The 61,661-nt window shown below is 33.2% G+C and overlaps 1 protein-coding gene across 1 annotated transcript; it reads left to right on the plus strand.

The window, feature by feature from the left end:
• Positions 1-40,193: 40,193 nt before the first annotated feature.
• LOC120174010 (probable protein S-acyltransferase 14) lies at positions 40,194-42,671 on the plus strand. The gene is made up of 7 exons (XM_039181009.1): positions 40,194-40,481; positions 40,898-41,117; positions 41,200-41,291; positions 41,536-41,659; positions 41,751-41,836; positions 42,150-42,215; positions 42,299-42,671. The coding sequence occupies exons 1-7, from the start codon at positions 40,272-40,274 to the stop codon at positions 42,422-42,424; spliced, it is 924 nt and encodes a 307-aa protein (XP_039036940.1). The 5' UTR covers positions 40,194-40,271; the 3' UTR covers positions 42,425-42,671.
• Positions 42,672-61,661: the final 18,990 nt, after the last annotated feature.

The raw sequence follows: 61,661 nt of genomic DNA on the forward strand, positions 1-61,661 counted from the left end.
TTTGCATCCTCCATAATCTTCATCAGAGAAGGCAAGCAAGCTAAAGCTAGAGTCTCTATGATACCAAAGTCCTAAACTAGGAGTGTCCTTAAGGTATCTAAAGATTCTCTTAACAGCTAGTAAATGTGATTCCTTAGGGCATGATTGAAATCTAGCACATAAATAAACACTAAACATAATGTTCGATCTACTTGCGGTTAGATAAAGCAATAAGCCAATCATGGATCTATATAATTTAATATCTACACATTTACCTCATTTATATTTGTTAAGCTTTGTAGAAGAGCTCATTGGAGTGGTATGAGGTTTCCCATTTTCAATCCAAATTTCTTGAGAATGTCCTTGATGTACTTTGCATGATTGATGAAGATGCCATCCCTTTTTTTGCTTGATTTGGAGTCCCAAGAAATATGAGAGCTCTCCCATCATGCTCATCTCGAATTCACCTTGCATTAGCTTAGAAAATTCTTGGCAAAGAGCATCATTAGTAGAACCAAATATTATATCATCAACATAAATTTGTACTACTAATAAATCTTTACCTTTATGCTTTAAAAACAATAAAGTGTCAACCTTCCCTTTCGTAAAACTTTTTTTGATTAAAAAATTTGACAATCATTCATACCAAGCTCTAGGAGCTTGTTTTAAACAATAAAGAGATTTTGTCAATTTAAAAACATGATTTGGAAATTTTGAATCTTTAAAACCAGGAGGTTGTTCCACATACACTTCTTCTCTTTTATAAACCCATTTAAAAATACACTTTTAACATCCATTTGATATAATTTAAATTCATTGAAACATGCAAATGCTAATAACATTCTAATTGCTTCCATCCTAGCTACGGGAGCATATGTTTCATCATAGTCTATGCCTTCTTCTTGAGTATACCCTTGAGCAACAAGTCTAGCCTTGTTATTCACTATGTTACCACTTTCATCAAACTTATTCCTAAATACCCATCTAGTACCTACAGTAGATTTATTACTAGGCATTTCAACTAATGTCCATACTTTACTTTTCTCAAATTGATTTAACTCTTCTTGCATAGCCATTATCTAATTCTCATCATCTAATGCTTCTTGAATATTCTTAGGCTCTATACATGAGATAAATACAACATAATTACATATATTTCTAAGATAAGATCGAGTTGTTACCCCTTTGGATAGATCACCTATAATCTCACAATCCATGACATAGTTGTACTCTCTTGGGTAAGAGACTTCCCTTTCTTCAATGGTTGGATTCTCGAGAACATCATGGGGTTCCTCATATTTTACTTCTTCCTTTGATGATGATTCTCCAACGTCATGTCTAATGTCATGTGTATTTACAATACCTACATCATCATTCACACAAGAATCCCTCCTCGGAAGGGGATTATCATCGAAAACAACATTTATAGACTCTTCTACAACTAAAGTTCTTTTATTAAATACCCGATAAACTTTAGAATTTAAGGAATAACCCAAAAAAATTCCTTCATCACTTTTAGCATCAAATTTGCCAAGATTTTCTTTACCGTTATTTAAAACAAAGCATTTACATCCAAAATGATGAAAATAACTAATGTTAGGCTTTTTTATTTTTGAAAAATTCATATGGAGTTTTCTTTAAAATTGGCCTAATCATTACTCGGTTTATAACGTAACAAGCGGTATTTGTGGCTTCTACCCAAAGATATTTTGGCAAATTGTTTTCACAAAGCATGGTTCTAACCATTTCTTGGTGCTGAAAAATTATGGCTAATACCATTAGAATTACAAAACTCAGAAAATCCAAGCTTTTCAAATTCAATACCATGATCACTCCTAACACTAGTTATAGAGTAACCTTTTTTGTTTTGGATTACTTTTGAAAACGTGATGAATTTTTCAAATGCTTCATCTTTAGTACTTCAAAATAGAACCCAAGTATATCTACAATAATCATCTACCAAAACAAAGCAATATTGTTTTCCACCCAAGCTAACAGTCCTAATTGGCCCAAAAAGATATATATGGATCAATTGTAATACTCTACTAGTTGATACATCATTAATGGATTTAAAGGAAGCTCTTCTATGTTTTCCTTTAGCATATGCATCACAGATTTTATCATTATCAAATTTTAGCTTTGGCAATCCTCTTACTAAATCTCCTTGAATTAGTCTTTTTAAAACACTAATGTTGGTATGTCCTAGTCTCCTATGCCATAACCAACTATCATGTTCATTCTTAGCAACTAGGCATAAATTAGTCATATTTATTGAATCAAAAATGCACCATGTATATGTTTCCTATTCTATGACCAACAAGCATAATCGAAATAGATGCAATGTCAATCATTTTTGTAATCATTTAAAAATAAGACATTGTATCTTTTTTCATTTTTCAAAAGATTATACTTTAACCCATTCACATATAAAACATTATACAATGTTGATTATCGAGATTAAGAGCATATACATAAAGTTTTAAAATTGTTATACATTAAACGTTTATATCAATTATTAGAAATATATCATTAAAAATTTGATTTTTATACATAAAAATTAAAAAATTATGGTCAAAAATTTGTAAAACCAAATTATTTGAAAATTTGATATCAATTGTTAGAGGGATATCATTTACGTAAACAAATTTGACTAAAAATTATTATGATGAACTAAAGTTATGAAGCATTACTGAAAATTTTAAATTGTTCATCATAAAGCATTTTTCAACATACATGATATAAAACATAATTATTTAGAAATCAAAAGCTCATGTATGCATAGACTAAATGAGCAACCAAATAAAATAATAACATTAAGTTTAGAGGTTACTCATTCCTTATTCATGTATGGCTAGAGCATCTTGAATATCATCACTTTCATCACCATTGCTCCCACATACCTACAAGATACATTTAAGTATATTTTGGTATCCAAATTGCTTTGGATCCTTGAACATTAGTTTCAATGCCCCTTCTTCCTATTGGAACCCATACTTGTCTAATTTTAAATTTTTTAACTTTTTTCAAAGGACAAGTATGTTCTTTATGGCCATGATAATGACAATGTGAGCATATTGTCATTATTGAACTAGATGAATTATTTAAAATGATCTCTTTTTCTTTTGTTAAGCTTTCAATCTTAACTTTCAAATCAAAATTTTCTTTTTCAAAGCTTTCAAATTTCATTTTTGAGAGCTCTAGATCCTTCTTCAATATTTCATTTTGATTTTCAAAATCCATTTTAGTTCTTAGAAGAATATTGTTTAATTTGAAATTTTCTTTTTCAAAGTTTTCAGATTTCATTTTTGAAAGCTCTAACTCCTTTTTCAAAATTTCATTTTGATATTCCAAATCTATTTTGGCTTTCAAAAGAAGATCATTTTTAGCTATAAATTTAGAAATCAATTTCTTATATTTGGAGTTCATGGTCTCAAAATCCGAAAATAATTCATCATAGGCATCTTGTAACTCATTCAAAGAATGTAAATTTAATTTATTTGAGTTTGAAGATACCTTGGGCTCTTCTAGAGCTAATAGAGACATCACCGGAATTTGTTCTTGTTTCTCGTCTCTATAGATTTCCTCAAGCTTATCCCACAGCTCTTTGGCGTTTAAACAAGAAGAGACTCCTTTATAGATTTTTGGATCAATTGCACAACATAACATGTGCATAGCCTTTGTGTTTTGTTGAGATTTCTTCCGTTCTTGATCACTCCACTTCTTTGCCTTCTTAGTAGGAGAGGAATATCCTTTCTTGATTATCATCCAAGCTTCCATATCATGTGCTTGGATAAATATCATCATGAACCTCTTCCAACAAAGATAATTTGTTCCATTGAAGTAAGGAGGTACGTCAATTAGTCTGGATTCTTCCATAGAGAATAAACCAGAAGTGGACGCCATTTTTATCGATTTAACTCTTCCTGAATCGACTCAAGAGGTGATTAAACCTTCAAATGAGTGAGGCTATGATACCTAATGTTGAGTAAATCGATCGACGAAATAGCCAAGAGGGGGTGAATTGAAAATAAAAATTTTGGTGGAAGCTTTTGCACAAAATAAAAAATAATTGCACAACGATTTAGAGTGGTTCGACTTTCTCAACCAATACGTCCACTACCTTAGCTATCCAAACTAAGGATTTTCCAAAAATTCATTAATTTATCTTTCTTTTAAGGACAAAGAGTAACCTTACAAATTCCTCAAGAATTATACCCCAAATTCTTGAGAACACTCTCTCCCAAAGAGAAAAATACAAATCTCAAAAACTTACAGAAAAACCTCACAAGGCAAGATGTTTGCATAATTAAAGAATAAAGAAATGTTGAGTTAATCGATCAATGTAATAGGCCAAGAGGGGGGTGAATTGGAAATTAATATTTTGGTGGAAGCTTTTGCAGAAAATTGAAAATATTTGCATAGCGATTTAGAGTGGTTCAACTTTCTTAACCAAAGTCTACGTCCACTACCTTAGCTATCCACACTAAGGATTTTCCAACAAATTCACTATTTTGTTCTTTCTTTTGAGGCCAAAGAGATAACCTTACAACTCCCTCAAGAATATACCCCAATTCTTGAGAACACCCTTTCTCAAAGAGAAGATTACAAATTTACAAACTTACAAGGTAGATTGTTTGTACAATTCTAGAACAAAGAAAAGAACACTAAAAAATGAATACGATTGAGTACAAGAAGTGTTCTTGAAAGCAAAATGAATATTGAATGAAAAATAAGCTTGAATTGCTCAAACAATGAGTTTGATGCTTTCTCTTTGATTCTCTCTTGATTCTAGTTGCTTGTTGTTTCTTTTTCTTGATCAATGGCTTCTAAGCTTGTTTAAATACACCTTCAAATGATTCTGAACATTGGGGAGGCTTAGTGGAGTCAATATAGCCATTTGAGTGTGAAAATAAATAATAAATTCAGTTGGGAGCGTCAGTGCATCGATGCATAGCCATGGTGCATCGGTGCATTAGTGTAAAATTCAAATATTTTGACCGTTGAACCCTTAGTGCATCGGTGCACTAAGAGTGCATCGATGCATCAAGTGCATTCGATGTTTCAAAATAGCCAGAGTGTATCGATGCATGGCTGGTGCATCGATGCATCAAATGCATTCGATGTTTTCATAAAATCCTCAGTGCATTGGTGCATGGTATGTGCATTGATGCATGAAATGCATTCGATGTTCAATTTAATTCATGGTGCATCGATGCATGGATTGGTGCATCGATGCATCACTTTGATAAATTGATTTTAGGCTTGATTTTGGTTCAAAATACTTATGAAAATTGTTTCAAAATAGTTTAAGTATAAAACACAATTTTACACATTTAGTAAGGTTTGAATTGAACTTGAAAGACTTGGAGTAATAATTTGATATTCGATTAATTAAATCGAATATACTTAGAAAATCATTTGTAAAATCTTAAAATTCATTTAAAATTAATTTGTAATATCGAAACACAAAAATGTTTTCAACAATCTCCCCCTTTTTTATATAACAAAACATTTGTGTTATTTTAAGATTTTCTAAAAATTTGAAATCAATTATGAAAAATTACTCCCCCTTATTATAACACTTCTCCCTTTTAATCACTTAATATTTCTCCCCCTTTTTGTTAAATCAAAAAGATTTGAAAATCGATTTAAACAATGTTTAAAAAAAAACATAGCCAATTGATTAAATATATATATATATATAGCTTAAGTTGCTAAGATCACAATCAAAAGAGTGATTAGCTAATAGTTTCATAAACAATATTCATAATTAAATGTGAAATGGCATAATTGGTCAACATGAACTAATATGATGTAAAAATTAATAATCATTAAGCTCAAAATAATATAGATAAAATCAAACCAAATATATATATAATAAGTTCAAAATCCATAAAACATCCATCTCCTAACAAATTCAAACATTTATCAATTCAAAACAAACAATCCAGAAATATAAAAAGTTAATCCAAGTTTGAAAATCCAAGATAATGAGCTCGAATTTAAGAGTGAGAGAGTCCATACGTTCACGCATCTCCCGCTGAAACTCAGTAATCTGAGACTCCATGGAGGCAAACCTCAGATCAAACGACTCCAAGAAGGATCAAAAATATGGTGGCATTTGATCTTCTTGTCGTGCCGGTTCCGGTGCAGGCTCATCGTCTGGAACATGATCGTCTATATCTTGCATAATTGTTGAAACTCATGTTTATGACATCACTAGTTGACTGAAGATAATGTGGGGTAGATTGATTTTGATCTTATTCTTGAGACAGTGCATCCACCACAAATCCCTAATACGAAGAGTGGAGTATCTACCTCCGGATGGTCTAAACCACCAAGAGATCATCAGATGAAGAAAACGATCGTGATGAGATTGTAGAGTACTAACACTAGCATTTGGAACATAGGGATAATCTACAGTTTCATTCTCATTATATAACCCATAATCATCTAATCCAAAACGTGAAGCTATAATCGCGGGGTTAATATTAATATATTGGCCTAAAAGATATGATCTAATGGTTATAGTCCCACATTGAGTTTCGTTTTGAATACATGCCGCATTGGAATAGAAAATGCGGACTAACTGTTGATAAACGATAGGTTTTAGCTGAAACATTTTATCAAACTTCCAAGCTTTAAGAATCGAAAGGTATTCAAAGTCAATATCTATCATAGGTTGAAGAGAAGGATTACGCTCTTCCCGGATTCTATAAGTTTGAAAAGAATTTCTGTACCTATAGTACAATTTGTCTCTACGATGCTCAGGCATGTTAAAACAAGATCCTAATAGGCTATTAGGAGGTTGAGGAACGGGATTAGGAGGCAATGTTTATGACATCAACTAGTTGACTGAAGATAATATGGGGTAGATTGATTTTGATCTTATTCTTGAGACAATGCATCCACCACAAATCCCTAATACGAAGAGTGGAGTATCTACCTCCGGATGGTCTAAACCACCAAGAGATCATCAGATGAAGAAAACGATCGTGATGAGATCGTAGAGTACTTACACTAGCGTTTGGAACATAGAGATAATCTACAGTTTCATTCTCATTATATAACCCATCATCATCTAATCCAAAACGTGAAGCTATAATCGCAGGGTCAATATTAATATATTGGCCTAAAAGATATGATCTAATGGCTATAGTCCCGCATTGAGTTTCGTTTTGAATACATACTGCATTGGAATAGAAAATGCGGACTAACTGTTGATAAACGATAGGTTTGAGCTGAAACATTTTATCAAACTTCCAAGCTTTAAGAATCGGAAGGTATTCAAAGTCAATATCTATCATAGGTTGAAGAGAAGGATTACGCTCTTCCCGGATTCTATAAGTTTGAAAAGAATTTCTGTACCTATAGTACAATTTGTCTCTACGATGCTCAGGCATGTTAAAACAAGATCCTAATAGGCTATTAGGAGGTTGAGGAATGAGATTAGGAGGTTGGTTTGAACGAGATCAACTCGATGAAGTTCTAGGGCGTTTGGGATTAGACATGGTTTAAGAATCGGAATAAGAAATATAACCTGCAAATTGAAACACATGTATGCAACTTAATCAATCCCAAAACTCAATTGAGTCCGTAATAATTCAAGGTTCTCTAAATCAAATCCTAATGGGCAAAGTTTTTGAAAACTATTTGAAAATAATTTTTGTAAAATCATAATATGTATAGTTTTCATGAAAACAACATAATTAAATCAAAAACATCAAATTTAAAAAGTAAATTCAGATTTTTGTTTTTTTATAAAAATCTTTGAAAATTTATGAGTTTTTGATGAAATTTGTTGTAAAATCTAGTTTTTAATCATCAAACAATCAATGCTCGATATAATGTTTATCCTAGAACTAATTAAAACTAGTCCTAAGATCAAAAATCAATAATATAGAGGTTTTTGAAATATTATCTTGAAAATTTCAGATTAATGTGAATAAGATGTTGTTTTGCACGATTTGATGATAAGAGCAGAATAAAAAGTTGAAAAACTCAAAGATTCTAATAAATTTTTATTGATTTGAGACAAATGGAGAGTTTAGAGAAAGAAGGGGACAAGCGGCTGTATGAATAGAGAGAAGGATTTTGAGAGAATGAAGGAAAATCAGGGTTTTTAACCAAAAACCCGACGGATGCATCGATGCATGGCCTTGTGCATTGATGCACATTCAAGGCGTGCATCGGTGCACCTTCATGGTGTATCGATGCACATTCAAGGATGCATCGATGCACTGTTAGGTGTATCGATGCATAAAGCACAAAAATGTAAAAAATCTATTTTAAACACACAAAATGCTAAATTAATTAGCTCTAGTGGTATTGGCAACTCATATATTGAAAATTAATCATGTTCAATCAATCAAATTATCCTTAAACTACTTTTGAACATAAATTAATTTTCATCAAGCAACATAAACTCCCCCTAACTATTAGCAAAGAATGCAATAAAAAATTATCATTATAAGCATTTTTCATTTATTCTTAAAAGTGCTAAAATTATTTTAAACACTAAGTAAAGATAGGTCAGTTAAACCTAATTCTCTCCTAAGTGTTCAAAATCTTTCCTTGTCTAAAGATTTTGTAAAGATATCCGCTAATTGGTGCAAAGTATCAACAAATTCTAGAACTACAGCTTCCTTAGCGACATGGCCTCTAATGAAGTGATGTCTATTTTCAATATGCTTAGTTCTAGAGTGTTGGATGGGATTTTTAGTGAGAAAAATAGCACTAGTATTGTCACACTTGATAGAAATGGTACCTACTTCAATTCCATAGTCAAAAAGTTGTTGTTTCATCCATAAAACTTGTGCACAACAACTACCAACTAAAATGTATTCTGCTTTAGTGGTAGATAATGCTACACAATTTTGGTTCTTTGAAAACCAAGAAATCAGAATATTTCCAAGAAATTGGCAAGTACCGGAGGTGCTTTTCCAATCTAATTTGCATCCTCCATAATCCGCATCAGAAAAGGCATGCAAGCTCGAGGGTTCTATGTGGTCATTAGGGACAAAACTATGTGGTCCTTTGAGACAAAACTATGTGGTCCTTCATAACAAAACTATGTAGTCCTTCGGGACAAAAATATGTGGTCCTTGAGTGCAATATATGACCATGGTGACTGCATTAGTGCATAACCTCAATGTACTCGCATAGCTTGAGTTCTCAGCGATACGTTGGGCTATTAAAACACACTTGAAAAACCAAGAAATCAGAATATTTCCAAGAAATTGGCAAGTACCGGAGGTGCTTTTCCAATCTAATTTGCATCCTCCATAATCCGCATCAGAAAAGGCATGCAAGCTCGAGGGTTCTATGTGGTCATTAGGGACAAAACTATGTGGTCCTTTGAGACAAAACTATGTGGTCCTTCATAACAAAACTATGTAGTCCTTCGGGACAAAAATATGTGGTCCTTGAGTGCAAAATATATGACCAATGGTGACTGCATTAGTGCATAACCTCAATGTACTCGCATAGCTTGAGTTCTCAGCGATATACGTTGGGCTATTAAAACACACTTGAAATAATATGAACAATGAATAATAGTATAAAAATGTTAATGAAATGTCTATTTGTTTTATACGAAATGTTTCAAAGAATTGTATAAATAGGTATCAAATGTATATAAATTATTCAACGAGTAATGGTGTATGTTATATGTTATGAACAATATATTGTTATAGTAGTTCATGATTCTTTTATATATATTTATGTAACTGTTTTATTATGTTATTATACTCAGTATTGCCTCACTAAGTCATAGACTTAGCGTGTGATTGTTTTCACACATAGGTTCGGAGACATCAACATAGTAAGCAAAGGCTGGACAACATAGCTCTGAAGGATATCAGATTAGAGTAAACTAAATAGTATGTGATTTGATTATTGGTATATACGAAAATGTGTAAGTCATAGATGCTCTGGTATGTTTGTAACTATGTTTTGTAAAGTTTTGCTTTCCTTGTAAAGCTTTCATTGCATTTTAAATTAATCAAAGTGTTTTAAAAGTCAATGCGACACCTCAGAGTCGTATACGAGTCGGGTACGGGTCGGGTTGTTACAAAAAGGGGGAATTTATATAATTTATTCTTATTTTACATTATGATCGTGATTTATAAATTATATTTTCTTTGTTAAGACATTGATATCTTTATATATATATTACATAAGGGAGCTAATTATATTATATACATTGTTATTTTATAATATTTCACATACTTAACTTCTTTATCCTTGAATGAAGGTACATTCAGCCATACCCAAGGGAGTTAATTTGAGTTAAATGATGAAGGCTAAAGCTAGGAAACTCATATAGGAACACTCAGAAGAGCATAAGGAACAATTGGTGAAAAGTTGTCTGGCGACAATAGAGCTCATAGTTGGATTGAGCTGATGATTTGAGCCAGAAGATGACTTCATTTCAGCAGTAGAACTACACTATCAACATCACAATTCATAATACTTCAAATATGGGTCAAGTCAAATTTTCATAAATCGTACCTTTTCACGAAGAGATGTCTTTCCCAGAGATGAATTTTCACAAGGAACTTCCAAAAAAACACATCATCATACAACTCACCTATGGTCATCTCACCTCCAACTCATTCACATTAGAACTAGCCCAATCATGAAGGGTTACCTTTCAACCATTATGACCTTTCATGAAAGTTGATGTCTATTGAAGAGCCATGACATCTAGGAGCATGTTGGTGAATAGTTTTCATCAAAATGAGGCCTAGAGCTCGAAGAGGTATGAGACAAGCATCATGACCATTTGGCCAACCCCCACATGCCATGTACAAGGAGTTTTGGTGCCAAGATAAACCAACATCTCACCATTCATCCAAGGAAGGTTCCATGCATGTGTTAGCTGAATAATTAAGTCCCTTTGTGAAGAGATAGCCAAACCAAAATGAAGACCAAGGGACTTGTTCATTCATCCTAATAGTTATGCATTTTTATTAAGACATGTACCTTGACGAATGGTCACATGTCTATTCGGCCAGCCCTCTATACTCCTATAAATATAGAGGCTTAATTCATTTGTAAACAACCCTTCTGATATAAAACTTATTTTTTGAGAAATCTCTCTTCAAGTTCTTTTAAGAACTATATCGATTAAGCAAGTATAATTCTTTATACTTGTGGTGTCACTTCTTTCACTTGATACTTATAATTCCTAGTTTCCATAACTAATGGGTTTAAGTACTAAACACCGCCCCTTATTCGAGTTTGCAAAGTCTATGGCTATACTCTCAATAGTATAGTTTCTTATTTAACTTGTCAAATATACTATTTCCATTTCCATCTACCATATTTATTATCTTTTACTTAAACATTTAGTCATCCTCATCATCCTTCATTGTTGTGTATACCATTACTTCAAGGGAAAACAAGGCTCCTAATTACTAATCCATATCCATCCACCATTGCCATACTTCTTCCACAGCAACTCTAATCATTTCTTAATCTTTAATTCATTTCATTTTCTATTTATTTTCATCATCATTTTCATTACTAATCCATGTTCTTATCCTTATTATTTTGTAGCCATACTTGTTGAATCTGGAGCAATGATTGCTATCATTTTCAAGATCGAGACAACAATAAGGCTATCTATCATCTTCTTCCTTGAGGGTGTAGATTGGTGTGCAAAACAAAAACAAAACAAGAAAGAAAAAACAAGGCTCCTACATCAATCAAGGAGTTCAAAACAAAAGAATAAAAGCAAAAGGAAAGAAAATTCGAGTAAACAAAGACAAAAGTAAATGTGCATTACAAAGTCAAAACAAGAACGGTGGAGGCCTATTATCAACCTTACTAAAGAGATAACATTATTGTGTCTTAGAAGGGAAAGGTTGTAAGTATTGTTCTTGGTTTGTAAGTTATCCTTTCTCTTTTCTTTTCTTTCTTATTCAAACGTTTTTGTTCATTTTTAATCCTTTCTTCTTTCTTTTATTTACCTTTGTCTTCAATTTCATTTCTTTTCTAATCAAGTGATTGCAGCGACACACAAGTTGAAGGCTTGCTTACCATAATCTTAAATTAGCTTTTTAAAGAAATTAACAAGAGAAATTGAGTGGTAAAAGGCAAATTGAGTGAGTGAGATTAGAAGGGTAATTGATAAAAGCCAAGATATATTCCCGAGTTTAAACACGAGTGTTGAGTGGAGTGACGTATCAAATTTATTTGGAGTAAAGATTGTATGGTTTTGTGAGTATGTTGGTAAGTATTTTTTCTTTATTATTGTTACTAACAATTCTAGAAGTCATTCCCGGGAAAATGCAGGTAAACCAAACTTACAAATGCAAGCACTAATTGGCGAAATGATGTGAATGTTTCGTGAAGAATTTGATGCACTTTATGAAAAGATGGATCAACGGCAAGGTTCACCACAAGTTCGAAACAATGGTGCTCCTAGGAGATAACAACCTCTCAAAGAAGATGACATTCTATACAATTATGATGAGGAAGAACAAGCAATGTTAACAGGACCCAGGCGTGCTAATGTTGATGACAACATGAGTAACATCAAGATTAAAATTCCTCAATTTCAAGGAAACTCTGATCCAGAAGCCTGTCTTAAATGGGAAAGCAAGGTGGAAGATGTTTTTAGTTGGAACAACAATTCAAAATTAAAGAAAGTAATATTGGAAGCCATGGAATTCATAGATTATGCTTTGATATGGTGGGATCAAGTTACTATAAGAAGAAGAATGGATGGGGAAAAACCAATCTCAACTTGACATGAAATGAAATGTTTAATGCGAAAAAGTTTCATTCCTGTTTATTATCACCAAGATTTGTTTCAGAAATTGCAGAATCTCTAACAAGGCCATAAGAGTGTGAAGAACTACAATAAATAAATGGAAGTGGAAATGATCCGAGTCAACATTGAGAAGGATCGTGAAGCAACCATGGATAGGTTTCTTACATGACTTAATCCAGAATTTACTAACACTTTGGAGTTATACCATTACATTGAAATAGATGAAATTGTGAAAATGGAAATAAAGATACAAAGGCAACTATGGAGAAGGCATACATCTCGTAATGTTATGCCTACACCTTCAAAATAGGGACAAAACAATTTGAAGAAATCCACTCCTAATCCTAGGTGAATAGGTGATATTTCCTTTTTTAATTGGAATATACAAGGACGAGGTTATGTGTGATGTACTTCCTATGTATGATAGTCATCTACTTCTTGAGAGGCCAAGGCAATATGACAAAAACACTTTCCATGATTGTTTCACCAACCGATACTCGTTCAACCATGGAGGAAATAGGATTGTCCTTTCTCCTTTAACGCCGAGACAAGTTTAGAGTGATCAACTCAAGATAAAACAAACCATTTATGCCATGAGGAAAGGAATGGTGTAATCAAGCATGGAAGAAATAAATCAGAAAACAAGTACCTATTCATCTAAGTGTTGATCCGATAGTGTTTATTGTCGAGACAGAAGATTGAAGACGGATATTCTAACCATGAAACTTCATAATTTTTCTTTGATTTGCATGACAATAAAAAAGGGACAATTTATCAAATGGAGGAACCAAGAGACGTGATCCATGGAATTTTAACAGACTTATTTTAGTTGGCAAAGGTTGTGACTCTTCAATTAATGGACATGACTCTTGGAAAACCAAAAAATGTTTCTTTTAGAGTTCTAAAAGTTATGATCGTTCAAAGCAGCATATCTTGTGATTTAAAAGACATAACACTTGGCCATCCAAAAGCTGTGAACCTGGAGTATACCTTTAACTTACTAATGATTAATAATTCCTTTCCTGATGAGATTTCCCATTCTTTTTGGGAAATGAACGTTCATAACATTTATTCAAAGGACATGACTTATGAAAATAATCTTTTCAAAAAGGTAAATGTTGGTATGCTACTATCCAAAGAAAAGCCTTTAGAAAAATATATTTTCAAAAAGAAATGTCTTGAACAAGTGCTTATTTGGGAGATAACTCTTGATAATGAAACAACTATTGGATGGAAGGACATTAGAGAGGAATTGTTCGGTGACAAGTGAGCTCATAGCTGGATTGAGCTAAAGATTTAAGCTAGAAGATGACATCATTTCAGCTGGGGAGCTACACCATCAACATCACCATTTAAAATAGTTCAAATATGGGTCAAGTCAAATTTTCATAAATTGTACCTTTTCGCGAAGAGGTGTCTTTCCCGGAGATGAATTTTCACAAGGATAAGCCAAAACACTCATCATCATACAACTCACCTATGGTCAGGTACCCTTCAGCTTATTCACATTAAAACTAGCTCAATCACGAAGGGTTACCTTTCAACCATTGTGACCTTTCATGAAAGTTACACTAGTAGAAAAAAACCCCTTTAATGACGTGCATTGTGCGTCATCTATGGGTGCGGATGACACACATTTGCCTGTTGTTGAGGCCACCGGCATGAATTTAAAATGAAGTGCAACTGTGCGTCCTAAATTTATGACGTGCATTTATGACTCACATTTATGACGCGCATTTATGACGTTCATTGAGCATCATTGAAGCCCCCGTCATAAATTAAGATGACACACATTTGTGTGTCATAAATTTATGACACGCATGTATGACTTACATTGCGTGTCATTGAAGCACACACCATTAAAAATGATGACACACATTTGTGTGTCTTGATTGTATTTTGTAAATTATTGTTATATTTATATATATATTGTAGATTGACAAATAATCAAACTAAATCACATTTAATGGCTCATAATACTAAATATATATCATATTATATATAAGCAATCCATTTGCATACAATATATTCACATTAAGTTACAAACATAATATCCATCACCTATGGCTATTTGAAAACAAAAACCCAAGAATGTTCTCAGATTATCACAAGAACATACTAACAGATTATAAGATCTTAGATGCAACTCCTCTAGCTTCTTCTGCAATTTTGAAGTTTCTTCTTCAGAGTCGAGAACTCTTGAAACAGGCTACGAATGAGCATTGGCTTCAACTGAACTAGTAGGAACATCAGATGCACCAGCTGTTCCCGACCCCTTCCTAAATTTATAGCACAAAATCTATTCTACCTGCAGGTTTCTTTAGTTTGGATCCAATAAATCTGTTATTTACTCATTGTATATCTACAAAATAAAATTGAAAGTGAAGTGATAAGGAACAAGAATAGAACAATGCTAAGTAGTCCAATTATGTTAAAACTAAGAATCAAAATAATTCAATTATGTTTATCAGCATGCTTAATTCACAACTTCTAAACAGAAAATATAGTACAACTCAAATACCCACATTGGCACATATAACTCCAATTACAATCCCTCTAAGGTGGAAAAGACGGACAATAATACATAAAGTATGGAAACATGAATTACTCAATCACACTGATTGAGCAAATTAGATTACTAAATTACATACCGATCAGCTAGTAACCACAGAAGTCACATATAAGTTAAATGTCCTCGAGAAGAGACTATTAATAGTAATTTAACTTTGAAATAGGCTTGCGATGTTATATGCATGAAAAAATAGAATACACAAAGGATATCATAAAGGCAAAAATAAGAAATTCATAGATCAGTTAAAAGCATAGCAGTAAAGCCCCAAACAAAGGGAACTAATTAACAACACATAAAATATTAGGAACAAAAGGCATATTGACAGTGAAACTTACATTTTATTAAAGAACGTTTCCAATAATACTGAGAATTAAGCTTATTGATTACAAATAATAATGCATTAATGCTTACCTTTGGGACAAGAACTTCCCATGTTGTCACTGCCTTCAAGTCTAAAAATAAAATTAACAACCAAAAAATTCAATGAGAATAGACTCTAACCAATTAACTAGAGAGCCAATGACTAATAAAAACTAACATACCATGGTTGCAAAAGTCAATGCCAGGGAGAAGACCCTCCACCCAGACAATTTCTTATTGTTTCGATGTGGAAGTTGCTCCATTGACTTTGTTATCATTCTCATGACCCTCAAATCCTGATATAAACCCAAAATAAATAAAAATCTTTAACCGCAGCTCCATGTTAATACAGTAAACTTTCACCTGTGAAAGCAAATAAGAGGAAAGATCCAGGCACAAAAGTGGTAAGAACTAAAGTGTAACCTCACTTTTTCCATCAATTTCATTAACATGCTCCCACTTAGTCCACTATGACTAATGGTCACCTCAGAACTTCTTTCAACTGGACAGGTTTTCTCGGTATCTTCTTGAATTTGGGGAAATACATAGGAATGTGGAAGAGGAAGGTTCAGAGAACGAGACCAAAATATAGAATTCGCCATAGCATTACAGAAATCACATAGTATTAACCACCAAAGTTCGAAGTGCAAGGAATGTCATCATATCATAGTCAATCTCCTTCATTGTCCCCACTCACCCCATTTTGAGAGAGAATAAGAAAGAGTTCATTTTAAGGAGATACCTACCAAAGGAAATCTTCAAAGCAGACCTCACTACAAAAGAAGCATTAACAACAATTCATAATTTGGAAAAAGGAAAATAAACGCACTTGATTCCTACTTTATTCGATGTAATTAATACCGACATTTCTGAAACTCCATCAAGAGCAAGAAGTTTCTTCACCAAACTCTTCACTTTATCTTCGTACACAGAAATCAAATTCTTTTTCTATAAAACAATTACACTAACTTTCATCAACATGGGTAGTCAAATTACATGCATTTCATCTTCAAGAGAAATCTTAAACTATATGCTTATATTTACCCATAATTCAGTTGCTCTATACAAGATTGCTCATCTCAATTCCAACATCTCATCATCGGTAAACCATAACGGATTCCTAAAAGTGGTAGGAAGTATATCAAGATACCTGAACCAGTCTTTAAATCCACATAAATAATAAATAAAAGAAAACTAAAAGAAAACAATCAAATATGTTAAGTACATACGATTTCCATGAAGAATTCTTTCGGAGACGTTCCACAGTAAGAAGTCTTTAAATCCGTTTTTTGTTGAACGAGAGGGAATTGAAATGCAAAGGGTTGGAGTAAAATTAAGTTCGGTTCGGTAACGGATAATCCTACAAAATATAACCTGGCACTGCAAATCAACAATCTTCACATGCTACCACTTCGATATATCTAAGCAGTTTTTGGCTTCACGACTTTCTTCCTTAGTTGCCTCTTTGTGATCAAGCTCTTCATACCCCAGAAGAACAATAATGCACCGTATTACACAACAGACTGCCATTAATGAAAGAATCAATGAAGTTTGCACTTTGTATTTCGTAATGCATAGGGATACACTTCGGATATGGACATGCAAATACCTGTAGAAAATCATCGAGCAGAGCAACGTACTGGGGCTCTTCATGTATATAGTTATAGAAGTCATAGAGAAGAGAAGTGCTAACCAACAAATACACAAACTACGACAAAGGAAAGAACAATTAGATGAGACACGAAAGTAGAATCAAACGTTACTGCTCGGTGGAATTAACATATAACTTCATAGTTCAAACGGAACCAAAATAATCACTCGTAAGAAACAAAAATCTCACTAGGAGGAAGACTCCAAAGCCATAGCCAAATACAAATAAAATAGCACTGACTCATTTCAAAGCAATAGCGGCAGAAACTAATTTTTAATTTGCCTAATGCTTCATGAAGGTAGAGGTCTTAGCTTTGTTCGCTTCATTTTTACATCATTATTTATCTCAAAAACCTAGAGGCATGAATATCATTAGTTAACTGAAATGTCAGTCTATCTAGTTAATTCATGAAAGTAACTTAAAATACAACCACCATATTGTCACATCCTTACATCATTGACCAACTCAAATGTAAGAAAAACATAGTGTTCAAGAAAGAAGGTAAGAAGAAATTACAATTTGCAAGTCATGAATTCGATTCCTAGAATATCAAATAATTTATAATTGTTTCTTTCCCTATCCCCTTTTCCCTATCACTTCTATCAATAAAGCTATGTCGATGGATTTAAATCATAACCAATGAGCTTTTTCACCTAAAAGCTATGTCTGTACATCCGTCCCGGTCCTAGTTTCTACCAAGGTTAATAAAAAGGAAAGAAAAAAGAATGTCAAAACATAAGGGCCTTTACAAAAGTTCAAGCTTTTGCACCTAAAAGGTGCATCTTTTGTTATGAAAGAATTATATGAAAGGCAAACCTCAAGAATAATAATGCTTTTCTCCAATTTTTTCACATTTCTTTACAAAACATACTTCTGAATATCTAAGAAAGAATAATTTTATCAAATATCTAAGAACCCTTAACTCCTCAAGAAAAAATTTAAAAGATTGTGCATGACAAATAACCTATTAGTTAGCATTCTAAAATTATGCATGGCAAAGCATTCAATGAAAACAAACAAATATTTAAAAGACAACCTGATTCAACGAATTAGCCAAAGTAGCAACCATTATGGTTCCAGCACAAGTACAACAAAGACCCGCCAAATCAATGGCGTCACCACTCCCTAACACATATCCAGTCCCCGAAGTCGCCACCACCAGTATACTAGTAAATCGAACCACCCAAAAAAAGTTAACTTTCTTAATCAAACCTTCAAAATTTGCCTAAAAATCTTAATTAAGGTTTGACCTAAGACAAGCCTTGAAGAGCTCCTAGTAACACCGACCGTAGTGACGAGCCAGCTGGATCACATCACTAGCTTTGAAAGTTAAAGGCCAAAAGGCATAAGATTTGTTAGCAATAAACCCTAGCTTTAAAAATAGAGTCCGATGAGGGAGAAGGAGAGGGCATCGTCGATGAGGAGTAGAAACGTTGATGAGAAGGAGAAAGTGTTTGCTATACAACGGCGTTTGGAGTGAAAATTGAGAAAGCAGATGCGTAATGGAAGTAATTGTTATTGGTAGAGGAAGAAGAAGGGAGAAATGATGAAAATAATGGGGGAAATTAAAAAAATGACTTTTACAGATTACACATAATTAAAAACTGTACTCTGTGTTTTTGCAAATTTTTTGGATTATAACTATTAAATATGACACACACATTATTGTAAGTTATAAATCGTTCAGATTTTAAAAAACATGAAATTTTTTTATGACACACATTTTTTGCAAGTCATAAATTAGCGTGTGTCATCGTTCGTGTGCCATTAAAGGTATATTTTCTTGTAGTGTTACTGTCCATTGAAGTGCCATGACATCTAGGTGCACGTTGGTAAAGAGTTTTCATCAAAAGGAGGCCTAAATCTTGAAGAGCTATGAGACAAGCATCATGACCATTCGGCCAGCCCCCACACGCCATGAACAAGGAGTTTTAGTGCCAATATAACCCAATATCTTACTATTCAGCCAATGAAGATTCAATGCATGTGTTAGCCAAATAATTAAGTCCCTTTGTGAAGATATAGTCAAACCAACATAAAGACCAAGGGACTTTTTCATTCCTCCTAAAAGTTATGCATTTTCATTAAGACATGTAGCTTGTCGTATGACACATATCTATTCACCCAACCCTCTATACTCCTATAAATAGAGAGGCTTAATTCATTTGTAAACAACCCTTTTGATATAAATCTTATTTTGTGAGAAATCTATCTTCAAGTTCTTTTAAGAACTATATCGATTAAGCAAGTATAATTCCATATACTGGGGTGTCACTTCTTTCACTTGATACTTATAATTCCTAGTTTCCATAACTAGTAGGTTTAAGTCCTAAACACCACCCCTTATTCGAGTTTGCAAAGTCCGGGGCTATACTCTCTATAGTATAGTTTCTTCTCTGACTTGTCTAAGATACTATTTCCATTTCCATCTACCATCTTCAATATCATTCACTTAAACATCTAGCCATCCTCATCATCCTTCATAGTCGTGCATACCATTTCTTCAAGGCTATCTTTAACAACATCTTTTGAAGGCCACCATTGCTATACTTCTTCCGCAACAACTCTAATCATTTCTTCATCTTTAATTCATTTCATTTTCTATTTTTTCCATCATCATTTTCATTGGTAATCCATATTCTTATCCTTATTATTTTGTAGCCATACTTATTGAATATGAAGCAATGTTCTCCATCATTTCCTAGATCGAGATAACAATAAGGCTATCAATCATTTTCTTTATTGAGGGTGTTATATAGGCTTACATCAAGTGGTATTTAGAGCATAGTCGGAAGTGTTAAGCAAATACATTGGCATGCAAAATAAAAACAAAACAAGAAGAATAAAACAAGGCTCCTACATCAATCAAGGGATTCAAAACAAAAGAAAAAAAATCAAGCAAGCAAAAAGAAAAGTAAAGGTGCATTACAAAGTCAAAACAAGAACGGTGGAGGCCTATTATCAACCTTACTGAAGAGATAACCATATTGTGTCTCATAAGGTAAATGTTGTAAGTATTTTTCTTAGTTTGTAAGTCACATTTTCTCTTTTCTTTTCTTTCTTATTCAAACCTTTTTGTTCATTACTAATCCATTCTTCTTTCTTCTTTCTTTCATTTACCTTTGTCTACAATTTCATTTCTTTTCTAATCAGGTGATTGCAGTGACACACAAGTTGAAGGCTTTCTTGTCATAATCTTGAGTTAGTTCTTCAAAGAAATTAACGAGAGAGATTGTGTGGTAAAAGGCAAATTGAGTGAGTAAGATCATAAGGGTAATTGATAAAAGCCAAGATATATTCCTAAGTGTAAACACGAGTGTTTAGTGGCTGTTGGGACCGTCGGGAGGAAGGGATATGAATACTTATAGCGGGTTCCTTGAAAAATAGCAAGAACAACAGTGAATACTGGTGGTGTAGATAGGTTCAAATTATAAGCCTCCACGAAATCACGTCTTAGCCTCTACTCAATTTACCCGATTGAAAGCAATATTTGTTTTCTCCAAAACTGTTTTAAGAGAAAATGGCTGAAGGTTTATGTGTGTGTGTTAAAAACGGATGCTAGACCTAACACACCCTTTTATATCCATTATCCTAACATCTTAGGGTTTTCAAAGTTATTTTGAATTAACAATAAAATATTTTTTAATTCATTCAATTAAATATACATTAAAGACTTATAATATAAATTATAATCTTTAATGTTTATTTAAAAACTTATTTAATTATTCTGAATTATATATATACCAATTAAAAGAGTTGTAATCTAAATTACATTCTTTTAATGCTTACTTACTATATTCAGGATAATTAAAATCATATGTATATCAAATATACATATCATAACTCTATATATATTTTAGTAACATACAACAAATTGTACATTTTTTGCTCATTTCAATCCTAGGGTGTGACCCTGTAGGTTCTTGTAACGTTAGTAGTAATTATTAGAACAATTCTAATATTACATACAATGAGTGACATCTAGCAATATATCATTATCACCTAAGTTACAAGAAATTATGATTCGACATATCATCTTTGTGATTAACTCTTTTATGTATTACATCATTTTGTCCTTTATATCTAGAATAAGCACGTCTTAGAATAGTCACACTTGTATAGCCTATCTATTGTTTCTTGATATCTAGATTAGACTATAATTAACGAATATGATATCACATATCAACTTATTCGAGCATGGCCATGCATTTCTAGTCTCGCTCAATCAAGTAGCATGTGATATATTTCATATTATGTAGGAAGGACAAATCCTATCTTAACCATATACACCCCACTACATATATCGAAATATATTCAATAACAGTCTTCATAGTGCAACCAGTTACGGAGCATGTTTAAATGTATCAAAACATACAACAATTGGGATGACATTGATCTCAAGTTTGAGGATCATATATATAGTCATCACCATGAGCAATGTTATGACTGTTACATAATAATCCAAGATATATGCTCATGATGGGTCAATCCAATACATTGTTCTCTAACAATATAATCATGTATCAATTATGACATCTCTATGTCAATGACAACTCCTTTTCATCAATCAATAACATGTTAGTCTTAAGCGTATTATTATTGTCCATGCCCATAATAATACTTGACTATGGATCTTTTAATAATGTTATTATATGGACTTTATTATCTTTCAGTTTATGTTAAACACAGACACATAACTAAAAATAATAGTGGCAATGCCTTTATTCAATAAAATCGGTAAATAAATATATTATTACAATCACTTATATGATTGGTCTTTGAGCATACTCTAATATTCTTCCACTAGCACTAAGATCAATCACTCACATATCTAATACCGAGTGACTCAGTGTGACGGTCATGCCTCTGCTGTGAAAGAGGCTTCATCAAGGGATCAACAATGTTGTCATCTGTGTGTACTCTACATATTTCCACATCTCTTCGATCTATGATCTCTCGAATGAGATGAAAGCACCTAAGAATATGTTTGGATTGTTGATGAGATATGGGTTCCTTTGCTTGTGCAATGGCTCCATTATTGTCACAACGGAGTTCTACAACATCTGATATACTGGGAACAACCCCTAATTCCAATATGAACTTCTTGATCCAGACAACCTCTTTTACTGCTTCACTGGTTACAATGTATTCAGCCTCTGTTGTAGAATCATCTATTGTGTCTTGTTTCAAACTTTTCTAACTCACAAGACCTCCATTAAGATAAAACACAAAACCAGATTGCGATTGTGAGTCATCATTGTCAGTTTGGAAGCTAGCATCAGTATAACCTTTTATACTAAGCTCTTCCTCCCCTCCATAAACAAGAAATTTATCCTTAGTTCTTCTTAAGTACTTAAGGATATTTTTAACCACAACCCAATGATTTTCACCAGCGTTCGCTTGATACCGACTTGTCATGCTTAAAGCATACGATACATCTGGTCAAGTACATATCATAGCATACATGATAGAACCAATAGCCGAAGCATATGGAATCTTATTCATCCGTTCTCTTTCTTGTAGAGTTGAAGGACACATTTCCTTTGAAAGAGAAATGACATGTCTCAATGGCAAAAATCCTTTCTTGGATTCTTTCATACTGAACCTTTTCAGCACTTGGTCTATATATGTACTTTAACTCAGACCTAGAAGTCGTCTTGATCTACCTTTATATGTCTTAACTCCTAAGATATACGCTACCATACCCAAATCTTTCATAGAAAAATAACTACCTAACCAAGTCTTAACAGACTATAAAGTATGTATATCATTTCCTATGATGAGTATGTCGTCTACATACATGATTAGGAAAAAAACAATGCTACCACTAGCCTTGTTATAAAAACAAGGCTCATCTTTATTTATGATGAAACCAAACTCTTTGATTGAATCATTGAAAAAAGATTCCAGCTTCGAGAAGCTTGCTTTAGTCCATAAATAGACCTCTATAGCTTACAAACCTTTCCAGCATTTCCTGGAATGACAAAACCTTCTGGTTTTATCATATACACATCCTCTTCAAGTTTTCCATTAAGGAAGGCAATGTTGATGTCCATTTTCCATATTTCATAATCATAGAATGCAACTATTAAGAGCAAGATCCGGATGGAGTTAAACATAGCTACAGGGGAGAATGTTTTGTCACAGTCTACACCATGAACTTGTTGAAAACCTTTAGTGACTAATCGCACCTTGTATGTTTGTACATTACCATACATGTCTGTTTTCTTCTTGAAAACCTATTTACACCCTATAGGTTTGACCCCTTCAGATGGTTCAACCAAAGTCCATACTTGATTTACTAACATAGAATCTATCTCAGATCTCATGGCTTCAAGCCATTTCTCAGAGTTTGGGCTAGACACTGCCTCTTGATAAGCTCTATGCTCATCTTGATCCATAAGAAGAACATCTCCATGTGTCGTAATGAGAAATCCAAATCTCTCAGGAACACGGCGTTCTCTTGTGGATCTACACAGTGGTTGTGTTTCTAAATTTGTTGAATGCTCCTCAACAACTTGTGAAACATGCTCAACTTCAGGTTCATTTATCTGTTGTTCTTGAACTTCTCCAAGTTCAATATTTCTACCTTTCCTTTTCTTTGAGAGAAATTCTCTTTCGAGAAAAACTCATGTTCGAGCAACAAACACTTTGTTCTCGTTAGGGTTGAAGAAATAGTATCCCTTAGTTTCTTTAGGATATCCAACAAATATACACTTATGAGATTTATGTTTGAGCTTTGTAGACATTTGATGTTTTACATAAGCTTCACAACCCCAAAATCTTCATTAAATACATACTAGGACGTTTCCCACTCTATATCTCGTATGGTGTATTTTGAACTTATTTAGATGGAACACGATTTAGCGTGAAAGTGGTTATTTCAAGTGCATGTCCCCAAAAAGAAGTCAGAAGATCACTATGACTCATCATCAATCGAACCATGTCTAACAGTGTTCGATTCCTTCTTTCAGAAACTCCATTCCACTGTGGTGTACCAGGTAGTGTAAGCTGTGAGACAATCCCACATTCTTTTAGGAGTTCATCAAACTCTATGCTTAAGTATTCTCCACCTCGATCTGATTGAAGTACCTTAATACTCTTGCCTAGTTTATTTTGTACTTCATTTTTAAATTCCTTAAACTTTTCAAGGGCTTTAGATTTATGGCGAATAAGATAAATATACACATACTGACTGAAGTCATCGGTGAAAGTAATGAAGTAATGGAATCCACCTCTGGCTTGTGTATTCATTTGTCCACATACATCACTATGAATTAACCCCAATAAATCACTTGCTCGCTCACCTTTACTATTAAAAGGAGCTTTAGTCATTTTTCCCAAAAAGCAAGATTCGCATATATATCATATTGTTCGAAAACAAATAAATCTAAGAATCCATCTTTATGGAGTTTTGATATGTGTTTTCACTTATATGGCCTAAACGACAATACCAAAGATAAGTTTGATTCGAGTCATTTGTTTTTGATCTCTTAGTATTTATGTTATAAATGGTGTTTTCTTGATCCAAAATATAGAGACCATTAACCAATTGTGTCGAACCATAAAAAACACTATCGAGATAAAAAGAACAACAATTATTCTTAATAATAATCTCAAAACCAATATTATCCAAACAAGAAATAGAAATAATTTTCTTAGTCAAACTAGGCACATAATAACAATCCTCTAAATTTAAAATCAAGTCCACTAAGAAAAGATAAAATATATGTCCCTATAGCTAACGCAACAACTCTTGCTCCGTTTCCCACTCGTAGGTCCACGTCTCCTTTAGCCAGATTCCTTCTCTTTTGCAGTCCATGTACAGAAGTACAAATATGAAAACCACAATCATTATCTAATACCCAAGAAGTAGAAGTTGACAAATTAACATCAATAACATAAATACCTGAAACAAACGTTCCGTTTGCTTTTGTCTTCTTGATCTCTTCAAGGTAAACAGGGCAGTTTCTCTTCTAGTGTCTGGTCTTATTGCAATGGAAACATTTTCCTTCCTTGCTAACTCCCCCTTTGGGTTTCAAGGCATTTTTCCCTTTTGGTTTGGTCTTATCATTGCCCTTAGACTTTGCCATTACCTTTTTCTTTCCCTTTCATTTGTCCTTGTGGACCATCAGAATGGGCTTAGGTCCAACCTTTTTCATGTTACTTTCAGCAGTTCGTAACATGCCAAGTAACTGTGGTAAAGTCTTGTTAATTTCATTCATGTTGAAATTAAGGACAATTTGTCTAAAGTTATCTGGCAACGATTGCAGGATAACATCAGTAGCCAATTCATCTTTGAGAGGAAATCCCAGCTTTTCCAACGTTTGGATGTAGCCCATCATCTTGATGACATGAGCTCCTACAGGAGTTTCCTCTGCCATTTTGCATTGAAATAGAGCTTTAAAGGTCTCATATCTCTCTTGACGTGCTTTCCCTTTATATATTTCTTTGAAATTTTGAATCAACTCATATGCAACCATGTCCTCATGTTGCTTCTGAAGCTCAGGAGTCATGGTGGCAAGCATTAGACATCCAACAGCTAACATATCATCCATATATTTCTTGAATTTGTCTTTGTTAGCTATTGAAGCATTAGCTGCCAGTTCATCAGGAACAGGTTCCTCAATGACATATTCCTTCCTTTCCTGTTTGAGAACAATTCTCAAATTACAAAACCAATCAAGGAAATTTATGCCATTAAGTTTATCCTTCTCAAGGAGTGATCGCACTGATAAAGTGTTGTTTGCCATTAAATCTACAACAATGGAAACATTAAAGTAAGTAAATTTACCGAATTAAAATTTATAAATAGGACTTTATATACAAATTACTCCCACTATTTTATTCAAAATTAAAAACCCTCTCTGTTTTAATTTCAGAAAAATTTAACATATATTTTTCTAGTGGGTGAGGATCCATAATATATCAATTTCCTAAATCAGCTTTGGCTTTTCTTTTAGGATAGTGATTATTTAGGTAAATAGCACTTTACTAGTTACATCTTATGTAACTCCTCATTTTGGTGAACAACTTTTGTTCAAGTCATCTCATGACTTATCCAAATATTTAACCTCTAGGTTTCTAATCCTATTAGAATAACCTAGCTAAGTTATTTTTAATATTTCATCCAGTGAATATCACTTGCTTATTCTTCACGTTTAACCAAGATAGATTTATGTGTCAATGCTTTGGCAAAGCCCACACAATATCAATTGAAGCCTTAACGAGGGTAAATATTGGACGATTAAGTTAACTTAGATTATAAAGAGGGATTTGAGTAATAATCTCATCATTGTTCATTTTAATATTAGTCCCTTATTGATCTCAACAATATTCATTCTTATTTTATCATTTGATGTATTGCATACATAACAAATATAGCAATAAATAAGATGCAATGGTTATAGCCCAAAATAATAATGACTAAGGTGGCCCATCATAAGCCAAAGGGAGAACTAAGAACCCTAAAGCTTAAGACTGATCTCTAGGTATCTTTTCGCCATTCTTCTGCTCCTTGTGAATCTTAATAGGTTTACAATTTTAAAAGAAATTCGTTTTACATACGAGGGAGTAAGATGAGGAAGAGAAATACAACAGAGATATAGAAAGGAACGGCTCGCATACCGTATTTCAAATTAAACCATTATAAAGTGAACAAGGGCTATAACCATGCATGTCAAACACCGTGCAAAAATTAATATGGGATTTTTTGAAAAATAGTACTTACGTTTCTATAGAAAAACCTCACGATTTGATAACATTTATCAATAGAATCGTGCTTTTGGGATTTTCAATCCCGAAGATTTTCTGCATCGGAACAACCTTTGTTCCACTGCCAAACGCGATCTACTATCGCACTCCCACTGATCATCATGTCAACAATTGACATATGGATTTCGTAAAATCCTTGCAGCAACAAATCGTTTGAAAAACATATTAACATATTAATCGTTATCGATTCGAACAATGATATCAGCATATTTACCGAAATCGATAAAACTAGAACATGCATCTCATACATATCGCATCATCCAAGAATTTAACCTGAATTCGGATCGTACACGTGGCTCTGACACCACTGATAGGACCGTCGGTGCACCCCACGACACAACAAAAACAAAACTCGATGGTCTCACCAGCGATCCAAGTATGTAAAACCGAAATCGGGAGGAAGGGATGCGAATACTTACATCGGGTTCCTTAAAAACAGAAAGAACAGTAGTGAATACTGGTGGTGTGGATCAGTTTGAATCATAAGCCTCCACGAAATCATGTCTCGACCTCTACTCAATTCACTCGATTGAGAGCAATATTTGTATTCCCCAAAACTGTTTTGAGATAAAACGGCTGAAGATTTATGTGTGTGTTAAAAATGGCTGTTAGACCTAACACACCCTTTTATATCCATTACCCTAACATCTTAGGGTTTTCAAAATTATTTCAAATTAACAATAAAATATTATTTAATTAATTCAATTAAATATACATTAAAGACTTATAATTTGAATTATAATCTTAATGTTTATTTAAAAACTTATTTAATTTTTTCGAATTATATATATACTAATTAAAAGAGTTGTAATCTAAATTACATTCTTTTAATGCTTACTTACTATATTCGGGATAATTAAAATCATATGTATATCAAATATACATATCATAACTCTAGATATATATATTTTAGTAACATACAACAAATTGTATATTTTTTTCTTATTTCAATCCTAGGGTGTGACCCTGTAGGTTCTTGTAACGTTAGTAGTAATTATTAGAAAATTTCTAATATTGCATACAATGAGTGACATCTAGCAATATATCATTGTCACCTAAGTTACAAGAAATTATGATTCGACATATCATCTTCGTGATTAACTCTTTTATGTATTACATCCTTTTGTCCTTTATATCTAGAATAGGCACAAGTCTTAGAATAGTCACACATGTATAGCCCATCTATTGTTTCTTGATATCTAGAGTAGACTATAATTAACGAATATGATATCATATATCAACTTATTCGAGCATGGCCATGCATTTCTAGTCACACTCAATCAAATGGCCTGTGATATATTTCCTATTATGTATGAAGGACAAATCCTATCTTAACCATATATACCCCACTACATATATCGAAATATATTCAATAACAATCTTTATAGTGCAACCAGTTACGGAGCATGTTTAACTGTATCAAAACATACAACAATATATGTTAGGATGACATTGATCTCAAGTCTGAGGATCATAAATATAGTCATCACCATGAGCAATGTTATGACCGTTACATAATAATCCAAGACATATGCTCATTCTCTAATAATATAATCATGTATCAATTTTGATGTCTCTATGTCATTGAAAACTTCTTTTCATCAATCAATAACATGTTAGTCTTAAGTGTATTATTAATGTTCATACCCATAATAATACTTAACTATGGATCTTTTAATAATGTTATTATATTGACTTTATTATCTTTCAGTTTATGTTAGACATAGATACATAACTGAAAATAATAGTGGCAATACCTTTATTCAATAAAATAGGTAAATAAATATATTATTACAATCATCATATGATTGGTCTTTGGGCATACTTTAATAGAGTGACCTATCAACTTTATTTGGAGTGAAGATTGTGTGGTTTTGTGATTATGCTGGTAAGGTTTTTTTCTTTATTATTATTACTAACAGTGTCTCAAAGTCTTTCCCAAGAAAATACAGGTCAACCAAACGTACAAATGCAAGCACTAATTGGTGAAATGATGTGAATGTTTTGTGAAGAATTTGATGCATTTCATGAAAATATGGATCAACGGCAAGGTTCACCACAAGTTCGAAACAATGGTGCTCCTAGGAGACAATAACCTCTCAAAGAAGATGACATTCTAGACAATTATGATGAGGAAGAACAAGCAACGTTATAATGACCCAGGTGTGCTAACGTTGATGAAAACATGAGTAAGATCAAGATTAAAATTACTCCATTTCAAGGAAAAACTGATCTAGAAGCCTATCTTGAATGGGAAAGCAAGGTGGAACATGTTTTTAGCTTGCACAACTATTCATAATTAAAGAAAGTAATATTGCAAGCCATGGAATTCATAGATTATGCTTTGATATGGTGGGATCAAGTTACTATAAGTAAAAGAATGAATTGGGAAAGACCAATCTAAACTTGACATGAAATTAAATATATAATGCGAAAACATTTCATTCCTGTTCATTATCACTGAGATTTGTTTCAAAAATTGCAGAATCTTAGACAAGGACATAGGAGTGTGGAGGACTCAAATGGCGATAAAGATAGAAAGGCAACTATGGAGAAGGCTTACATCTTGTAATGTTATGTCTACACCTTCAAAATTGGGACAAAACAATTTGAAGAAATCCACTCCTACTCCTAGCAAAGAGCAAGTTGAATCTTTCAAAGTTTAACAAGTGAACAAAGACAACAACCGAGGAAAAGAAACAACTGAACGCTCAAGGGACATTCAGTGCTTTAAATATCTTGGGAGAGGGCAAGTCTCTACCCAATGCTCCAACAGAAATACAATGCTTCTACTTGGGAATGGTGATATAGAGTCCGAGCCTGAAAAGAAGATGCACAAGAAGATGCCAATAAAGAAGAAGATATTGAGGCTCTCATTGAAGATGAAATCCTGGTAATTAAGAGAATTTGTAGTAAAAAAGTGACGGAGGACAATCCACAAAGAGAGGAAATGTTGGTATGCTACTATCTAAAGAAATGCCTTAAGAAAGATATCTTTTCAAAAAGAAATGTCTTGAAGAAGTTCCTATTGGGGAGATAACTCTTGATAACGAAACAACTATTGGATGGAATTACATTAGAGAGAAGTCACCTTTCGATTTGAGGACAAATCGCTTAAAAGAAGGTGGGATTATGTGACCCAAATCAACACCATATTCATCATTGCATCTTCAACCTTCCACAAGATTAAAGGGGGATTTCTATAACTCATTCTTATTTTGCATTATGGTCATGATATATTTATTATATTTTCTTTCTTATGGCATTGATATCTTTATATATATATTACATATATAGCTATGAAAATAATATTTCTCTCATGATTATATGATGCATGAAATTATTATTATAACTATAGTCCACATCATTATATTATATACATTGTTGTTTTATAATATTTCATATACTTAACTTAATTTCTTTATCCTTGAATGAAGGTACATTCGACCACGCCCATGGGACCTAATTTGAGCTAAATGATGAAGGCTAAAGCTAGGAGACTCATATAGGAACACTCAAGAGAGCATAAGGAACAATTGGTGAAAAGTTTCCCGGTGACAAGTGAACTCATATCTGGATTGAGCTAAAGATTTAAGCTAGAAGAAGACATCATTTCAGCTGGGGAGCTGCACCATTAACATCATAATTTAGAATAGTTCAAATATGGGTCAAGTCAAATTTTCATAAATCGTACCTTTTCACGAAAAGGTGCCTTTCCCGGAGATGACTTTTCACAAGGAGTTGCCAAAACACTCATCATCATACAACTCACCTATGGTCAGCTCGCCTCCAGCTCATTCACATTAGAACTAGCTCAATCATGAAGGGTTACCTTTCAACCATTGTGACCTTTCATGAAAGTTACTATCCATTGAAGAGCCATGACATATAGGTGCACGTTGGTGAAGAGTTTTCATTAAATGGAAGCCTAAATCTTGAAGAGGTATGAGACATGCATCATGACCATTCGGCCAGCCCCCGCATGCCATGTATAAGGAGTTTTGGCACCAACATGAACCAACATCTCACAATTCGGTAAGATTCCATGCATGTGTTAGCCAAATAATTAAGTCCCTTTGTGAAGATATAGACGAAACAACATGAAGACCAAGGGACTTTTTCATTCATCTTAATAGTTATGCATTTTTATTAAGACATGTACCTTGCCATATGGGCACATATCTATTTAGCCAACCCTCTACAAGAGAGATTGAGTGGTAAAATGCAAATTGAGTGAGTGAAATCAAATGGGAATTGATAAAAGCCATGATATATTCCCGAGTGTAAACACGAGTGTTGAGTGGAGTGACCTATCAATTTTATTTGGAGTGAAGATAGTGAGGTTTTGTGAGTGTGTGGTAAGGTTTTTTTCTTTATTATTATTACTAACAATGTCTCAAAGTTCTTCTCGAGAAAAAGAAAGTCAACCAAACTTACAAATGCATACACTCATTTGCGAAATAATGTGAATATTTCGTGAAGAATTTGATGCACTTCATGAAAAGATGAATCAACGGCAAGGTCCACCACAAGTTCGAAACAATGGTGCTCTTAGGAGAAAATAACTTCTCCAAGAAGATGACATTCTAGACAATTATGATGAGGAAGAATAAGCAAGGTTACAATGACCCATGTAAGCTAATATTAATGACAACATGAGTAACATAAAGATTAAAATTCCTGCATTTCAAGGAAAAACTGATCTAGAAGCCTATCTTGAATGGGAAAACAAGGTGAAACATGTTTTTAGTTGCCACAACTTTTCAGAATTAAAGAAAGCAAGATTGGCAGCCATGAAATTCATAGATTATGCTTTGATATGGTGGGATCAAGTTACTATAAGTAGAAGAAGGAATGGGGAAAAACCAATCTAAACTTGGCATAAAATGAAAGGTATAATGCGAAAAAGTTTCATTCTTGTTCATTATCACCAAGATTTGTTTCAGAAATTACAGAATCTCTGACAAGGCCATAGGAGTGTGGAGGACTACAATAAAGAAATAAAAGTGGAAATGATTCGAGTCAACATTGAGAAGGATTGTGAAGAAACCATGGCTAGGTTTCTTACATGACTTAATCCAGAAATTTCTAACACTTTAGAGTTACCATTATATTGAAATAGATGAAATGGTACAAATGGCGATAAAGATAGAAAGGCAATTACGGAGAAGGCATACATCAACAAGTGAACAAAGACAACAACCGAGGAAAAGAAACAACTGAACGCTCAAGGGACATTCAGTGCTTTAAATATCTTGGGAGAGGGCATGTCTCTACCCAATGCTCCAACCGAAATACAATGCTTCTACTTGGGAATGGTGATATAGAGTTCAAGCCTGAAAAGAAGATGCACAAGAAGATGCCAATAAAGAAGAAGATATTGAGGCTCTCATTGAAGATGAAATCCTGGTAATTAAGAGAAGTTGTAGTAAAAAAGTGACGGAGGACAATCCACAAAGAGAGGAAATGTTGGTATCCTATTATCTAAAGAAATGCCTTTAGAAAGATATCTTTTCAAAAAGAAATGTCTTGAAGAAGTTCCTATTGGGGAGATAACTCTTGATAACGAAACAACTATTGGATGGAATTACATTAGAGAGAAGTCACCTTTCGATTTGAGGACAAATCGCTTAAAAGAAGGTGGGATGATGTGACCCAAATCAACACCATATTCATCATTGCATCTTCAACCTTCCACAAGATTAAAGGGGGATTTCTATAACTCATTCTTATTTTGCATTATGGTCATGATATATTTATTATATTTTCTTTCTTATGGCATTGATATCTTTATATATATATTACATATATAGCTATGAAAATAATATTTCTCTCATGATTGTATGATGCATGAAATTATTATTATAACTATAGTCCACATCATTATATTATATACATTGTTGTTTTATAATATTTCATATACTTAACTTAATTTCTTTATCCTTGAATGAAGGTACATTCGGCCAAGCCCATGGGAGCTAATTTGAACTAAATGATGAAGGCTAAAGCTATGAGACTCATATAGGAACACTCAAGAGAGCATACGGAACAATTGGTGAAAAGTTGTCCGGTGGCAAGTGAACTCATATCTGGATTGAGCTAAAGATTTAAGCTAGAAGATGACATCATTTTAGCTGGGGAGCTGCACCATTAACATCATAATTTAGAATAGTTCAAATATGGGTCAAGTTAAATTTTCATAAATCGTACCTTTTCACGATGAGGTGCCTTTCTCAGAGATGACTTTTCACAAGGAGCTGCCAAAACACTCATCATCATACAACTCACCTATGGTCAGCTCACCTCCAGCTCATTCACATTAGAACTATCTCAATCATGAAGGGTTACCTTTCAACCATTGTGACCTTTCATGAAAATTACTGTCCATTGAAGAGCCATGCCATCTAGGTGCACGCTGGTGAAGAGTTTTCATTAAAAGGAAACCTAAATCTTGAAGAGTTATGAGACATGCATCATGACCATTCGACCAACCCCCGAACGCCATGTATAAGGAGTTTTGGCACCAATATGAACCAACATCTCACTATTCGGTCAATGAAGGTTCCATTCATGTGTTAGCCAAATAATTAAGTCCCTTTGTGAAGATATAGACGAAACAACATGAAGACCAAGGGACTTTTTCATTCATCTTAATAGTTATGCATTTTTATTAAGACATGTACCTCACCATATGTGCACATATCTATTCAGCCAACCCTCTACAAGAGAGATTGAGTGGTAAAAGACAAATTGAGTGAGTGAAATCAAAAGGGGAATTGACAAAAGCCATGATATATTTCCGAGTGTAAACACGAGTGTTGAGTGGAGTGACCTATCAAATTTATTTGGAGTAAAGATAGTGAGGTTTTGTGAGTGTATGGTAAGGTTTTTTTCTTTATTATTATTACTAACAATGTCTCAAAGTTCTTCTCGAGAAAATCCAAGTTAACCAAACTTACAAATGCTTACACTCATTTACGAAATGATGTGAATATTTCTTGAAGAATTTGATGCACTTCATGAAACGATGAACCAACGGCAAGGTCCACCACAAGTTCGAAACAATGGTGCTCTTAGGAGAAAACAACTTCTCCAAGAAGATGACATTCTAGACAATTATGATGAGGAAGAACAAGCAACGTTACAATGACCCATGCAAGCTAATGTTGATAACAACATGAGTAACATAAAGATTAAAATTCCTTCATTTCAAGGAAAAACTGATCTAGAAGCCTATCTTGAATGGGAAAACAAGGTGGAACATGTTTTTAGTTGCCATAACTATTCAAAATTAAAGAAAGAAAGATTGGCAGCCATGAAATTCATAGATTATGCTTTGATATGGTGGGATCAAGTTACTATAAGTAGAAGAAGGAATGGGGAAAGACCAATCTCAACTTGGCATAAAATGAAAGGTATAATGCAAAAAAGTTTCATTCCTGTTCATTATCACCAAGATTTGTTTCAGAAATTGCAGAATCTCTGACAAGGCCATAGGTGTGTGAAGGACTACAATAAATAAATGGAAGTGGAAATGATCCGAGTCAACATTGAGAAGGATCATGAAGCAACCATGGATAGTTTTCTTACATGACTTAATCCAGAAATGTCTAACACTTTAGAGTTACCATTACATTGAAATAGATGAAATGGTGCAAATGGCGATAAAGATAGAAAGGCAATTACGGAGAGGGCATACATCTCGTAATGTTATGCCTATACCTACAAAATGGGGACAAAATAATTTGAAGAAATCCACTTCTACTCCTAGCAAAGAGAAAGTTGATTCTTCTAAAGCTCAACAAGTGAACAAAGACAACAACCGAGGAAAACAAACAACTGAACGCTCAAGGGACATTCAGTGCTTTAAATATCTTGGGAGAGGGCATGTCTCTACACAATGCCCCAACCGAAATACAATGCTTCTACTTGGGAATGGTGACATAGAGTTCGAGCCTGAAGAAGAAGATGCACAAGAATATGCCAATAAAGTAGCATAAATTTAGGCTCCAGTTCAAGGAGAAATCCTGGTAATTAAGAGAAGTTGTAGTACAAAAGTGAAGAAGGACAATGCACAAAGAAAAAATATTTTTCACACCCAATGCATGTGAATGAGAAGTTATATTTCATGATCATAGATTATGAATGTTGTACCAATGTAGCTAGCACAATCATGGTGGAAAAGCTTGGGTTAAAAGCCATGAAGCATCCGAGTCCATATATGTTACAATGGCTTAACGAATGAGGAGAAATCAACGTTATCAGGTGATAGTTCCCTTTTCAATTGGAAAATACAAGGATGAGGTTATGACAATATGACAAAAGAAATCTCCATGATTGTTTCACCAACCAATACTCGTTCAACCATGGAGGAAAGAATATTGTCCTTACTCCTTTAACGTCGAGACAAGTTCAGAGTGATCAATTCAAGATGAAACAAAGCATTGAAACTATGAGGAAAGGGAATGCGTCATCAAGCAAGGAAGAAATAAATCAGAAAATAAGTACCTATTCATCTAAGTACTTGATCCGAGAGTTTTTAGTGTCGAGATGCAAGATTCAAGACACTTATTCTAACCATGAAACTATATAATTTTTCTTTGATTAGCAGGAAAATCTAAAAGGCACAATTTGTCAAATGGAGAAACCAAGAGACGTGATCCATGTAAGTTAAAAGACTTATCGCTTCAATTACCAAAGGTTGTGACTCTTCAATCAATGGACATGACTCTTAGAGAACCAAAGAATGTGTCTTTTGGAGTTCCAAAAGTTATGATCGTTCAAAGCAACATATCTTGTGATTCAAAAGACATAACTCTTGGCCATCCAAAAGATGTGAATAGGAATTATACCTTTAACTTACTAATGATTAATAATTCCCTTACTTATGAGAGTTTCCATTCTTTTCATGACATGAACATTCACAACTTTTATTCAAATGACATGACTTATGAAAAGAATCTTTTCAAAAATGTAACTGTTGGTATGATACTATACAAAGAAATGCCTTCAGAAAGATATATTTTCAAAAAAGAATGTTTTGAACAAGTGCCTGTTGGGAAGATAACTCTTGATAACGAAACAACAACTATTGGATAGAAGGACATTAAGGAGAAATCATCTTTCGATTTGAGAACAAGTCGCTTAAAAGAAAAAGGATGACGTGACCCAAATCAGCACCATATTCATCCTTGCATCTCCAACCTTTCACAAGATTAAAATGGGGATTTTCTATAACTCATTCTTATTTTACATTATGGTCATGATATATATATATATATATATATATATATATATATATATATATATATATATATATTATATTTTCTTTGTTATGACATTTATATCTTTATATATATATATATTACATATATAGCTATAAAAATAATATCTCTCATGAATATGTGATGCATGAAGTTATTATTATAACTATAGTACACATCATTATATTATATACATTGTTATTTTATAATATTTCATATGCTTAACTTAATTTCTTTATCCTTGAATGAAGGTACATTCAGCCTCGCCAATGGGAGCTAATTTGAGCTAAATTATGAAGGCTAAAGCTAGGAGACTCATATAGGAACACTCAAGAGAGCATAAGGAACAATTGGTGAAAAGTTGTCCGGTGACAAGTGAGCTCATAGCTGGATTGAGATGAAAATTTGAGCTAGAAGATGACATCATTTCAGCTGGGGAGCTGCACCATTAACATCACCATTCAGAATACTTCAAATATGGTCAAGTTAAATTTTCATAAATCGTACCTTTTCGCAACAATGTGTCTTTCCCAGAGATAACTTTTCACAAGGAGCTGCCAAAACACTCATCATCATACAACTCACCTATGGTCAGCTCACCTCCAGCTCATTCATATTAGAACTAGCTCAATCATGAAGGATTACTTTTCAACCATTGTGACCTTTCATGAAAGTTACTGTCCATTGAAGAGCCATGACATCTAGGTGCACGTTGGTGAAGAGTTTTCATTAAAATGAGGCCTAAATCTCGAAGAGGTATGATACAAGAATCATGACCATTCGGCCAGCCCCTACACGCCATGCACAAGGAGTTTTGGCGCTAATATGAACCAATATCTCACCATTCAGCCAAGGAAGGTTCCATGCATATGTTAGCCGAATAATTAATTCCTTTGTGAAGAGATAACCAAACCAACATGAAGACCAAGGGACTTGTTCATTCATCCTAATAGTTATGCATTTTCATTAAGACATGTACCTTGCCGAATGGGCACATATCTATTCAGCCAACCCTCTATACTACTATAAAAAGAGAGGCTTAATTCATCTGTAAACCCTTTTGATATAAAACTTATTTTGTGAGAAATCTCTCTTCAAGTTCTTTTAAGAACTATATCGATTAAGCAAGTATAATTCTTTATACTTGTGGCGTCACTTCTTTCACTTGATACTTATAATTCCTAGTTTCCAAAACTAGTAGTTTAAGTCCTAAACACCACCCCTTATTCGAGTTTGCAAAGTCAGGGGCTATACTCTCTATAGTATAGTTTCTTCTTTAACTTGTCTAAGATACTTTCTATTTCCATCCACCATATTCATTATCTTTCACTTAAACATCTAGCCATCCTCATAATCCTTCATTGCCATCCAAACCATTACTTCAAGGCCATCTTCAATAACATCTTTTTGAAGGTTACTATTGCCATACTTCTTTTCGCAACAACTCTAATTATTTCTTCATATTTAATTCATTTCATTTTCTATTTATTTCCATCATCATTTTCATTACTAATCCATATTATTATCCTTATTATTTTGCAGCCATACTTATTGAATCTGGAGTAATGTTTGCTACCATTTCCTAGATTGGGAAAACAATATGGGCTATCTATCATCTTCTTCATTGAGGGCGTAGATAGGCTTACATCAAATCAGAATCAAAACCTTTCAACATCAGAAGCTCAATGGTCCTTGTGGATTGACAATTTCTTCTCTATACTACGTTTTTAGCTTATTTATCTGAGAAAAATGCTTATTTATTTGTCAATATACGAAGCTTGTCATATTCTCATGGTGATGTCCTTAGTTGAGGACTAAGGGAAGCATAAGACTCTTATTATAGTGATAGAACAATTGAACTTTAAGTAGGTAGCACTTTATTATGATCATGCATGTACCTATTACTTATCAGCATATATACTAGCATGCTTATGTTTAAGAGACTCATAGCGCTGCTCTAGATTAACGATTACATTACTGATCTTTGTAAGCTCAACGTTTGGATGTTTCCAGTCTTAGATTAGTAGATTGAGTCATTCAAGGAGAATTATCATAGCAGGACTTCCACCATCTCTTATAAAGTACTATACTATAACTTTTATTGGGTATGTGTATTCATAGAACCCTACTTATGTATTTGGATTTGTAAGCTTTTAGTTGCATTATTTTTTTTAAAACTATATGTCACGAAGCTCCGGTTTGTAAGAGTATTTTTTATAACGGTTATGGTTGTCTATTTTGAAAAATATATCATGGTTTAAATGGAAATGGAAAAGGTTTTTAAATTTAGTGGTTGCCTCAGTAATCCAATATGGCACTTTAGGCCCCATCAGATTTAGAGTGTTACATACAAAATTAAGAGATCATTGGTTAAAGTAAAATGAGAAATAGTTAAGTGGTCATTGATATAGTTTGCCCAAATTTGAATTCACATAAAATAAAAGGCTTAATGGAAAAATAAGTGTCGAGACTATACCCAAAGTTAAATTTAAGTGCTTAAGGAATTTTTCGTTAAAAATAGGTGTAATGTTTCCCGTTACACTTTTAGATGTCCAAAGTTTTTTATTTACACTTTTAAGTACCTACGGAGTAAAGACCGTTAAAAATCGTTAAGTGACACGTGTCATGATTATATTTTGACTTAATACAAAATTAAGTGTTCAAAATATAACACAAGTTAACTTTAGGTGCCTAAAGATTTTTTTTGTTAAAAATGAGTGCATAATGTTTTCTCTATTCACTTTTAAGTGCCTATGTAGTAACAACCGTTAAAAACTTACTAAGTGACACATGTCATGTTTATATTCTTTTAAAAAATTTATTTTCGAAAGATAAAGTTGATAAGATTAATTTAAAGCTTTATAACTCTAAAATCTCACATTTCAACCAAAATACCAATTGTCATCGACAATTGACAGTTGCCTTCACCATCGTTAAACGAACACTCACCTGTCGTTGAGTCTTCATTGTTGACTATCCCTCTTGTCGTTGTGTCAATCTCCTTAAATCCATAAATCTGGACTTAAATCCTTAAACCTAATATCCTAATCCCTAACCCCAAGTTTATCATTATCAACCTAAGTTAACTTTAGGGATTTATAAGGACGATAGAGTGGTTTTGAATGCAATTGATGAGGAGGATTTTTTTTGCACAGACGAGAGTGGGAACGATTTTTTTCTTAAAAAATATTTTAATAAATAAAATTTAAAAATATATATAATCATGAAATGTGTTAGAAAGTGGTCAAATTTAACGGACGTTACTACATATGCACAAAAAAGTGTAATATCGGAAGTGTTATACACCTAAAGTTAACATAGAATATAGTTTGGACACTTCCTTTTGTATTAAGCCAAAATATAAATATGACATATATCACTTAACAAGTTTTTTAACGACCGTTATTGCGTAGATACCTAAAAGTGTTAAAAAACATTATGCACCTAAAAAATATAACAAAAAAATATTAAACACTTAATTTTATTTTAAGCTGAAATAAAATAACATAAATATCATTAATTATTAGATCGATTAATTTGGTAATAACTTCTTATTTAAAGTAGTGAGGTGGGCAACCGGCCCCAAACAAACTCTTTCCTTAAAATACAAACTAAAGCAGCTCAGCTGTAGTCCTAAAGGTATTGTTTATTACTAGTTTGTTAGAGCTTTTATTTAATTTTGCTTTTAAATATGATTAGAAAAATACCAACAAAACCAAGAATTAATAGTATACATCTTTCACTTTGATTATCTTAACTAGGTAATTTAAGTTTTAAAACGGTTTTAGTCGTTCTTCCTAGGTTTAAAAGGGTTGCAAGCACTTTCAGAAGAAAAAAGGATCAAACATTCTTTGTCTTTTGGGTGTGGGTTTTTTTATATACCTGGGTAATATGCATAGATCTGGAGCAACGATGGCGTGGAACGTGTTCAGGTTTTGTACGGCTCTGAGGGGTCTGGGCTCGATCATGATCCTCTTGGTTTTAGGGGTTGTGGGTCTCACTTACTACTCTGTCGTTTTGGCCGTTTATGGCCCTGCTTTGTTCGACGGCGGCCTTGATTCCCTTGCTGCACTTGTCGTTTTGATCTTGTTTCATTGTCTGGTAAGTGTCCCAAATTTTTCTTTATTGGGTTTTAGAATTGCGCCTCTGTTTAAATAGATTAACATTTTATGTCTCGTTCTGTTTCTGCAATTTCACTGAAAGTCAGCTGCTATGAAATTACATTCAACTAAGTAAAGGGTCGTTTTTTTCCTAAATGATTAACGTGGTTCTGAAAATGTTAAAGCTTGAAATTTGTGTTTGCTCACTCATTAGTTAAGGTTGAGCTTTCAGGATCTCAAATTTTGTCCCTTTTTATCCTAATGTTATGAATCCTTGAAATTTCTATATTTATTGCTGTTTCTTACATATTAGAGAACAAATCCGATCAATGTAAGCTTAAAAAAATTAAAATACTGGATTGATAAATGTAAGGTGAAAACTGACGTTAAATATGTAAATTATCTGTTATTCTGCAGCTGGCAATGCTGTTATGGAGTTACTTTTCTGTTATTTTCACTGATCCGGGTAGCATACCGGCTAACTGGAGGCTAGATTCGGATGAGGAGAGAGGGGAGACTGACCCTTTGAATGGTTCAGAGTTCTCCACTTTGCACGAAAACCCTTCGAATAAAAGAATTAGATATTGTCGGAAGTGCAACCAGCTGAAACCACCTCGCTGCCATCATTGTTCTGTTTGTGCGTTTTTCTTGCACTGAAGTTGCCGTTTCTTTCTCTTCATGTGCTAATAATGTTGCCATCATCGATTTCATTGTTTCAGGTGGACAGTGTGTGCTAAAGATGGACCATCATTGCGTGTGGGTTGTCAATTGTGTCGGTGCATTAAATTACAAATATTTCCTTCTTTTCTTGGTATGTTTGCTTTATTTTTCGAATTAGTTTCTTATACATGTTATGACCCCTAGGTCCTGCTTTCTTTATTCTTTACTTCAAGAACTTATGGAAGCATAACACGAGTCACGGAGTGTTTCTGTCCGCTGACATATTCCTATTTGCGTGGATTATAGTAATATAACTAATTATGGAATCTATGAGATGTTGATGGAGCCTGTTTTCTTAGCATTTCTTTTGACTATGATTTTAAACCTCAATGCAGTTTTACACATTCCTCGAGACGAGTCTTGTGACTTTGGGTTTATTGCCTCAACTCATTGCATTCTTTAGTGATGTGGAAATTCCGGGAACTCCTGGAACCTTGGCTACCACTTTCCTTGCCTTTGGTATGGCCTTATCAGACTGCTCTTCTGATCTTTCTTTATTTTAGTGACCATGCAGTATGTACAAATGTATGACTATGTTCTGCTGTGGCAGTTTTGAATCTGGCATTTGCATTGAGTGTCTTGGGCTTTTTGATCATGCACATATCTTTGGTGGCTGCTAATACAACAACTATTGAGGTATTTAGCTTGATCTCAAATTTTAGTTTCATGTCATGATATTTGATGTTTCGAGCACTAGTCTTTATTATTACTTTAACATTGATTTGAAGAGTGATGCTCAACTTCATATGTATGGGTATTTTGACCCCTCTTCTTGTTCAGTAGAGGTATGAAAAGAAATAGTTAATGTTCCAACAAACTCAATACCATAATACCAATGTAGAATAAATGATTTTTTTTGGATAACCGGATTATGTGTTGTATTCCCCCCAGAATCCAGTATAAATGGACTCAAATGTACCAGCGAAATCTGTTGTTGTGTGTGTGACAGGCTTATGAGAAGAAAACCGCTCCAAAATGGCGTTATGACCTTGGTCGGAAGAAAAATTTCGAACAGGTTACTGCTTTTGCTGTACATTTTCTGTATCCATTTTTAAAGAGCATCAGTTTACTCATGGTTTGGTGTTTGTCTGAATACAGGTGTTTGGAACAGACCAGCGATACTGGTTCATTCCAGCTTATTCAGACGAGGATTTACGACGAATGCCAGCACTTCAGGGCCTCGAATATCCATCAAAGCCTGATTTTGATTCACAGGAGTTCTAAAAGGAAATTTGGAGAATTTTTATTAGTATATCAACGGGGAAGGCTGGTGCATCGCTCCTCTTGCCTTGTATTCTAACAGGATATTACACTGCGGCCGGTGTCGGCGGCGAATCGCTCATTCCTCTGGCATCTTCATGTAGGAATATCATGGAAAGCAGCATTGCATAGGGTTGTGAAAATGGTGGTGGGAACTGGCAAGTTGAGTTTCAATTTTATGTAATGACTTCTGATTATATTTTCGAAACCCCAATGTAACATTTCATGTTGTGAGATTAAATTAGTTATTGTAGATTTCTGATACAACCAAGAATGATGTGACAATTATCCATCCAGACATTATAGTTATCTTTATTGATGTGATCATCTCATTAATGTTTATTGCATGATGACTTTAAAATATAACCGGTTAATATAAAATCAAAAATGGGTAAAAATCAAATGTTATCGAAAAATTTATCATTAGTGTAACTTTTTATAGTAAATTAAATAATGTTTTAGGTTGAAATAGAAAATATTATGTTTCTTTATATCAATTTAAATAAATTGCATAATTATTTTGATTGCATCGTAAAAATTTACTGTCAAGACATTTTCGATTGTAATTAAAATTATTATCAATTGTTTAATTTTTTTATAGTAGACAAAAAACATTTTAAGTCAAAACTCGTAATGTGTTCTCAGTAGAAATCGAATTTATTATCACTTGTGTAATATAGATTAAGATCCACTGTAAATTAACCTTAAATTAGACTGTCGCACAATATAACTACAGTTTATTGCCGGAGTATTTCTTTGATTGATATTTTTCATCAAGCAATATAAATATTTCCATAATGTGAAAATCATCAAGTGGCGTTTTTATGGTTTGCCTTATCTCAATGAAATCCATTCATATATCAAGATTGGTAACTTTTTTTACCAATCTCTCTTTTGGATAAATGACCCAAATGTTTTTCATAATGAACATAATTTTATTAAGCATACTACCTTCAATCCCAATAATATTGTAAGTAAGTATTCTAAAAATATATATCATTAAATTTTGATTCATATAAACCATTAATAGGTTTCCTAGAACCAAAAAATAATGTTATTCTTAAATAAATTGTAACAACTATGTCCAAACGCAACATTAAACTTAGAAACATCAAGTTTGTATCAAAATGAATCAATTCATTATATCGGGTAGTACCAGTAGAATAAAACCATCAAGAATCAGTGAGAACTTCAATCAAGTTTGATTTGAAACATATAGAATCATAAGATTTACCTTTCATTTTGAATCAAGCTTTGAGCTTATGATAATCCTTTTTATGGTGTCGCAAAGAAGTGACGCTTATCCTTTGTTAGTTATTTTTTAGGGTCAACTATACAATTGATCACCTAACTATTTAGTCCTTTTATTTTTTCCATTAATATTTCAATTTATTTAGTCCTTTTATTTTTCCATTAATATTTCAATTTTGTCAATCAGACCGCATAACTATTTAGTTGTAGTCAATTAAACCACTAGTCGTTAACAGTTGACAGAAATGTTGACGTGGTAGTTAAATATTTTGGTATAATTACACATTTGATCCATGTTGTTTACATATTCTTTCAGTTTACTCTTATTTTAATAAATTAAAAATAAATTAAATTATTCAATTGAATGATGCCACGTTTCATCTAGGGGCAAAGGGACTATCAATCACTTGGGTTGTTCATGGACAGTTAACAGTACCGTTTAGCCTAAACGGTCGGTTAATCGTTATAACAATTATGGGATTTTTCTAACCGTAACATAACCATTAAGAAACGGTTAACGCTAATGGTTAACAGTTATTAATGGTTTGGTTATAGATTAACCTACGGTTAACCTATTATAATTATTTGTCAAAAAATTTTATGATTCATACTACAAAAAAGTGTAGCACTTAACACATATTTGCACCGGTATAAGTGAATAAAATCAAAATTATAACACTTAATAGGACTGTTCATGGATGGTTAACTGTACCATTTAGTATAAACGGTCGGTTAATCGCTATAAAGGTTATGAGATTTTTCTAACCGTAACCTAACGGTTAAGAAACGGTTCACCACTAACAGTTAATTGTTATTAATGGTTCAGTTACAGGCAAACCTACGATTAACCTATTACAATTATTTTTCAAAAAAATTCATAATTCATACAACAACAACAAAATGTTTAACTTAACACATATTTACACCAGTATAAGTGAATAAAATAAAAAGTGTAACACTTAACAGATACTTACATCGGTGTAAATGAATAACATAAAAAGTATAGCACTAACACATACTTAATCCGGTGTAAGTATCTACATCTCCCAATATCTTAGTAACTAACAATAAACACATATATTGATGTAAGTATGTTTCTATATTTTTAAAGAAATAAAAAATAAAAAATTAAAAAAATAGTTATTTGTATTCAAATTTTATTTTATATATATATATATATATATTATAAATAATAAAAATTATATTAAGTTATTTGTTTCAAACTCTATAATAATTTAGAAATATAATTATATATTTAATTTATTAATGATTAACGGTTAACCATTTATCAAAATTTGTAACTGTAATTTTAACCGTTAACCATCATTTTTACCGGTTTGGTTAACTAAAACCATTTAATATTAACAATTTTGTTAATTAACTTGTTAAATGAAACGATTATATCTAGGGATTGGCATGGGACCCGAACTCGACGGGTTTCGACCCGACCTGACCCGATTGGGTCAGGGTTTTTTTTTAAAAAATGATTCAGGTTCGGGTCGGGTCGGGTTTTTTTAAAGGTAATGTTCGGGTCGGTTCAGATTCGGGTTTAGGTTGAAAAATACCCAAACTGACCCGACCCAAAAAAATATATTTTTACCTTATATATTTAGGAATAATTACAATAATACACCTCTATATATTATTTTTTTCAATTAAATCATCGCTTTGATTGAAAAAAATAATATTTTTATTATTTTGGATCGGATTCGATTCAGGTGGAGGATATATATTTTTTGGTCGGGTCGGGTCGGGCGAAGGATGTAAAAGTTTTTGGTCGGGTCAGCCAAAACCCGACCCATTTTACTATTAACTTTGTATATATTTTATAATAGATATCACTTTGTATATATTTTATATCATAATGTATAAATATTTAAATTAATAATATTTTATATATCTTTAAAAATATATTTTATTTTCCTCTTAACTTATTGAATATATTTTACTATTAACTTAATTTTAATTTTTTTTTTATTTTAATTTTAAAAATATATTTTATTTTAATTTTATTAAATATATATTTAAGACTATTTTTATTTTTAATTTAAAAATATTTTTAAAATTTAAAATAACCATACAATATATATTTAAGCTAAGATAGGAATAAAATATATATTTTTAAATTAAAATAGTAATAAAATATTCTTATATTAAGTTAATAATAAAATTTATATTTTATAATTTAAGATAAAAATAAAATATATTTTTCAAGATATATAAAATATTATTAATTTAAGTATGTATACATCATGATACAAAATATATACAAAGTACTGTCTATTTTAAACCAAGAAGTAGGGATGGCAACGAGTCGGGTTAGGGTCAATTTTTTTTATCAAACCGACCTGACCCTAAAATTTTATATCTTACATTCACCCGAATCGACTTGGAAAATATATATCCTCCACCCGACTCCAACTCGACCCAATTTTTTAGAGCATAAATCCGACCCGACCTGATATAAATTAAAGATTTAATTAAAAATAATAAAAATTTCAAGGAAATTACATTATTATCCTCGAGTCGGGTCGGAATTTTTCACCCTCCACCAAAAATTGACCCAACCCGACTTCACCCTTTAAAAAATTCGAACCAACCCAATTAAATCCAAAATTTTTAAAAAAATCGATCCTATCAGGTCAAATTGAGTCAGAACCCGTCAGATGCTGGTAATTAAAGATTTAATTAAAAATAATAAAAATTTCAAGGAAATTACATTATTATCCTCGAGTCGGGTCGGAATTTTTCACCCTCCACCAAAAATTGACCCAACCCGACTTCACCCTTTAAAAAATTCGAACCAACCCAATTAAATCCAAAATTTTTAAAAAAATCGATCCTATCAGGTCAAATTGAGTCAGAACCCGTCAGATGCTGGTGAAATTGCCACTTCTTAGCAAGAAGTGGGCTTGCTTAAAAGGTTGGACATTTGCTTGATATCCCTTTCACCCTTGGATTGAATCTCACTAACCTTATTTTATTTTGTTTGTTTTCTTACAATCAGAGGGTGAAATGGTGGGAAATAAACATATCAAATTGAAATTAGACTAAATTGAATGAATGTGTAAACAATGGACTATATGTGTAATTATACCAAAATATTATACTGTCATGTCAGTATTTATGTCCACAATTAATGGCTAATGACTTGATTGATTACAATTAAATAGTTATGTGGTATGATTGACAAAATTAAAATATCAATAGTAAAAGTAAAATGGCTATATAGGTAAGTGGTCCATGGTATAGTTTACCCTTCCTTTTTTAACACCATTTAAAATCAATATGCATTTCTTTTTCTTTTGGCATAATACTAAAATCATCCCAAACTATTACCAAAATAGGCCCTTATTATTTTTTAGAGCATTTTGGTCCTCAATATTTTATTTAAGGGTAATAAAGACCCCTGTTTTAGAGTGTTAATCACTTGGTCTATTGATAACTCCGTAAAAACACTATTTTTAGGGCATTTTCACTTAAGTTATTGGTTATCTTATGGCATATTTAGGGTCATATAGTTGCATTTAGGACCATGTAGTTGCAATTGGTGGCTTCAAAATTGTTGTGGCATTTTATTATGCAAATGATGTTGCTTTATGGGGAACCTATTGTTGATTGATGTATGCAGGTTCATGAAGCAAAAGGTAAGCAGGGAGAATTGCCGTAGCAATTTGGGATGATAAAGGAAGAGGAAAATGTCGTGTCGGCTAGGATGACATTTATAGGCGTAGAAAAAGACAAAAAAGATGAAGATATTTTTATAAATAAGCCAGTTATCCAACCCACATGTGATTCGTGCTACCAACCATCTATAAAGGAACCACTGCCACCTTTTTACTCCCTTTCACATAAGGAGAGTGATATCTAGGGTACTAATGGAATTTTGGAACAAAACCCTAGGACATTCCCTTAGTATAAATAAAACATGATGGAACAGAAATGGAGAGAATTCTTTTTGGAAAAAAAGGGTGAGCTAAGAAAGAGTGAGGGGCGGCTACAAGCTTCTCTTTTTCTTCCCTTTTTCATATTTTTAGTGGTGTCCTCCATTCTGAAGCTCAAGGGAGTAACGAGCTAGACGTTCGAGAGAAGCTAGTGTCGCTAAGGTGGTTTGTGGTGGCCGAGGGAGCTCAAGGTAGCATGCGTTAGAAGTTTTTCCTCTACCTTTGTACTTTTTTCTTTATATTTTGTGGGTTGTTATGTAACAAATGGTTTCTTTGGATGATTTAAACCCCACCATGAACTAAACCTTATTTGGTGTGAGTTATTTATGGATGATTAAGTTTTTGTTTTAATAAATGATTTAAGTTTTATGGTTATTATTTGTTTTATTCATTGCATTTAATCACTTAGAATTGTAAGATCAATGAGAGTAGTCGTTTCTTAAGTTCACTACTTAGTTTTCGAGAGAAACTAGGTGGTTTGATACTTAATGTTCGAGAGAAACTAGGTGAAGATCAGCATGAGCAACGTGTTTTAGCTTCTAATTAATACCTAATCCACCTTAGAAACAAGGATATGATTTCAACCACTAAAAGGAGTAGATCTTAATCGATAGGTTTTATGCTGCTATTCACGTTGAGAGGTATTGTTGTGGCATTTTCATCTGTCAGGTTCCCTGACTAGAGATAGCATATGACACTCTCAGTAAACTCATTTGAGCAAGTAATTCATATAAGTTTGAACCATTCTAGAGGACAAAGCTTAGGATTCCTTAGTGACCCCATCAATCATTCTCATTGTAGCTTGTTTGTGTGAGGATTGTCAGGTTATCTCTTTAATCCTAGATTCTCAATTGTTTTTGTCTTAGCATTGTTAATTGGTTACACTTAATACATCTCAATTTTCCATAAATTTCCATTTGCTACCTTTCCACACCACTATTGAGATTCCATATGCATATGTTTCATCTTGCCATGACATTATCATTTGTTCATACCATCACACTAACAACCTTAGATAATCTGGATTGGTGCTTTAACTTAACTCGTAATTTCCTTCAATCCTTGTGGAGACGATGCTCACTCACTCTATATTACTTGTTCGATTGTGTATACTTGCACATATTTTTGCGTAATTTAATAGCACTCACAATCGTGCAACATGTTTTTGGTGTCATTGTCGTGGATTGGCAATTGAAAGTTTAATAGTTTTGTTATAGTATTTTCATTTTACTTCTTTAATTTTTATAGTTTTAATTGTTACTTTACTTGTCTTTTTCAGGTTTTGTGGGTGTAAGACCCGATGACAATCTGAAGGACCACTGCTCCATATTGAACCTGAGATTGAACAATTTTTTGTTAAAGGAAACATGTTCAACTTGCTCAAGGAGGTATGTATGCAATTCATAACCAAAGTGGTGACCAAGTAGAGGATCCTGTAGATCCAAATTTCATAGAAATTCCAAATGCTATGATTGTTTCTTGACCTCATGCTATTCAAGATCACCTTGCTTATATCTTAGATGATCTAAATCCTGGTATAGTGGCACCTGAGATCCAAGCAACCTACTTTGAACTCAAACCGATGATGTTCAATATGATGAACTCAATCGGGCAATTTGGTGGTGCGCCTCACGAAGATGCCAAGCAGTATGTCTTTTCCTTCTTGGAGGTGTGCGATTCATTCAGACAACAAGGAGTACATGAAGATATGCTGAAACTAAATTTATTTCCTTACTCACCGTGTAAGAGCTTGGTTAAATAGAGTTTCAATTAGCTCGATGGAGTCATGGTCAGATTTATGCAAAAGTTGTTTTGCTGCGGTATAATACTCCCAATATGAACACTCAACTTTAAAATTACATAGCATATTTTCTTCAAGCTAATGACGTGTCAATGTAAGAGTGTTGGGACCGATATAAAGGATTGTTATGCAAATTAACCAACCATGGATTCCATGGCTGGATGCAAGTTGTGATGTTGATGCCTTGGCAAATGAAACTTTACTGGACAAGTCACCTAAAGAAGCCTTTTATATACTTCACTAGATAGCAAGTAATGACTACCAATTTACATCCTCGAGACTAAGAATAGGGAGAAAGGCTCAAGGGACCTGTGAGTTAGATGCTAAGGACTCTGTATCAACTCAATTGTCTATCATCTCCAACATGTTGAAAAATCTTCAACGCCCTAGCGAAGTAAGGGAGGTAAAGGTGGCCAACTCAGCATGTATTTTATGTCGTGGAAATCACAATAAGAGTGAATGCCTAGACAATCAAGAGTCCATCAACTATGTGGGAAATTTCAACCGAGGCAAAAACAACCCCTACTCCAACACCTACAACTCAGGATGGAGTCAATATCCTAACTTTTATTGGGGAAATCAAGGAGACAACAATTCTAGTCACTCTATGAGGCAACAAACTATGAACGAATTCCCAGTCTTCCAATAGAATTTACCATGGCAAAATTCTGACAAGGGGGTAACATCTTCGTCAAGTACCAACTTGTTGGAATCTTTGTTACAAGATTTCATGGAAACTACTAAGGACTTTATGGCTTCAACAAAGGCCTTGTTACAAGATCATTCTAACCCATTAAGAATGAATGAGCTTTGTTACAAAGTCATAGCTTGTCGCTGAAAGTCTTGGAGAACCAAGTGGGCCAAATTGTTGCAGCATTACAAGAACATCAACCAGGTCGTCTACTAGTGACACCGAAGTCATGAAACCACATGGAAATGAGCAATGCAGTGAACTTAATCTAAGGAGTGTCACCCAAATTAATCAACAAGATAAGTTTAGGGGAAGGAAGAAGGATGATTCCAACCCCAGAATTGAGCAAGCTGAATCTCAGTTGCAAGAAGAGGCACTTGTAGAGAAGGAAAATGATGAGGGTTCAATAAGTGAACCTACTGAGTTTACACCACAAATGCCACATCAAAAGTTGTTCCTACACCAGCAGTAGAGGAAGTCATACCTCCACCACTTTTCCCTCAAAGACTAAAGAAGCATGATGATGGCATTAAGTTTAAGAAGTTTGTAAACATCCTCGATCAACTATATATTAAAGTTCCACTATTAGAGGCCATTGACCAAATGCCTACATATACTAAATTTATCAATGAAATCCTTACCAAGAAGAGGAAAATTGAGAAGTATGAGACTGTTGCCATGGCAAATGAATACTGCTCTGCGTTGAGCAAGCTTTCACCAAAGCAAAAAGTTTCGGGCAGCTTCATCATTCCATGTTCTATAGGAGACCACTATGTTGGAAAGTCATTATATGACCTTGGATCAAGTGTAAATTTAATGCCTAAGTCTATATTATTGAAGCTTGGTATGGAAAATGAACGACCCAACTTTGTTATTTTACAACTACTCAGTCGTTCCCATATTCGTCCTGAGAGGAGGATCGAATATATCATTATAAAAGTGGATAAGTTTGTATTCCCCATCTATTTTCTTATACTCGATTGCGAGGTTGATACCAATGCACCAATAATTTTGGGGAGGCCTTTCCTAGCCACTGTTCGTATTCTTATTGACTGTGAGAAGGGTGAGCTCACTATGCAAGTGGCTGATCAAAGTGTGAGCATGAATGTCTTATGTACTCTCAAGTCTGTGAATGATTCTAAAGAATGTCATAGCATTTTGGAAATAGAATCAATGATAGAAGGGGAAGCTGAGAAATTTTGCTACAAGAATTTCATATAGTTGGAAGACTATGAGACACTTAAAGAAGAAGAATGCATAGAGGAACCCTGATGATTGTCCACTAGAGGTGCAGAAGTGTAGCTTACTCATAGCTAGACCAGGTACGTGATTTGAACCTCTTGATTTTGATGAATTTACTCCTCCAAAGCCCTCGCTATAGTATGCCCCTACCTTAGAGCTAAAAACTTTTACATCACATCTTAAATATGCTTACTTAGGTAGAGATGAGACATTGCCTTTGATTATCTCCTGTAGTCTTAATCCTGACCAAGAACATAGTTTGCTAACCATTTTGTCACAACATAAGAAAGCGTTAGGTTGGATTATGGCTGACTTAAAGGGGATAAGCCCTATTATTCACATGCATAAAATTTTGCTTGATGAATGCTACATCAATTCTATTGAACCACAAAGAAGGCTCAACCCCTTTATAAAAAAAAGTGGTGATGAAAGAGATCATAAAGTGGTTCGATGTTGGAGTTATCTACCCAATATCCAATGGTTCATGGGTAAGCCTGGTGCAATGCGTCCCGAAGAAAGGACCCACGATCGTGGTAAGCAATGAGGACAATAAGCTTATACCTACATGCACCGTCATTGGATAGAGGATATGCATGGACTATTGCAAGCTCAACAAGGCAACCAAGAAGGACCATTTTCCTCTACATTTCATCGATCAAATACTAGGTCGGTTGGTGGGCAAGGCATATTATTGTTTCCTAGATGGATGCTCTTGGTATAACCAAATTACCATAGTGCCATAGGACAAAGAGAAGACAACCTTCACGTGCCCATATGGAACTTATGTTTTTTGAAGGATTCTGTTTGTACTCTGCAATGCTCCAACAACTTTTCAAACATGCATGTAAGCCATTTTCTTAGACATGGTTAAGGACTTTTTGGAAATCATTATGGATAATTTTCTCTCTCTAGAGATAACTTCGAAAAATGTATTGGCAATCTGACAATGGTACTCAAGCTATGTGAAGAGGTTGACCTTGTATTGAATTGGGAAAATGTCACTTCATGGTAACTAAAGGCATATTTCTAGGCCATAAGATCTCACACAAAGGTATTGAGGTGGACAAGGCCAATATTGAGGTGATCAAGAAGTTACCTCCATCAACCAATGTGAAGGGTATTAGAAGCTTTCTTGAATACATTGTCTTCTACAAGAGATTCTTTAAGGACTTCTCCAAAATCTCCAAGACCTTATGCATTTTGCTAAAGCAAAATCAACCCTTCATGTTCGATCAATTTTGCCATTGTACATTCATAGTGCTAAAACAAAGACTTATCTCTGCACCCATTGTTGTTCCCTCCGATTAGACTTTATCATTTGAGTTGATGTGTGATGCTAGCGACTATGCCATGGAAGTAGTGCTTGGGAAGTGATGAGGTAAGATTTTTCATGTCATTTACTATTCTAGTCGTACCTTGAACGATGCACAACTTAACTGTACAACCACTCAGAAATAATTACTTGTCGTGTTATTTGCATTTGATAAGTTTAGGGCATACTTGATAGGCACCAAAGTTATTGTTCACACTGATCACTCAACTATTAAATATTTAGTGAATAAGAAGGATGCCAAAAAATCTAACTATAATTTAAAAACCTCAATTATAAATTAAAATATTAATTATTATTTTCAAACAGTCAAAAGTTTATTTTTGATTTTCTATTCTATAAATTAAAAAAATATGAATTGATATATTTTATTTATATTTTTATTAATTAATTTTTATTATTTTAAATTTACAAATTTCAAAAATAAAATTTAGAAGAAATTTAAAGGAAGGAGAAAATTTGAAAAGGACATGTGTCCCAGTTGTTTTAAAGGGGAACAACCATGGGTAGGAAAATGGGACAGAGGATTTGTATACTAAATTAACACCAATACCTTTTTAATTAAATTATATTTTTTATCCTATAGTTTTATTCTTTTTTAATTTTTTAAAAAGTGTATTTTGTGATACAAAATACATATTTTATAGAAAATGTCTTAGTCATATCAGCATAAGATGTTTTTTTTACCAGAAGTGTCTTTACCACCTCAACATAAGGTATTTCTAGTAAAATATGCATTTGTTTATTAGAATATATTGAAAACATTTTGATGTTTCGATATAACAAATAAAGTATTAATGAATTTTAAGATTTTATATTTGTTTTCAAATATAATATTTAATTTAGTTATTCGAATATTATAAATATTACTCTAAGTCTTCAAATTTCAATTTTACTCCTTAAATGAAAAATTGTGTTTCACTCTTAAAATATTTTTGAAACAATTTTTATAAAGTATTTCGAACCATAATAGAGTAAAAATTGAGTTTTAAATAGGGTAGTATCGATACCTCCTTGGACAGTATTGGTACCCCCCAAACATCGAATAGGTATCGATACCCTTATATAGTAGTATCGATACCATGGTTATGGGTACCGATACTACTTATGTAATTTTTACTCCGAGACAAACATCGAATGCAAAATGGGTACCGATACCATGAGAGGTATCAATACCATTGAATTTGCAACGGTTAAAATATTTGAATTTTATACAGGTAGTATCGATACCCATACGCTCCCAGCAGACTTTTCAAATGGATTTCACACTACAACGGCTCTATTGACTCAATGATCATCCCAACGTCTAGAATTGATCAGAGGTGTATTTAAACAAGTCTTGAAGCCCTTGGTGATAAAAGAGAAGCTAGAGAAACAAAAGAGAAAGCCTTAAACATCAAGTTTGAGCCATTCAAGCCAACATCCATTCAATATTCATTTTGCTTTCAAGAACACAATTTGTGCTCAATCGTATTCATTTTTTAGTGTTCTTTCTTTTTTTTAGAATTGTGCAAACAATCTTACCTTGTGAGGTTTTTCTTCTAAGTTTGTGAAATTTGTAATTTTTTCTTTCAGAGATAGTGTCTCAAGAATTTGGGGTATAATTCTTGAGGGAGTTGTAAGGTTACTTTTTGACCTCAAAAGAAAGACAAATTAGTGAATTTATGAAAAATCCTTAGTGTGGTTCTCTCCTCGCTCATGAAATAATGATTCAATATGAGGTAGAGAATGAGAAGAAAAAAGACATAAAGAATGAGATGGAGAAGAAGAAGAACGTTGACGCTACTCTTAAATCTACCAAAGATGAGAGTGATTCTGACGATAACGAGGATGAAGAAATGACCTTGCTTTCCAGAAGATTCAGAAAATTAATGAAGCCAAATAGAAGAAAAAAATTCCAACGAAATGAAGGCTTCAAAAATGAGTCCAAGGAGAAGGACCCAATCATTTGCTAATAATGCAAAAAGCCTGGGCATGTTAAATACGATTGCCCACAATTGAAGAAGAATGGTCTTTCAAAGAATAAGCATAAAGAACACGTGGCTACTTGGAGCGATGACGAATAATATGATAAAGAGGAACAAGAAGTAGTAAACTTGTGCTTAATGGCCTTCGGGGAGGGGTCTCTGGTAACCTCTAACTCATCTAATTTAGAAGATTATTCATTTGACGAGTTATTAGAGTAATATAATAGTTTGGCTTCGGATTATGAGAAATTATTTTCAAAATACAAGAAAGATATTTCAAAATTGAAAAATGAAAAAGATCTCATATCCAAGACTAACATTGAACTTGAAAGTAAGATTAAAGATTTGCAAGTTAAAATCGATGATTTTGAAAAGAAATTTTCTGATTTGTAAAACTTATTTCTAGAGTTTATGATGATCATCAAAAGGAAATTGATGATCTTAAAGCTTCTTTCAATAAATTTGGATCAACACGTTTTGAAAAAGGAGAAAGTTCAAAATCCAACTATATTAGAAAGAATTTTAAATCTTACAATCATAGAGGTCCCCAAAGAACCTCAAATGGTAAAATCATTAGGAGTATATGGGTTCCTAAAGGACTCAATACTACTAAAGATAAGGATATCCTAAACAAATTAATACTTAAGGGGACAAGGCTTTTAGGAACTAATGAATATAGACCCAAAAGAATTTGGGCACCAAAAATCAAAATTTAATCTATGTTTGTAGGAAAATGAGCATTCCTTCAAGGCATAAAATACAAGCTCAAATACATGGTACCTTGATAGTGGATACTCGAGACATATGACCGGAGACAAGAGCCGGTTTACTGAGCTTAACGATAAAAATAGAGGAGTGGTAACCTTTGGTGACGACTCAAAAGGTTACATAGAAGGTATAGGTACTATAGGTAATACCTCTTCCATACAAGTAGAAAATGTTTTATATGTAAATGGGTTAAAGCATAATCTATTAAGTATTAGTCAATTATGTGATAAAGGTTACAATGTCTTGTTTGAATCAAACGGCTGTAAAGTTGTTCACATTGCATCTAATATGATTATGCTTATTGGTCATAGAATAGGAAACATATACATGGTGCATTTAGATTTAATTAATATGACTAATTTATGCCTAGTTGCCAAGGATGAGCATGATAGCTGGTTATGGCATAGGAGACTATGACATACAAGCATGAGTGTTTTGCAAAGACTTATTCAAGGCAATTTAGTGAGATGTTTGCCAAAGCTAAAATTTGATAAAGAAAAAATCTGTGATGCATGTGCAAAAGGAAAACATAAGAAAGCTTCCTTTAAATCCATTAACGATGTATCAACTAGTAGAGTATTACAATTGATCCATATATATCTTTTTGGGCCAATTAGAACTACTAGCTTGGGTGGAAAACAATATTCCTTTGTATTGGTAGATGACTATTCTAGATTTACTTAGGTTCTATTTTTAAGTACTAAAGATGAAGCATTAGAAAATTTTATCACGTTTTCAAAAGTAATCCAAAATGAAAAAGGTTACTCCATTTCAAGTGTTAAGAGTGATCATGGTACTGAATTTGAAAATCTTGGATTTACTGAATTTTTTAATTCAAATGGGATTAGCCATAATTTTTCGGTACCTAGAACCCCTCAACAAAATGGAGTTGTTGAGAGGAAAAATAGAACTTTAGAGGAAATGGCTAGAACCATGCTTTGCGAAAATAATTTGCCAAAATATTTTTGGGCGGAAGCCACAAATACCACTTGTTATGTAATTAACCGAGTAATAATTAGGCCTTTTTTTAAAGAAAACTCCATATGAAATTTCAAAAATAAAAGCCTAACATTAGCTATTTTCATTCTTTTGGATGTAAATGTTTTGTTTTAAACAACGGTAAAGACAATCTTGACAAATTTAATGCTAAAAGTGATGATGGAATTTTTCTGGGTTATTCCTTAAATTCTAAAGCTTACCGAGTATTTAATAAAAGAACTTTAGTGGTAGAAGAGTCTACCCATGTTGTTTTCGATGATAATCCCCTTCCGAGGAAGGATTCTTGTGTTGATGATGACGCAGGTATTATAAATGCAAATGGCGTGGGAGAACCATCATCAAAGGAAGAATTGAAGGATGAGGAAACTCAAGATGCCTTCAAGAATCTAACCATTGAAGAAAGGGAAATCTCATACCCAAGAGAGTACAACTATGTCAAGGATGGTGAGATTTTAGGTGATCCATCAAAAGGGGTAATTACTCGATCTTCTCTTAGGGACATTTGTAATTATGTTGCATTTATCTCATGCATAGAGCCTACAAATGTTAAAGAAGCATTAACCGATGAAAATTGGATTATGGCTATACAAGAAGAGTTAAATCAATTTGAGAGAAGTAAAGTATGAACATTAGTTGAAAGACCTAGTAATAAATCTACTGTAGGTACTAAATGGGTGTTTAGGAATAAGCTTGATGAAAGTGGTAACACAGTGAGGAATAAGGATAGACTTGTTACTCAAGGCTATACTCAAGACGAAGGAATAGATTTTGATGAAACATATGCTCCCATAGCTAGGATGGAAGCTATTAGAATGTTGCTGGCATTTGCATGTTTCAATGAATTTAAATTATATCAAAAAGATGTTAAAATGCATTTTTAAATGGTTTTATAAAAGAAGAAGTGTATGAACAACCTCCTGGTTTGAAGATTCAAAATTTCCAAATCATGTTTTTAAATTGACAAAAGCATTATATGGGTTAAAACAAGCTCCTAGAGCTTGGTATGAAAGATTGTCAAATTTTTTAATTGAAAAAGGTTTTTCAAAAGGGAAGGTTGACACTACATTGTTTTTGAAATGAAAAGGTAAAGATTTATTAGTAGTTCAAATTTATGTTGATGATATAATATTTGGTTCTACTGATGATGCTATTTGCCAAGAATTTTCTAAGCTAATGCAAGATGAATTTGAGATGAGCATGATATGGGAGCTTTCATTTTTCTTGGGGCTCCAAATCAAGCAAATGAAAGATGGCATATTCATCAATCAAGCAAAGTACGTCAAAGATATGCTCAAGAAGTTTGGATTGGAAAATATCAAACCCCAAGCCACTCCTATGAGTTCATCTTCAAAGCTTGAAAAATATGTAGATGTTAAACTTTATAGGCCTATGATTGGCTCTTTGCTTTATCTAACCACAAGTAGACCAGACATTATGTTTAGTGTTTGCTTATGTGCTAGATTCCAATCATGCCCTAAGGAATCACATCTACAAGCCATTAAGAGAATCTTTAGATATCTTAAGGATACTCCTAGTATAGGACTTTAGTATCCTAGAGACTCTAGCTTTAACTTGCATGCCTTCTCGGATGCAGATTATAAAGAATGCAAAATAGATAGGAATAACACCTCCGGTACTTGTCAATTCCTAGGAAATATGTTAATTTCTTGATTTTCAAAGAAGCAAAATAGTGTTGCATTATCTACCATTGAAGCGGAATACATTTCAGCTGGTAGTTGTTGCGTACAAGTTTTATGGATGAAATAACAGCTTTTAGACTATGGAATTGAAGTTGGTACCATACCTATCAAGTGTGACAATACTAGTGCTATTTGTCTCACTAAAAATCCCATCCAACACTCTAGAACTAAACACATTGAAATTAGACATCATTTCATTATAGATCATGTCACAAAGGGAGATGTAGTTCTAGAATTTGTAGATACGTTGCATCAATTAGCGGACATTTTTACAAAACCTTTAGACAAAGAAAGATTTTGGACACTTAGGAGAGAATTAGGTCTTACAAACCTACCTTGATTTAGTGTTTAAAATCATTTTAGCACTTTTAATGATTAAGGAAAAATGCATGTAAAAATAACATTTTTTAATGCCTTCTATGCTATCAGTTAGGGGGAGTTTATGATCTTTAGTGAAAATTAATAATATGTTCAAATAAATCTTAAGTGTAGATTTAATTGATTGAACATGGTTAGTTTTCGAAATATGAGTTGCCAATATCACTAGAGCTGATTAATTTTGCATGCTAAGTGTTTAAATATAGATTTTTGACAATTTTATGCACTCGGTATCGATACTGGTCACCCAGTACCGATAATTCTCTTGCTAGGTATCGATACTACTAGCATAGTATCAATACTTCTTCAATAGGTATCGTTATTGTTCTTAACAGTACCGATACTCCTTGAATGTGTATCGATACCCAGGTATCGATACTACTCGAAAACTGCCTTGAAGTATCGAAACCCCTCGAGGTGTACCGATACCTCCTGTCGAGTTTAGGTTATAAATCCCTAAAATCTTCATATTTTTTTCCAAAACCCCAAATATATTCATCCCGTCGCTCCTCTCTCAAAACACCCTAAATCTCCACATTGCTCAAAATCAACGATTTCAAGTCGGAACTCAACATTTTTTCAACTCCAAATCCTGCTAGTATCATTAAAATCGTGCAAACAACACCAATTCCATCTCAATCCGATTTTTCAAGGTAAATTTTTCTAAAACACTATTTTATTGATTTTTGAACATAGGACTAGTTTTAGTCAGTTCTAATTCAAATTAGTGATCGTCATTTAGTAGATTATTGTTTTACACTAGAATCTACAACTAATTTTATAAAAAACACAAGATTTTTCAAATTTTTTTAATTTTGAAATAAAAAAATTTATTATTGATTTAATTGTTGTTTTTATCTAATTATGTCATTTTCATGAAAACTATACATATTATGATTTTTCAAACTTAGTTTTCAAAATAGTTTTCAATATTTCCCATTAGACACTAAGTTAGAGAACCTTGAATATTGAGGACTCATATTGAGTTTTGGGATTAATTGTGTTGCATACATATGTTGTCGAGTTGTAGGCTTACCATTCTAATTTCCTAAACCATGTCTAAATGAGCTAGGTTATCATCTAGTCGATCAAACCTACCACAAAATCCACCTCCTATTCCACATGAAAATCCTATCCCTAATGAACCCGAAATGAACATCCTTAACTCTTGCTTTAACGAACCTAACCGTAGGGATCTCTACGAAAGGTACGTTACCCATTTTGAATCTTATAACATTAGGGAAGAATGTATCCCATCTCTTAAGGCTATGGTATAAATGAAATTTAAATACCTCCCTACCCTCAAATCTTGGAAATTCGATAACCTTTTTAAGATAAAACTAGTTGTTTATCAGCAACTTGTTCGTATTTTCTATTCAAATGCCATGTGTGTACAAAATGAGTCTCAAACCGTGACCGAAAGTATTCGCTCCTATCTCTTGGGGAAATACATTAATATAGACTTGGACTATATAGCTAGTGCATTTGGACTAGATAACTGAGGGTTAGATAATGGAAGATATTTAGTATTGTCTTCTTATGAAGTCAAGTCTAGTGTGAGTGTTTTAGAGTACCAAGAACGTTTTCTTCATCTTATCATCTCTTGGTGGTTTAGACCATCCGGAGGAAAATACTTCACGCTTAGAGCTCTTGACTTATGGTGGATACATTGTATCCAACATAATAAGAAAATAAATCTCTCTCAAATTATCTTTGGGGAACTAGTAGACACCGTAAACAATATTCCTTCAAAACGAGTAGAAACTTTAGTTTATGGTTGCCTACTTAGTAATATGTTTATGAAATCTGGTCTTAAGGTAGATCTAGAGGTAGCATACCACTAACCTCCGAAATAAACTTCACATCTCTTCAAAAATCGGGATGGACGGGTGACAAAGACAATTAGGTTCGCTCAACGAAGAAAACACCCGGTGCTAGCTCATCACGAGCTGCTCCGTCTTTGGCTCCATCTCAAGAGCTTGAAGATCTTTTACAGGATGTCGACGATCCTATAAATCAACCTAAAGACGAGCCAGCTAGACAAAGCAATACAATACCTCCATACTTTCAGTCTTTTATGGAGATATTGGACTTGAAGTTGGCATCCTTATAGTCTCATTTGAATGCTATGAGAACTCAACAGTTGGAGAATCGAAGGGAAATTCGAGCTCACCGCAAAGCAATTGAAAATAGATTTAATGCAGTAGATGAGAGACTCGACGCACTCACTCGTGATGTTGCTTTCCTTAGAGCACATCGATTCGATCCCGATCCTCCTACGGATGATTGACCACTCTTGCTAGTTTTCTTTTAGTTGATCTCTGTTTTGAACCTAAACATTGTCTTAACATTTTGATGGATTTGTGTTTTGAATATTTCGTTGTTTGGATATTTTGTGTTTTGAATGTTTTATTTTGAATGATTTTTATTTTGAACTTTATTGAATGTTTATTTCTTTAGTTCATGCACCTTTTACATATTAGAAATATTATGACCAATCCCAATTGCATATTGTTTATGAATATTGATTATGTGAACTAATGGCTAAAATTTCTCTTGGCTTGATCTTAGCAGCTTAAACTATACATCATTTTGGCTATTTTGTTTAAATTTTATTGAGTCTTTTTGATTTAACAAAAAGAGAGAGAATATAGTAAGGGGGAGTAATCATAAATTTACAAAGTGATTTTTCGAAAGAAAATCTTAAAATTTCTAAAATGTTTTGTTATATCAAAAAGGGGGAGATTGTTGAAAACATTTTGATGTTTCAATATAACAAATAAAATATTAATGAATTTTAAGATTTTATATTCGATTTCAAATAAAATATTTAATTTAGTTATTCGAATATTATAAATATTACTCTAAGTCTTCAAATTTCAATTTTACTCCTTACTTAAATGAAAAATTATATTTCACTCTTAAAATATTTTTGAAACAATTTTTACAAAGTATTTCGAACCATAATCGAGTCAAAAATTGAGTTTTAAATAGGGTAGTACCAATACCTCCTTGGACAGTATCGATACCCCCAAAACATCGAATACAACAGAGGTACCGATACCCTGAAGGGTATCGGTACCCTTATATTATAGTACTGATACCATGGTTATGGGTATCGATACTACTT

The sequence above is a fragment of the Hibiscus syriacus genome, unplaced genomic scaffold, assembly GCF_006381635.1.
Source record: "Hibiscus syriacus cultivar Baekdansim isolate YM2019G1 unplaced genomic scaffold, ASM638163v2 tig00111996_pilon, whole genome shotgun sequence".
NCBI lineage: Eukaryota > Viridiplantae > Streptophyta > Magnoliopsida > Malvales > Malvaceae > Hibiscus > Hibiscus syriacus.

Coding starts and splice junctions, on each gene's coding strand:
- LOC120174010 (XM_039181009.1), top strand. CDS start 40,272: ATGCATAGATCTGGAGCAACGATGGCGTGGAACGTGTTCAGGTTTTGT. Junction 41,837..42,149: donor CTAATACAACAACTATTGAG/GTATTTAGCTTG, acceptor TGTGTGTGACAG/GCTTATGAGAAGAAAACCGC. Junction 42,216..42,298: donor GGAAGAAAAATTTCGAACAG/GTTACTGCTTTT, acceptor GTCTGAATACAG/GTGTTTGGAACAGACCAGCG.